The sequence below is a fragment of the Erinaceus europaeus genome, chromosome 17, assembly GCF_950295315.1.
Source record: "Erinaceus europaeus chromosome 17, mEriEur2.1, whole genome shotgun sequence".
Taxonomy (NCBI): Eukaryota; Metazoa; Chordata; class Mammalia; order Eulipotyphla; family Erinaceidae; genus Erinaceus; species Erinaceus europaeus.
The window spans coordinates 75773082-75845170 of record NC_080178.1 but is presented as its reverse complement, the minus strand read 5'-3'; the positions used below and the strand labels follow the sequence as shown (position 1 = coordinate 75845170).

Sequence of the window (72089 nt, the reverse complement as noted above, 5' to 3'; positions counted from 1 at the left end):
TGAACTAGAGGGGGCAGGAACTGGAGATCAGAAGATGCTACAAATGAACTGACAAGCCAGAGTGTCAAAAGGTTTGCCCAAGTCCCAGAGTGTCAAAGGGTTTGCCCAAGTTAGAGGGAAGCCAGTTGTTCCTTATGCCTCCCTGTGACATCTTTCCCTTTAGCCAGACAGAAAGCACCTGTCTCTCTCTCTCTCTCTCTTTCTCTCTCTTTAAAACACATTTGAAATATTATTTATCATTGGATAGAGACAGAGAGAAATTGAGAGGGGAGGGGAAGGTAGAGAGATAAAGAGACAGAGAGACATCTGCAGCTCTGCTTCACCACTCTTAAAGCCACTCCCCTGCAGATGGGGACCAGGGTCATGAACCTGGATCCTTGTGTACTATAATGTGAGTGCTTAACCAGGTGTGCCACTGCCTGCCCCCCCCCCTTTTTTTTATCAAAGCACTGCTCAACTCTGACTGATCGTGGTGCAGGGGATTAAATTTGGGAATCTGGAGCCTCTCAGGCTTGCATAACCATTATGCTATCTCCCCCACCCAATTTTCTTAAGCCTTTTCTGCCTTCTGTGGAAAGTCCATGTCCTGGAAGTGCATTGAAACTGTAATCTGTGTGAGACCTGAGACCATGCTCTGTGCATCAAAGTGAGAAAAGAAGTCCCTGCCCTCGGAGGTCTGGAGATTAAGTACACTGCCCAGTGTGTGTGTGTGTGCATGTGTGTGTGTCTCCTCACCACAAGATCCATGCAATTCCGACTCAGTCTCTCCTCTAGTCCCTTCCTTCCTGTGTCCTCATCTGTAGCCTGCTGACCCGGTGGTGTTTGTGTCTGCAAGCTAAAACTATTTGCAGTGCCTTCTCTGTCGTTCCTGTTCCTCTGCAGTTGCTCAACCTCAATTTGCCTGCATCCTGATAATGATTTCATCAGCTGTGCTTACACTACTCAATTGTATTTACATTGCTTTTGCCAATTCTGTTCTCGTCTGCCACGGGACTCCAACACGATGGAAAAACAGACCATTGTTCTCTGCAATGATGCCCCTTGCTATTAATTGGGGTGAGGGAATTCAGTGACATGGAAGAGTGTATAAAATCTATTGAGACTCTGACAGGCGCCAAGGATGCACTCAGTTAACTGTTATTTTTAGCAATCTGTAGCTTCCAAGCTGGTGGTTACCTGGGAGAAGGCTCACCGTTCAGAAGTCCTTCTTGACTCTATTACGTGGCTTGATTTAGCACAGCTAAGGGGTGGGTTACCTGCTTCTGGCAGCTGTGGTGTCCCTGCTTAGTGTGTCCTCCTGGGGGATCATCTCTGTTCTTCATACCTTACTCAGTCTTACCTTCAACAGAGAGGTTCTTTGCCCTGGGGCCAGAGACATGTGCAAGACCTGTTGAATGTTAACAGTACACTCAGGCCACTGATTTGGTCAAGGAACCTGAGACTTACTCTGTGCTAGGAACTGGCCTGTGCTGAGGCTACAGAGATAGATAGGTGAACCACAGGCCCTGAGCTACAGAAATTCTGAAAACAGAGGGGTGCATGTTAACAACATCCAGGTACAAGCAAAGCATTATAGCAAGCTTTTCTGAATGCTCCCAGGAAAGTGCGGTGGCTCACCCAGTTAAGTGCACATAGTACTAAGCATAAGGGCCCATGCAAGGACCCAGGTTTGAGCCCCCAGCTCCCCACATGCAGGGAGGGATGCTTCATAGGTGGTGAACCAGGTCTGCAGGTATCTGTCTTTTTATCCCCCTCCTCTCTCAATTTCTCTCTGTTCTAGCCAATAAAATGGGGGGAAAAAGTGGCCTCCAGGAGTAATGGATTCATAGTGCTGGCACTGAACCCCAGTGATAATCCTGGAGGCCGGGAGGAAAAAAAAAGAAAGAAAAGAAAAGTGGAATTATCTCACTTAAAAAGAGGTGGCAGCAAAATCCCATTCATTTTCTCCAGTATCAAACTAGAGTTGCCTAACATATACAGCAACAACAATTCACTCCTCCAACCACGCCTAAGAGGTGAAAAAAAGTCCCCCCCATTCTTCTGGGACATGATCACATGACTGATTTTGCAGCCATGGCCATATTTAATATTTCCAAGCCTAGGCTTTGAGGAGCATGATGGGGGTCTCCCCTTACTTTTCTGAGAGCTTCTAGACTCTTGTGTGAGAAGAACATACTCTTGTAGTGGTTCTCCTCATGTCTGGGTCCAGAAGGAGAAGCCTCTCAGGATCTGTTCATACCCCCAAACCTGAAGCTGAGCCAAGTCACTAACCTGAAGATGTGTGTGCAAGAAATCAATGAGTATATACTAAGTGTTCGGTTCCATGGCGAAAGTTGACACAGGATCTCCACTCTTTAATCTAATGTGACTTCACCTGCCTTCTCCAGCGTCATCTGCCTCCAGCCACACCAAGCAGTCCCCCTGTTTGCAAACCCACTGTGTGACAAGCGCTCTTGGCTTAGAATTCTTTTTTTAAATTTTTTTTATTCTCTTTATTTATTGAGACAACCAGAAATTGAGAGGGAAAGGAGTGACAGAGTAGAAGAGTGATAGACATCTGCAACACTGTTCACCAGTCACAAGGCTTTCCCCTACAAGTGGGGGTGGTCTTAAACGTCTTCACTCCATCACTCAAGGCCAGGATCCAGAGTCACCAAAACAGTGTTATCCTTCCTTCTTCATGCCAAAGCAAACACAACCATGACTAAAAGATGCTAACACTCTCACTAGCAATGAGCCTCTAATTCATTCATAAACACTGGTAGGGAGTCTACTACGCAGATGATCTGTGTTCTCTCCTCACTGTTTGCTTTCAAGATCTTTGGTTTTTTTTAATAAATAAATATTTACTTATTTATTTATGATTCCCTTTTGTTGCCCTTGTTGTTTTGCTGTTGTAGTTATTGTTGTCATCATTGTTAGATAGGACAGAGAGAAATGTAGAGAGGAGGGGAAGACAGAGAGGGGGAGTGAAAGACAGACACCTGCAGACCTGCTTCACTGCCTGTGAAGCGACTCCCCTGCAGGTGGGGAGCCGGGGGCTCGAACTGGGATCCTTACTCTGTTCCTTGTGCTTTGTGCCACGTGCATTTAACCTGCTGCGCTACTGCCTGACTGACTCCAAGATCTTTATCCTAACCAATCCATCCACTGCCCTGGTCACATTGCATGACTGCTGTTCGATATTTTTCTTTTAGTGTATTTATTATTGATAGAGAGAGAGAGAGAGAGAAATTAAGAGGGGGAGAGGAGGTAGAGAGGTAAAGAAACAGAGAGAGACACCTGCAGCTCTACTTTTCCACTCATAAAGCTTTCCTCCCAAAGGTGGGGACCAGGGGCTTGAACCTGGTACCTTGCACACTGTAGTGTGTGTGCATAACCAGGTGCACCAACTTGCCCACAACTGATGTTTAAGGAACCTGCTCCCCTTGAAGCTGGTGTCTCTTCCATGGCAGATGTTGTCTTTTTCTCTCTGTGCCTGGCTATGAAGACAAGCACAAAGGAATATAATCTCCCCATGAATATCAGTTTCAAGATTCTGTAGCCAGTTCCTAACAGAGCAGAATAAAGGCCACAGGGACCCACAGCTGGGCTAACCTTGCTCCCACCCGTGGGCCTAGCCCCTCCTCAGTTCCAACCCAATCTGACCAAGACCCGAAGTCCTGAAGCATCTTCAGAGCCTGGCCCAGTAGGGTTTAGGATTGCTTCATCCTGCTTCTCAGCATCATCTGTGAGTCACTTGCCCAGGCACCGACTTCTGGATTCCAGTGTGCAGAATTCCACTTTGCCTATTTCTCCTCTTCTATGGTGGCTTCTGAGCCTCTTCCTCTCACCTCCCAGCAGCTGAGGCAACTTCAGAGAACACAGGGGTGAATCTGGGCTTTCCTGCTTGGTACTTGTGACACTGTACCTGCCTGTTAGGTTCCAAATTCTGGCAGCACCTCCAGCCACTAGTGTCTGCTAAGGAGGAAGGAAGGGCCCCCTCTATGTTTGCCACCCACCTCTCTGATCACAACATTCAGTTCCTCACACACAGCTGATCTCTAGTCACCTCTGGTTTTGTTCATCTGAGTATAACTTCCCTTCTCAGATTAATGACAACAGCCACTACCAACTTCTTGACTCTTGGAGGACGGAGCTTTATTCTACAGTACAGACAGGACTCATCTGGTGCGTGGTGCTGACTAGTGAATGAACACGTGCAAAGAGACAAAGCCAACCTCCCAGCTCACTTCACAGGGTAAGGCACCCAGAGTGAGGACAACATTGAATTCCATCTGAAGTCCCACTTCTGTGTCTCTCTGATTGTATCCTCTATAAATAGCATCTCTTGCAGAGCCTGTCAATTCCCATCACAACTTAAGTCTACTGTCTCCTTCACACACACACACACACACACACACACACACACACACACACACCAGCTCACACCCACTTGACTATTTTTCTGTCTCACCTCTTTTGGATAAGTTCTTGTGGGGCATGTCTTGTGTGCATAGCTCTGCTAAGGGTGAGACACAATTCTGTGAATTCTGGAACTGACAGTATCTGGAAACACCCCCAACCCTTTTGTACTGTGTCTGCAGAGTTTATCTCTCAATTGTAACTAGAGAAGGCTGGATCACTCACTGAGCATATAGTTTATTTCGACAGGCTTTAAACTTCTCTATTCTGCTTATGTGTAAACTTGTTCTGCTTCAAACCAGTGAGCTACCAATGGTAAAGGCAAGGGCACTCAATGAGGCCCCAGTAGGATTCAATACTTACCCACATGCTTTGGGAAACTGGGGAGGTGGGTGCATTCTGTCTCACTGCTAAACTCTGAGATGAGTTAGAGAAAGGGGTCCGACTCAGAAACCCCATTTCCTTGCCTGGGCTTTAGGCTTCCACCCTTCAAGGCTCTGAAGCGAGCCAGTCTGCCAAGAACTACATAAAGCCCGGCATCCATCTGGATGAGGGTTAATAAGTCACACCACCACAGCAAGACATAGAAGAGACTTCAGAGGCTGTTGGACTCTTAGAGCTGGAGCTAGCAAGGGCTTCAGCTGGTCTGACAGCACAGGAACTTTTTTTTTTTTTCTCAAGACATGACTCTTTTTCTTTCTCAGTTATATCCACTACCAGAAAGCTGCTGATGAGCCCTAGTTCAGGGAGTCCTCTAGGAAACAAAGCCATGGGAGAGAAGGACATCTTCTGGCATGTTCAGAATCACCTCATCTCAGAATTTTGGGACTAGAAAGCCCTACATATACATCATCACTAATCCCTTAAAAGACCTCTGATAAGGGACCATTTTGAAGACTTCACAGACAGCCGAGGGCTCACAGCCTCACCAAACTGTACACAATTCCTTCACGTCTTCAGACCTTTAACAGGTTTTGGGTCTTAGCTTTTGCATTTGAGTTTCTGTGATGCCCCAGCTTTGGGAGTGTTTGCACCCAACCGTCTACCACAACAGTCTAATGATCTTTTCGTTTCCTAAGCTCTTCTAAAGAGGCAAGAGTCCTATTTTTCTGTAAACATCCCTTGGGGGGCGGTTAAGAAGAGAGTCCGGTCAAGTGATCACATTGTGAGACAGCTCGTTGAATCACCCTGATATCTTCCAGGCAATTTTATGTCTCTTTGACCCCAAAGAGAAGCCTCATCTTCACAGCCTAAGTTTGTGACTTATTTTCCTCTTGGTTTGTGTTGGGCCAGTGACAGTGAAGGGTAGTCCCCCCCCCCATGTGTGGGGGGACACACGCACGCACGCACGCGCGCACACACACACACACACACACACACACACACACACACACACGCTTGCTCCCTTGCCCCTCTATCCCCAGGTCCACTCCCCAGGGCTGCAGAGACCGCTTTGCCACTGGGGCTGCCTCTTTTGTACATGCAAATTTCACATAAAACCCTTCAAATGAAAACAGGTACTTTTCATTTTCCTCCCATAAACAGACAGTTTCTAAATATTTAGACATCTGTATATAATGCCCTTAAACTGTTTGTTCTGAAGCATAAATAGGTATCTCCCTGTTTGAGTTAGTGTCTGATATGTTTCTCATTTAAGGAGAAAACATAAAAAATAATTGGAATAACTACAGCCAGGAACAATGCTTACACAGCATGTCAGTGCCTTTTATCGTCTCTTAAGGTAAAAGCTTCAATTCTCGGAGCCTTTTCCTCAGCACCAAAGGGAACCTGCTTGCTTGTTAACTCTTTACAGGACTCAGCTGCCACAGGCAAAGGGGTAACAGCAAAGAAACCACATTTTGAGACCTGATTTGCTTTTCCTTTTTAATTTTTTTTTCTATTTTTATTGGGTAGAGACAGAGAGAAATGTGAAGGGAGGAGATAGGGAATGAGACAGAGAGATAGCTGCAGCCTTGCTTCACCACTCATGAAGCTTTCTCCCTGAAGGTGGGGACCAGAGGCTTGAGAATCTCTTTGTTTCCCCTCACACAAAGAGGAAGTTATTTGAGAAGGGAGACCTGAGGTATTACCTGCAAATCAAGAAAAGGGACCTCGGACTGAACTTCACCTCACTGGAACCTTGATCTTGGATTTCTTCTGAGTCTTCAGAACTGTGAGAAGTCACTGCCTGCAGTGTAAAGCACTCAGTCTTCTAGCAGACAGGCCCTATTCGTGCATTCTTTCCCTTATCAAACACATCATGAAACCCGAGTTGCATAAGCTACTCTGATGGGTGCTCAAGATTAAAATAAAAATGAGGAAGTTTTCATTTCTGCAGAGTCAGTCTGGCAAACAGAAAAAAAAGTCAATAGCTTCTGTACAAAGTTTCAGAATAAACTCTGCTGTGATCCAGGCAGCGAGGGCCCTGATGAAGGCCAGACATCCAGGTCCCCAGAAGACTGGGGCTAGCCCTGCACTTTGACTTCCCTCCATCAGGTAGGATCCAATCCATCTCTAGAAGGTGGGGAGCAGGACAGAAAGTCTCCCCAGATGCAGTTTGCGCCTGGGCCCCTGAGCCTGGAGGAGAGCCCAGAGTCCCACGGGAGTCCAGACAGTCAGGAGCAGCTGCTGGAGCCACAGTGGTTCCTCCTCTCATGTGCTTCCTACCATCTGTCTCAGCGCAGCAGCCAGAGGGGTCCTGCTACATCGTCAGATGCCATCGCTCCTCATTACACAGCCTTCCATGGACTCCAGATCACTCAGGCCAAGCCCCAAGCACTTACAGCATCCAGCGGAGACTCCATGAGCCTGCTCCCAGTACCTTTCTGATTACACTCCCGATCTCCCAGTCATCCAAGCTGCTCAGCCACACAGACCTCCTTCTGATACTACTCCACACGTGACCCCATGCCTTGTCATGGACTACCCCCTCTGCATGGTATCATTTTCTGAAATATCTCATTTCGTATGTCTATAATATTTCTCTTTTTAAAAATATTTATTTACTTTCCCTTTTTTGCCTTTTTTTATTATTGTTGTAGTTATTGTTGTTGTTATTGATGCCGTCATTATTGAATAGGACAGAGAGATATGGAGAGAGGAGGGGAAGACAGAGAGGGGGAGAGAAAGACAGACACCTGCAGACTTGCTTCACCGCCTGTGAAGCGACTCCCCTGCAGGTGGGGAGCTGGGGGTTTGAACTGGGATCCTTAAGCCGGTCCTTGCACTTGTCACCACGTGCACTTAAACCGCTGTGCTACCGCCTGACTCCCAATTTATAATATTGCTCAATCGGGCTTCCATGAAGTCATGGGGATGAAGTCCTCCTAATGGGACTGGAACCCTTCTAGGAAGACATCAGCACATTCCTCCTTTCTCCCCTCCTAGCCCCTCAAGGACAGAGCCAAGGAGACTCTGCAGGCCAAGAAGAGAATTTTCACCTTCCAGTCCACTAAGAGTTTTTTGAATTTCCTAGTCACGAGAACTGAGAGAAATAATATCTTGTGCTAGCAGCTTGAGCAAGCTAGGAAAGCATTTAGATGAATGAATCAATGCAATCAAAGGGGAGCTTAAACCAAATATTGTTTTGATGTCAGCCCGCCCTTTAGACTTTCGTTGCAGTTTGGAGAAAACCAAGGTTTCAGTAATAATTCACACACACACGCTAATATATGACTGGGAATCTGCATCTCATTTGGACAGACTGGAGAGTCCCTCCACACCCTGTCACCTCTCACTACCGCCACAGTGCCTGGATGCTGGGGAGGGCTGAGGAGGGGCTGCTGGCCTGTTTCAGAAGTCTTAGCAACTCTGAAGCTCTTCCTTTGAGTTCAGCAGTGACCCCTGAAATGACCTTTATATGAGCCTGTGCTTTCATGTAACCCAGGCATCTTCGGTGGGGTTCCTGCCTGCAGCGATGGGTTGGGAGGAAGCCTGAGGAGGCCATGCACAGAGAAAAGATAAGGAGAGGAAGCAGGTGGGACATCAAGCTGAGCTGGCTCTTACATCAGAAGTCGCCAAGAACTAGAAGCCAAAGTCCATGGAACCATATACCCTGTCTCCACTCGGGGGACTCTGTATGCCAAGTTGCTGTTTTACCATCAGCCTGAGCTAGAAAAAAGAGATCTTGTTTCCAAACACACTTGCATTCCGAAACACCGGGGTGGAAGTGGGGGGCACAGGGCATATTCTGTATCCAGCACCAAGGGGAGATAGAGCCCGTTGCATGTACACTTGAGGGCTGCGTGAAGACTATTCAACCCAGAATGATAATCTGCTCGGCTCCTTAATCAGTCTGTCATTCAGTAAGCTGAATCATAAAACCTAAAATACACTAAGTTTATAATTCCTCCCTATCACATGTCACAGCGCTGTGCTCCCGTCAGGAATTCGCCGAGGGGTTGTTACATGGATTCCGAAGTTGGGCATGGTCATATAGACACACCAGTGATGGGAAGCTCTTCTTATTTTCGTCTATATACTTTGATGCTATGTAAATACTCACTGTGTTGTGAGACCTAGGGCAGAGTTCTTTCTGTTGGGAAGTGGGCCCGCTGTCCAGGAAATCCGGGCCATTGTTTCCATGAGAGTCTGGGGACCTGGAGCGAGAGCCCGCATTGTTCCATATGAATTCAGGCGCCTGAAAACCCCAGAGCATGGCTTCCATATTCTGAGAGCCTCCTGCATGGTGTCTCTGGCTGGGAGTCTGCACGCGTTTGAACAGCGCCAAGGGAAGGACTCTTACCATCTCAGCCCCTTCCATGCAGTTCTGCTTGTGTGTAAAGAGCAGGGATGGCAAATTCAGGAATCCAGGGGAGAAAGCAGAGTAAATGGCCTGGGCTAGCGGGGGTGTTTGCTCCCCTTGAAGGAGCTGTCTCTTACCTCTAGCTCATTTCCTCCTTGTAAGAACCTGGTGGGGTTTGTGTTACCGACTTTCCCAACTGCCCCGACAGAACCCAGAAATAGAGATTCCAGTGTGACATACACTAAAAATTAAAATCAGAGGGGAGGAGGTGGATAATTTAAACTAAAAACAAAACCAGAAAGTAACACATGGACCATCAAGGTATATTTACAGCTCAGACATAGCTATGGTCCACTGTTTGCAGAGACCAGCTCGGGATGCTATTAGATCATGTTTCTGTGCAAATCACAAAAGCTGGGCCTCAAGGCAGGCATGACCTTGTGTCTGCATGATCTGAGGAGCGAAGAAAGGTCTACATTTCAGCCTTCACTTATCAACTCAGTAAGCGCCTCTGTGTGGTGTGCAGACTATTTAATTCTATGCAGCCATCTACCTCTGTTTTAATTATTATTATTATTTGCCTCCAGGGTTATTGCTAGGACTCAGTGCTGGCACTAGGAATACACTGTTCCTGGTGGCCATTTTTTTCCATTTTAATGGATAGGACAGAGAGAAAGTGGATCCTTACACAGGTACTTGGCACTTCGTAATATGTGCACTTAACCCGGTGCACTACCGCCCGCCCCCTCCTTGTTTTACTTCTTACGTTGAATCTAGTCTCCCCTAGTTCATATCATCTGTTCCTAGTTCCAGTCTGTCAGCTCTGCGGTATCCTCGATCCTCCAGTCATCTTCTTTTGACTATCAATTCCTCTACGATTATTCGTGCAGGCCTTGGGTTCTGACTAGTTCATAGCCTCCAGGGGATCAGAGGGTCAGAAGAGCTATTGTTTCTCAGACTGTGCTTAGCCATAAGCACAGAATCAGCACATAGGAAACATTCAGTAAATAGCCCTCTGTAATAGGAGGAAAAAAAATAGAACAAGTCAGCTGCCTCTTTGAGATCTGGGTGAATCAGATGTGAAGACAGTTTTATAGCTCTCGACATCCTCTATCCACGCTGAGTGTGTTCACTTCTTTCCCGGGTGCCTCAGAGGGTCTAGGTTTCAGAGGGTGCCTCCTTGTGGTTTAACAGGACCCCCGTTCAGTTGATCAGAAATATATATATATTTGAAATGCAAGCTCAGCGCTTGAGACTGAAACCAGTCAGTGATCCAAGGGCTAAGGAATCCAGTTCACTTTACCAGTCACTTTGCATTTGGCACTTCAGAATTCACTCCATGAAGCAGCCTTGAAGGTAGAAGTCAGAAGAAGTAACTGCAACTTCGGTAACTTGTCTGACCAAAGTCACATAGTTGGTCAGCAGGGGGACTGGGATTCAAGCTTAAATTGTTCCCACTCCCCACCGTCATGCTCTTTCTACTATCCCAGGCCTCTCTGTTCCATCGAATTATATTTAACCACCAACCCAGGGACTGTCTTGGGTCCAAATATCTCAAGCATGAACAAACTGAGATTTCCCAGGCATGAAGGGTCAGAATGGGTAGCTGGGTCCACAGAGAGAAACAAAGCCAGCCATTCCATCAGAAGCCAGCAGTAACCTCACACAGGGAGACTGTGGGCCAGGACAGCTGAAGGGATGTTTATGGGGAGAAAGCCTGGAGGATTAAGTTCCATGCACCCACCAGGCCCTTGATCCCACAGTGCTGTTTATGGCCAGAGCAGCGAAAAGTCAAACAGAATCGTTCTTCCTTTTTTTTTTTTTTTTTTTTTTTGTAATAGCTTTTGAGATTCACCTTAAGACAAGAAGAAAGGATTGCTTGGGCCCCATGCCTCCATCTACCCCCCCCCCAAAAAAAAGCAAATATCTCAAAAAATCAAAATGGAAATTGTGGTGACTTTTCAACTTTTCTATATACATGTAAATTTTGTATTTTGTTTCCCAGAGCACTGCCTCGGTTCTGGCTTATGACGGTGCAGGGGATTGAACCTGAGACTTTGGAGTCTCAGGCATGGGAGTCTCTTTGCAGAACACTGACTTTTTTTTTTAAATGTTTCTTTCTCTATTTTCTCTTTACTTCTTTCTCTCTTTTACATGTTTATTTATTTAATTTGGTCTGACAGAGAGAAATTTAGAGGGAAGGGATGGTGGAGAGGGTGAGAGAGAGAGACAGAGAGAGAGAGAGAGACAGAGACACCTGCAGCTCTGCTTCATTACTCATGAAGCTTTTCCCCCTACAGGAGGGACCAGGGGCTTGAACCTGTGTCCTTGTACACTGTGATGTGTGTGCTTAACCAGCTGCACCACTGCCTGGTCTCTCAACTTTTCACTTTCATCCTAGTTTCCAGCTCGGGGTCTCTGGGAAGTGTCAGTGACTAGATGAAACATTTGAGTTTGGTGATGATTGTTGTCATTCTGTCTTCTTATAAAGGGTGTTTTGAGCTGGGGTCCCAATACTTCTTGTTGTCCTGTGGTCTTCAAGCAAGGATCCACAGCCTCTGCTGGAAGAAAACAGAAACATGTTTGCAGAACCAGCAAGCATAGTATCTGTTATTTTCAGTCTTAGTTTTATCTTTAAAGCATTTGTAAAGAAGACATGCACATTAAAAAAGAAATGAAGGGAAATTTGCAGAAGCAGATTATATAACAGACAGATGTTACTTCTGGCTCTGTCTTCCTTAGCAGAAAACTCTTTATTTGTGTATGTTTCTTTGCTTCCTTTTTTTTTTTTTTTATTCCTTTTTCATTTTCTGCATGGAACCAGGCTGTAATCACAGAGCTCATGTAATGCTTGTTTAAACCTAACCACTTTCAATTAATATTCTATTGTAAACTTAAAAATATGATAGCCTGTTAGCATTGTAAGCTACATAATACCAATAAATTGTTCCTTGACACCACGTTTAAGCTCCTTTTTTCATTAATGCATGAGCTGGCTATTATTAAAGTAATAGACTGCTACCAAATTATTGTTTAAATTTACTTGTAGATCTCAAAAATCCAAAGATATATAACAAAAGTGCCCTTATTTGGAGGGATATGCAAATTACATAGAATACTGATTGAAGAAGAATTAGGCCCCTAAATTCTAGGTATTCGAGAGAAACATTAGAGATGTTCCATTCAGAATTCAATTGATGATGGTCCCCTTTATGTCTGTCGTGAACATGTGCAGTCATGGTGATCTCTCTCTTAGTGGAGGCAGAAAATTCTGTACTGAACAACTCTGACATTTGTCTAGCTAGAGCCTCTCCGCTGTAATAAGAAGATAAATCTAGGGAGGGTAGTTGTGCACCCAGCAGAGCAAACGCACTTCCATATGCGAGGACCCAGACTCAAGCCCCTGGTCCCCATCTCCAAGGGGGAAGCATCATGAATGGTGAAGTAGTGCCGCAGGTGACTGACTCTCCTCCTCTCTATCTCCACCTTCTCTGTCAATGTCTCTCTGTCTCTATTCGAAAGAAAAAGACAGTTAAGAAAGCAGGCAAGCAAGAAGGAAAGAAAGAAGTAAGAAAGGGAAGAAGCAAGGGAGAGTGGGAGGGAGGGAGGGATGGAAGGATAAGAAAAGAAAATACGGTTGAAGGGAAGGAAAGGAAGGAAGGAAGGAAGGAAGGAAGGAAGGAAGGAAGGAAGGAAGGAAGGGGAGGGGGGAAAGTGGCTATCAGGAGCAGTCAATTCATTGTGCAGGCACCAAGCACCAGCAATAACCTTGTGGGGAAAAAACAAAAACAAACAAAAAAAAAAAAACAGAAGTCTGTTCTCTTTCCAATAAAAGATAATCACTCTTACCCCATCTCAATGAAGCAAATGATTTTCCAAAGTCACTTAAACTATATCTAACCATTCTATAAGAACTTATCAAGGAATTCCTTAAAATTTTTTATTATCTTTACTTACTTATTGAATAGAGACAGCCAGAAATTGAGAGAGAAGGGGGTGATAGAGAGAAAGAGAGGGACAGAGAGACACCTGCAGCCCTGCTTCACCACTCACAAAGCATTCACCCTGCTGGTGGGGACCGGGGACTTGAACCCGGCTCCTAGCGCACTGTAACATGCGCATTCAACCAGCTGCACCACCACCCAGCCCCAGGAAATTCCTGTATGTCAAACACTTTTAACAACACTGGGAATAAAATGAGATCATGATATACAGGCAGGGATTTTATGTCACTGTAGAGATGGTGTAGGAATGTCGGACATTTGCATGTTTTTCCTAGAATCACAAAGAGCACAATTAGTTACCTGTTCCTGGTGCTTCTGCGCCATGGCCTGAACCTGGGGCTTCAATCAAAGCAAGTGTGCACTCTGTCAAGTGAGCTATCTCCCAGCCCTACTCCTTCTACAAGTATGAAATGTCACAGGACTAAGGAATCGGAGACTTTCTAGATCACTATTTCTCTGAGGATTTGCCAACAAGTAGTGGTCTCTCGAGTGATAATGTACTAGGGGAAAAAATAACTACAATGTTCAAAGTTCTAAGTTAAATAAGAATAAACAGTTGTCTTCATATAGGGCTTATGGGAAGCCTTCACAAGTGTATCTGTGTTATGATTCTCTAAAAGGCATTGCACGCAGGGTTTCCGAACGTATTTCACTGGGAAATCATTTTATGTGTCATCTCTAATGAGATGAAGTTTCTCTGGGACCCTCTTTGGGAAATTTAAACCAATTCTGGGTTTTTACAGATTAGACCAAGAAAAAAAGGAGTAATTTTCTCAAAAGGAACACACAGAGGAAAGAATTAGACCATCTAGCGAATTCTCCTTTTAAAAAAAAAAAGTCATCACAAAAGGGAACAGCAGCAAATGCTGGAGAGGGTGTGGGAACCCTCCTACACTGCTGGTGGGAATGTCAATTGGTCCAACCTCTGTGGAGAATAGTCTGGAGAACTCTCAGAAGGCTAGAAATGGACCTACCCTATGATCCTGCAATTCCTCTCCTGGGGATATATCCTAAGGAACCCAACACACCCATCCAAAAAGATCTGTGTACACATATGTTCTTGGCAGCACAATGTGTAATAGCCAAAACCTGGAGCAACCCAGGTGTCCAACAACAGATGAGTGGCTGAGCAAGTTGTGGTGTATATATACACAATGGAATACTACTCAGCTGTTAAAAGTGGTGAGTGACTTCACCGTTTTCAGCCGATCTTGGATGGACCTTGAAAAAAATCATGTTGAGTGAAATAAGTCAGAAACAGAAGGATGAATATGGGATGATCTCACTGTCAGGCAGAAGTTGAAAAACAAGATCAGAAAAGAAAACACAAGTAAAACCTGAAATGGAATTGGCATATCGCACCAAAGTAAAAGACTCTGGGGTGGGTGGGTGGGGAGAATACAGGTCCAAGAAGGATTCAGAGGACCTAGTGGGGGTTGTATTGTTATATGGGAAACTGGGGAATGTTATGCACGTACAAACTATTGTACTTACTGTTGAATGTAAAACATTAATTCCCCAATAAAAAAAATAGTACTAAAAAAAAAGAAAGAAATTATAATAAAATGACACAATAGTGGAGTGGGACCAAAAAAAAGTCATTAAACAAATGTCAACAAAAACTGTTTTTCCATAATTGTAGGAGATCCATATGTGTCCATCACACTGAGCTGGCCGTAACCACCCCTGCTTCCAGAAGCTCTGGTCACCCACACCTGGACCTACACCCATCCTGTCATGAAGGCATCTTTCTGAGCAGCCACATCCCTGATAGCTTTCCCTAAGTTCTGCATCCCATCAGCCCCTGCCTTGATGACTGGGTATTCTTATCACCTCCCCCCTCCTCCTCCTTTTTCTTCTTCATGATTTAATAATGTTTGACAAGATGGTGGGATAAGAGGGTTAAAATTCCATACAGTTCCCACCACCAGAGTTCCGTATCCCATCCCCTCCATTGGAGGCTTCTCTATTTATCCCTCTGGGAGTATGGCCTAAAGATCTTTATGGGGTACATAAGGTGGGAGTTTTGGCATCTGTCATTGCTTCTCCACTGGACATGGGTGTTGGCAGGTAGATCCATACCTCCAGCCTGTTTCTGTCTTTCCCTAGTGGGGCAGGGCTCTGTGGAGGGGAGGTTCCAGAGCACGTTGGTGAGGGAAATCAGGTTTTATCATGGAAGTCAGGTTGGCTTCAGGGTAGCATCTGCAACTTGATGGCTAGAAAGCATTAAGATCTAAAGCAGAACAAATTGTTTAATAATCGGGCACTTAAAGGTAAGAAAAGAGCAGATGAAATTTGGGGTCTTCATGTTGGAAGAAGCTAGGAAGTCTATGTTCAGTATATTCCAAGGGGCCTATGACTTTGCTAATTCTTGCCTATTGGTTGGTAATTCTAACAGCATTGCAAAACTGGTGGTAAGTGGGCCCTGGATTTAAGAACCACTCCAAGTGAACGAGGCCTTCAGGAGACATTCAGTTTTTTTTAAGAGACAATTATTTTTATTGTTGTACTTATTACTGTTACTATTGATGTCATTGTTGTTCGATAGAACAGAGAGAAATGTAGAGAGGAGGGGGAGATGGAGAGAGGAGGGGAAGACAGAGAGAAGGAGAGAAAGATAGACACCTGCAGACCTGCTTCACCACTTGTGAAGCAACTCTCTTGCAGATGGGGAGCTGGGGGTTTGAACCGAGATCCTTACACTGGTCCTTGTGCTTTGCACCACCTGAGCTTAACCCGCTGAACTACTACTGCATGACTCTCCGAGACACTCAGTTTTAACTCCTCAAAGAAGAGAAGAGCATTGATCCTCTATGCAAATTTTTCTTTCTAGGGATTGAGAGTTCACTACCCCAATCCATCCTGGGTCTGGACAGCTTCCAGAAAGACAGAACAATGAAACAGGCCTATTGTAGAAACCTCATAGGAAACCAAGTGCAAAGCATGCCTTTGACTCCAGAGGAGAGAGGCTGCTACCACATTCTCTTTGCCCTGCTGAGCCGCAGAGAAGATGACAGGAAGCCGAGAAGGGAGTTGGGTGTTGGCAGCCAACAATCATCACTTTTGACTTGAGAAGCAAACAGTTGCAAAATGATTTGTCTAACGAGAAGCAGCTATGCCTTTGGCTTTGATTGCTCTTAATTATCTTAATGAGAAATATCTATAAAGCGAACCAGGAGGAAGTGAGATTTTTATTGTCTCTCCTTCTTTTCTTTCTCATAATGACAACAGAAGCCATAACGAAGAGGAAAAAGAGCTTTCTTGTGGGCGACGGACTGATTTGCCACAAGAAGAGGCTGGCTGAGTCCCAGCTCCCTGGGAAGGAACTCGCGAGCAAATGAGGCGGCCAGGGAACAATAAAACTCATGAGGGAGGATGTGTCTCTTCAGAGCGAAAACAGGAGCAGCTGAAGGAACAGAGAGCTCCTGATGAAATCAAGATTTGTGTATGGCTGAGGCCCAGGGCCTCTGGACAAGGAGAAAGGGAGACTTGGTGAAAGGATCTTCCCTACGCAGAAGATTCCTGGGAAGCCTATAGACACCATGCAATCGCTGCGTGCCCTCATAGAGCAACCACCACACCGGGAGAGCTAATGGTAGCTCTGGCAACGTGAAGCCCAGGAAGTAAGAGTGAGGAGTGTCTAGCCCTGCATAGACTCTTCTGCCAGGAGTTGGTGTGGCCAAGGCTACCCTTGGCTCTGACTTTGTGGGCACAGTTGCTTGTTTCTCTGGTGCCTGTGGGTTCTCACCTCCCTGACTTCTCTTAGGTCCTATCCCAGAATAAGGTCAAGCTCATAAATCAGCCCCTACAGGTCTAGGAGGAAATGTCTGGCTTGCAGACCCAGCCTAGTCCTTGCTGGATTTGTTGTGAATCTCACATAATGGGACATTCTGAGCCAAAGAAATCAAATTACTGTCTAATGGTTTCATGGACTTGAAGAACATTGGGACAGAAAGGAACCTTTGAAGTAATTCATTTGCTTGGTCAATGAACAGTTGAGAAAGCAGAAACACAGGCAGAAGGAATGATTATATGTCAACTATACCGCCCAAGACACCTATAACTAAAAAGAAATTAGTTATCTGAGTGGTCCCATGGACTTAGCTTGTCCATGGTAACAACACCTGGGATTCCTCCCACTATGCCTTTTTCTGCCTAAGGCATCCTGTCTTGGGGACATATCACAAAGGGTGGCCTTTAGTGATGCTTCAGTCAATAGCAGGTAAGAAAAACTATACTGGTGGCATTACATTCTTTTTTTTGCCTCCAGGGTTATCACCGGAGCTCAGTGCCTGCACCAGGAATCCGCTGATCCTGGAGGCTCTTTATTCTCCCTTTTGCTGCCCTTGTTGTTTTATCTTTGTTACGGTTATTATTATTGTTGTTATTGATGTCGTTGTTGTTGGATGGACAGAGAGAAATCAAGAGAGGAAGGGAAGATGGGTGGGAGGAGAAAGACAGACACCTGCAGACCTGCTTCACCAATTGTGAGGCAGCCCCCTGCAAGTGGGGAACCGGGGGCTGGAACCGGGATCCTTACGCCCGTCCTTAGGCTCTGTGCCATGTACACTTAACCCACTGCGCTACCATCTGACCCCCTACATTTTTTTAAAATTATCTTTATTTATTTATTGGATAGAGACAGCCAGAAATTGAGAGGGAAGAGGAAGATAGGGAGAGAGACAGAGAGAAACCTTTAGCCTTTACCACTTATGAAGTTTTCCCCCTGCAGGTGGTGACTGGGAGCTTGAACCCAGATCCTTATGCACTGTAACATGTGCGCTCAACCAGGTGTGACACCACCCGCCCCCCCTCTTTTTTGTTTTATCACCAGAGCTTCACCACTGTTGGGTAACTTTTTCAGATAGAGAGAGGCAGAGAGAAAGAGAGAGAGAGGGGGAGAGAGAGAGAGAGAGAGAGAAGAGACGAGACGGGACGAGACGGGACGGGACGGGACGGGACGGGACGGGACGGGACGGGACGGGACGGGACGGGAAGGGAAGGGAAGGGAAGGGAAGTGAAGGGAAGGGAAGGGAAGGGAAGGGAAGGAACGGGAAGGAACGGGAAGGAACGGGAAGGAACGGGAAGGATAGGAGACCACAGCACTAGAGCTTACCCCAGTGCAGTGGGGCCTGGGCTCAAAGTTGCCTCACACACATGGCAAAGCACACACTATCCCAGAGAGCTACGTAGCTGAACTTGCTTTTAAGTTTTGTTTAATGTGCTTTGTGCCAATGTCGATAAATGAAATATTTTTGAACAGTAAAGATCTATAAAGTAAATAAATTCATAAATTGTTTAGCTGTCGATGACTTTTTGTTAGAACTCGATCTTGTCTGTGTACACAAATGAACACACACACACCCATCCCTCTAGCCTTGAAATACTCATAGACGTCATTTCAATCCTTTCAACACTATTGCAATGTAGAGATTATAATTGGCTTTTACAGTTGAGGAAACCAGATTTCAGAGACGTGAAATAGGGAACGAAGCTAAGTGAAGGGTGTGGTGGGCATACTTTGAGAAGTTTCAGAAAGCTGGTATTTTCTGGAAACACTGCTTTGGTGTACAGATTATTTTAGTGTGAAAAGGCAGGCGAAGCACCTGAGGAGATATCCAGACAGGAAGAGATAACAAGCCTTGAGTAGGAAGTGGGAAAAGGAGAACTTTGGAATGCTGTTTGTGGAGGAGTGAGTCGGTAGGATCACTCTTAAGGAGTACAGAGGGTCCTCAGTTTGAAGTGTTACTACCATGTAACCCAGTAATTCATGTCTGAATATTAACTCAAAGGATTTGAAGTCAGTATCATAGCTATACTTCCATGTTCATTGGCACATTGTTTAAAATAAAGTTTGGGCAGAAAGTAAATAAAAATGCAGGACTACTGCAGGCCCAGATTTTCCTCCTAAGCTAAACCATCATTTCTCCCTCATTTATCCAAATGAGTCTCATTTTAACAAGTCACCTGCAGAAAGAGGAGATTGTTAGTTTCCTTTTCCCTGTCTGTCACTCCCAGACCCCCTCCCTCCTCTTGAATTCCTTGAAGGTGTTTTGGACTGTAAATATGCTTACTTGCTTCACTCCATACCCCTCCATCCATTAGTTAGTATTAAAATTGGATATTTGCTTTTGTTGATCTAACATTGTGTGGATTATTCCTTCAGTCTGAGAAGAAGGAGAGAGGTAGGTGGTTGTCTCACAGCTCGCAATCCCAGCTGACTGCTGTTCAAACCTCTGGCCTGAAGTCAGGCTCTGTGCTCCAAGACAGACTATTCATATCACTGAGTAGCTTCTCATGAGAGAGAGAGAGAAAGCTTTAAATTCCTGAAACTACATTGGACATATATAGAGATAGATAGATAGATAGATAGAGAGAGAGAGAGAGAGAGAGAGAGAGAGAAATAAATGTTTAGTATGTGGATTAAGAATCTGATGGCAGCTTGAAAGAGCACATGGTAAGATGAACACTAAGAGTAGGAAAATTGCAGAAGAAATACACATTCATATTTAATGGGATTTTACTTTCTTTTTTTGTTTTTATAAACCACCAACTTGCAACAATTAGGTTATAGTTCTAGACAGCTGGGAGAAGGATGTTTTGAATTAACAAGTTAATTGTCAGATTTCTTTGTGAAGCATTTTATTATGGGGTGCAGTTGGAGAGAATCAGTCCCAGGAGAGACCCATTCACTGTTAATTTCATTCTGCTGAACAGATGACTTGCCTCAAAGCATTCCGTCTGCCTTCTCCCCCCCCCCCCCCTGCCCCGGGCACTCAGCACTCAGCACTCCAGTTATGCTTCCTTGGGTCACCAGGACTCTGCGCAGAATGGGAGGACTGAGGGACACCTCAAAGAATAGCTTTCAAGAGCCATGGTCTTTGCAGGGATCTCTCTTCAATCACCATCACCAACCAACACCACCACACGCACACAACCACCACCACCACCAGCAACTCTTACCTAGCTCTTCACAAGTCCCGGGATGTCAGGTGAAATTCCAAACTATTTCTGACTTTCAATCTCCTCGTCGTGTACTCTTTCAAGAAATGAGAGGAGATTATGATCGAAAGTGCCTCATACGGATTCTGACTCCAAGTAGATATGCCCTCCTCCCCCAGAATGGTACTATTCCAGTTCCCCTTCCCTTCACCGTTGGAAACTCACAACAGAGGAAAACTAGACTTTCGTTCACGTCTTTGCACTCCTGTTTGCCCTAACTATAAAAGTAAATCTTCCTTCAGATACTGACGACCAGCTGAAGAAACAGAAACAGTTGTGAATTGTTCAGCTCTTTCTTGTGGGGTCTCATTTGCTATTCCTGTGTCCTGGTCTCCATGATCTGCATGTGTTCTGCTGTGCTGTTGCCCCCAGTGCCACCCTCTTAACTAACTTGTTGTCAGGTTGTCCGTGAAGGTGATGCAGCTGGTGCTGTCTTTTCTTCTGAACCCTAATCTCACACACATTGGCTGGCCTGTGCTCCTGCCTCCCCTACTCACGGATGACTCCAATAGAGGAGGTTGATTTGCTAATTCAAGTCAGTTGCAAAAGGAGAATCTGAGTGGAAGATGGGTCTCCAGAGGTCCCTATGATGCCCCACATAAAGACAAATAAGATATATTTTTACATAGTCACAGGAGCGATTTCCCCTCTGAAGCCCCATAGAACCACCCTGTCCACTCTGTTTAATAAGTGAAGGCTGAAGGGGGCCAGATGGTAAAGCATCTGGCTAAGCACACACTTTATAGTGTGGAAGGACGCAGGTTCAAGCTCCTGATCCCCACCCCACGTGGAAAGCTTCACAAGAGATGAAGCAGATGTCTTCCTGTCTCTTTTCCTCCCTATCTCCCCTTCCCACTCAGCTTCTCTCTGTCTCTCTCCAATAATAAGTACATTAAAAAAAAAAAAAAAAGGTGAAGGCTGATATTGACTTCTGACGACAGTTTAAGAGGATATAATTTTACCTCTCTAGAAGTTTCTCAGGACATACGAAAATAATGGTGGTGGTGACTGAGCAGTAGCATGACCAGTGAAGGGCACGTAGTAATAGCAAAAGGACCCACGCAAGGATCCAGGTTCGAGCCCTGGCTCCCCACCTGCAGGGGGTCGCTTCACAAGTGGCGAAGCAGGTCTGCAGGTGTCTGTCTTTCTCTCTCCCTCTCTCTGTCTGTCCTATCCAATAAAATGGGGGGGGGGAATGGCCAGCAGGAGCCGTGGATTTGTAGTGCAGGCACCAAGCCCCAGCGATAACCCTGGAGACAAAAAACAAAACAAACAAACAAACAAACAAACAAACAAAAACTGTGGATTTTTTTCTTCCACAGATTCCCCTAAATATCAGGAATTGCTGCTCAGAGAGGTCAATAGTTGGCAAGTTAAAGTGGGTTCCCTCCCCATCCCCAAGTCAGTTATTGACGTATTTGTTAAAAGCTAAGACAGCATTCAAAATCATAAATAAAGAGCAAGGGTTTTAATGTGTAGCCATATGAACAGATAAAAAGGTTTGCCATAAACCGGGGGCAGCTTTCTGAGATTCCAGCAACTCATACTGTAATCACTGATTTATTTATTATCAAAAAATCAAAGATTCCAAATATTTTATGACCTGAAGTCTCTGTGCCAGGCTTTAAAAGTCTCTTGTGTGTAGATTTAAAAGAGAAGGACAGGGAGAAGCAAGGACTTTGGCATCAGCTCAAATCTGTAGGCTCAGCACCAGGCCTGGGAAAGGCAGGCTCACTGTGAGGAAGCAGTGTGCTTCTGATAGCCACTGCCTTGGTTCAAGGAGCACAGGGAGAGAGAACCGAATTCTCTGAGTTCTGTCACAGATCCCGTGGCCTTCTTCTCTCCTCATGCTAAAGTTTAGAGGTGACAGGGTCTTTCAGGGAGCACTTAGGGGGAAGCGGGATGGAGGCTCCTGATCATGAATAGGATTTTGGAGGGCTGCGCTGTGGTGCATCTGTTTAAACACACATAGAACTAGGCACCAGGACCCACACAAGGATCCAGGTTCGAGATCCCTACCTGCAGGGGGGATGCTTCACAAGCAGGTCTGCAGGTGTCTCTCTCTCTCTTTCTTCCTCTCCTCTCTCTGTTCTATCCATTAAAATGGTAAAAGAAAACATTTTTGTAAGCTCAGGGAATTGAACTATCCAACCTTCCTTCAAAACTTGTGGCCTGTGTCACAAAAAGAGACCACTCACCTTGCATTACACAGACATATCTGAATTATAAATGGACATTTGGGCTCAGGAAAATAACCTCAGACTGTCAGAATACCAGCTTGTGTGCTCATTATCCTTGAGACCTTATGTCCGAACCTAATACCACCTATGTCGGAACTATGTCAGTGTTCTGGTCTTTGGTCTATCTTTCTATTTCTGTCTCTCTCTTCCTCTCCTCTCTCATTATCTCCTACCAAATAAAACAATCAAACTAAAAAATGAATTTCAAAATCAAACCAGGCATTTGCAAAGGCTTTCATAGTACATAATGCATTTTGAAACAGACTGAACTCTCTTGTGATTTTGAGGAAGGGAAATAAGATAGAATCTTTGTTGGCTTCAACCTTTAGGCAAAGGCTGAACCCAGAGTGAAGATGGGATGGGTGTATTCCTCTATCAGACAGGGTATAATTTTTTTTTTGGGGGGAGATAGCATAATGGTTGTGCAAACAGACTTTAATGCCCGAGGCTTCCAGGTCCCAGGTTCAGTCCCCCATACCACCATAAGCTAGAGTTGAGCATTTGCAAGTAAAATGAAATAAACATAAAGAATATGCAGTGGGGGTGTTTTTAAGCTATTCCAGAACTATTGGACCCAAAGTCTGATGTGCCAGGATGCTTATTTAATCTTTCTCTTGTTTCTTCTTTAGATATATAGCAATTTGTCATCCCAGAATAAAGTAAGAAATGCCTCACTAAGGACCTAATTTGTTTTGAACCCCTACCCATCAGCCAAAGTATCTATATCTACACATCTATATCTGTATATATCCATAGAGATACAGATATACACTCTTAAAAATTCTAGTCCCGGGAGTTGGGTGGTTGCGCAGCGGGTTAAGCGCACATGGTGCAAAGGGCAAGGACCTATGGAAGCGTAAGGATCCCGGTTCGAGCTCCCAGCTGTCTACCTGCAGGGGAGTCGCTTCACAGGCGGTGAAGCAGGTCTGCAGGTGTCTGTCTTTCTCTCCCCCTCTGTCTTCCCCTTCTCTCTCCATTTCTTTCTGTCCTATCCAACAACAATGACAACAATAATAACTACAACAACAAGGGCAACAAAAGGGAATAAATAAATAAAAATTTTAAAAAGATGTTAAAAAAAAGAAATTCTAAAGAAAAAAAATTCCAGTCCCTTAATATCAAGTCGATACCACCCCACTCCACCCCACCCCAGCCCCCTTTTTTTTTAACCAGTGACAACACCAAGCTATAAAGATTCTCCATGTGATTTCCCCCAGGTCACAGGGCTTGGTCACTAGATGCTGCAAGGTCTTCCCTTCACCAGAGGCCAGTGGTGCCCCACAAAGGCCTGATATCCAGGATGGAACAAGGAAGAGAAGAAGAAAGGACATTAGAAATATCCATACTCCCCAGTTAGCTATAAATGCAAGGGTGGCTCACTTTGCTTAGCTGAGTCTCAATTTTTTTATTTAGAAGACAGGACATACCTTCTCTTACAACTGCTATGATAATCCAAGGAGGTATCACATAACAGCATTCCATACAGGCCTGGTGCTTGCTGATGATGCTCAGTGCAAGAAAATTAGGTCTGATTCAGGGCCCAGGGCACAATTTCAACGAGGAAGTTGGGAGACTCAGGACCCAGTCTGTAACACCCTCAGAAGCCAGCAGTTGGGACTCTGAGCTCTAGTGGGAACTGGGAACTGGTATAACTGGAGAACAGACAGGAAATCTGTCTTGGCATCTTCCCAGCTTGTCAGAGACCACATATCTCACTTTGTGGATGTCCAAAGAAGAACAAATATAAACACTGTCATGTGCAAAATTCTATCACTGTCTTCATGGAGAACTGTAAAAAATATTTTTGTTTTCATTTATCCAGGAATAATACAGTGTCCCCCCCCTACTACAAATAGCTATTTTATTATGACTGCAATCAAAGCTGAAAACAATTTCTCTTCCCCCCCCCCCCCCGCTTTGAGGTTCTCGGAAACAATTTTAATTTTACAATAAAATGAGGCACTCAGGATTTGTGTGTTAGAGACAGAGAGGAGGGTGTGAAGCCAAGGACCCAGGAATCAGAGCTGGGTGGATGTCTGAAGATGTCTGAAGATACAGCACCAGCCTGTGCTGCAGATGGTTTGCAAAGTGTGGGGGGAACCATGGGCGGGGCCTCTTCTCCACAGTTTCTTACCATGCAGAGAGGCAGAGTCTGGCTTCACTTCATCTGGAAGCAGGAAAAGGGAACATGTGCTCATGCAGGAAAAGCCGAGAGATTCAACAGAGCCCAGGACCTGGTGGGAGCTGGAGGACCTCCTCAGAGAGGAAGACGGATCCTTGCCAAAGGGGTGGGATCCCCTCCCCTGATCCACAGCTGTGGGGAGTGGGGAGCTTCACAAGCTGTGAAACAGGTCTGCAGGTGTCTCTCGTTCTCGTTCCTTCTCTATCTCCCTCTCCCCTTTCAATGTCTTTGTGTCCTATCAAATAAAATAGAGAAAAAAGCTACAGGAAGTGGGGACTTGTAGTGCTGGCAGCAGCCCCAGTGATAACCCCGGTGGCAATTAAAAATAAAGAAAAATGGCCAGTGCTGTTTGCTAAGTTCAGATACACAAATTTATTGAAGTCAGCATACAGGATAATCGAAACCAGTAATATGTTTGGTCACCATAGAACAGAGTTCAAATGAGAGAGGTCAAGTTCTACTGGCAAAGATGGAGTACTATTTCCTATAGGTACACTTATTTGTAAGCTGGACTTGTATCCTCTGTTTTGTAGCATAACTCCAAAATTATTATGAAGTCAATGGAAATACATGCTATCTGGAACATAGAATCCTTCATGAATACCCCAAATAGGAGGAACTGTGTGCAGCCCAGCACAGTCATCACCTACCTCCTCCAGGAAAGGTGAGGAGAGGGAGACAGGGATCGGATGAACTGCTTGTCCCCCACTAAAATCAATTTTCTTTTCTCCCTGGGCATTTTCCATTTGTCTCTGAAGTTGGACATGTGACTAAATTCTAACCAGTGGGGTAGGAATGGAAATAATGTTTTGCCACCTTCAAATCTGAGGCACAACTTTGGTTTCTGCCATGTTTGGTGCAGATAGGATGGTCTCTACAAAATAAGTGAGTCTCAATACCAAAAAGAAACAAACAAAAAAACCCATCTTTCTGAAGTTCTACATATGGAGAGCTATCATCACTAACACCTCTTTAGACTTACTGAAGGAATGGGAAATGAAAGTACATTGTTCTGAGTCATTGTACTTTTCTTTGGTTCTATTTGTTATAATGTTTTAGGAATTGTCACATCAAGGAAAGCAATTGTGTAATAAGTACAGCATAGGGATATCTTGCCCCTCTGGAGTTCCATCTCTGCCTATACACATGAATATATACTCTATATCAATACAGGAATATTATTTTACCCTCTAGAGGGCAATTTCTCATGGAAATTTGTTGGGCCAGTGTCACAGGAGAGAGAGATGACCCAGGGACTAAGTTTGTGGCAGCAGGACAATTCAAATCTTTATTCATGAAGAGTGTCCCAGAGTTGGGTGGGAGCACACCTTGTTAAGCCATGTGGCACCAACCGCAAAAAATGGCTGGAGTTCACCTCCCCATCTGCACCCTTGCCCTCCTCCAGGTTTGAACACAGGCAACCACACATTGGGAGTGGCTTGACAAGCCATACATAGTTAGGAGAGGGGTGGAGAAAGGCACCTCCCCAGCAACGGTTGCTAGGATAGCAATAACCTGAGGGGAATTAGTAAGGAGGCTTTTAGTCATTTATAAGACAAAACAGAAGATTCATATGTAGATAATAAAGGGACAGGCCATACTAGCATGGAAATAGGGTGGAGCAGGCTTAACAAAGCTGTGGGCCTGGCGGGAAGTTGCATTTTGTGGAAGAGGGAAGACTTACATGGCCGCCATCCTTCTGAGGTTCATGTGTCCCCTTTTTACTCATCCCCTCCAAAGAGAGAGAGGCTTACCAGGTGAACTCACCTTATAGGTTAAGCTCTGCCAGGCTTCACCACCTCCCCACAATTTCCCAACAGAAATTCATTTTTGTTTAAATAAATAAATGCTTGAAAAAAAAATCTAATAAGAACAGAGGTTGCCCCCTCAGACATGGGTTCTGTAGTCCTTACCTGAGAAGCAAAAAGAGGAGTCCCAAGAGGAGAGCAACAAACAGAATGGCGGACACATGAATGGGATTGTATGTGATTCCTTCCTCACGGTACCCTGACATCCAAAGCCTGCTTCCCTTGCCAGTGTTTCTGTTTGGACAGTGTGTTCATAAACACATCTCCTTCTGAAGGATATCTATAAAGAAGTCATTTGGGCAAGGAGAAAAGGGCAGGCATTTCAGATACCCACATAGTTAGAACGAGTCCAGAAGAAGTACAAGGAACTCTCTGAGAGCAAGAGAGGAAATATTTTCCCTGGCAAAGTCAGAACAAGCCTCAAGGAGGAACTGACTGGTCTTGAAAGACAAATAAGAATCTGCCAGTCTAGAGGAGGAGCAAGGGCATAGAAGAGAAAGCCAAGCAGAGAATAATAAATGGATTTCAGCCTTGTCAGGCCATGGCCTTCACGGATTTCCCTCAATTACAGGGTCTCTAAGCCTGACCCTGTCGTCTCACCATGGTAAATGCAGTTAGAATCATCCTCATCACAGCAGCTTGTATCTCTGCAGGTTACCTAAGGACAGGGACATAAAACCTCCTCAGATAAGGGGCTTGTAAGCATCCCAGCAAGCTTGTCAATTAGCCCTGAACTGATTTGCATGCCTGCCCCTACTCAGCTCCCACACCGACTGGCAAAGAGGCCACTTGATTTTATCTGTGCCTATTGTGCTGTCAGGCTTGGTTTACAGCACAATCAGCTTATAGATACTTAGAAGTCATGCGCTTCTTGTGAGTGTTCACAAGCACATTAAAAGTGAGCAGGTAGCAGATTATCTATCTATGGATCCCAATCATCTGTACTTATGTAAATGTCCAGGTTTTAGAAGACTCGAAGTATCTCAAAGTCCCTGTCATTTGTCAGGAAGTGTCAGCTTAATGGGCCCCAGAGCACATTTATGGGTCACCACCTCCCACTAAACTATCTAAATGGTCTGTGTGTACTTCCAGAAGCCCACCCAGGCCTGAAGGGGTAGTTCCATAATACAAAATTTAGCCCACATCAACATCTCTGCATTGGGACAGCATTTTTTTTTTTTCAAAATCCACTATGGAATTCTGGGAAACAAACACACCTCTATTATTTTTTCAAATCCTGCAACCACAAGAATGATACCAGCGTGGGGAAAAGCACACACATAGGTGGCTTGGGTCTCTCTGCCGATCTCTATCTGTGTGATTTTGAGCAAGTAGCTTAATGTTTCCATACCAGCTTCTCCACCTGCAAGTGAAGACAGCACTAGCAGATCTGAAGGATGGAGGGAATGAAACGAAAGTAAAAGTCAACTTAGATGCCTCTAGCTGCTATGTGTTCTAAATGTGTTTGAATTACATCAATTTGTCCTTGCAAACCATCTTCTCTTACTCTGAAAACCCCCTTTACTGAAAGGAATCTGAAGTCCTGAAGTGATCTGCTTAGAGTCACACAGTAAGCGATGGGCTGGGTTCAGATGCAGGCACCGTGACGCCAGAGACCTTTTCATCTGAGTGCTGTGCACACAACCAGGTGTGTCACATCAAAAGGTGTGAGCCTTCTGCAAGTACAGGGAGGTAAGAGGGGTGAAAATAATATGTTCCCAGAATTTAAGAAAATACTACTCTGTCATGAAGACCAGACCAGCTGAGTGACTGGTTATTTAGAACTAGGGCAACTCTTAAGTATGGATTTTGATCACTGCAAACAAATTAAACCATAAATGTAGCAGCTTAGACCAATCCCACTGATGACCTCACAGTGTCTGTGGGTCAGGAATCCAGACATGGCTCAGCTGGGAGTCTCAAAGGCTGATCAAGGGGCCAGGCGGTAGTGCAGCGGGTTAAGCGCAGATGGGGTGAAGCTCAAGGACCGGCAGAAGGATTCCAGTTCAAGCCCAGGCTCCCCACCTGCAGGTCTGTCACTTCATGGGCAGTGAATCAGGTCTGCAGGTGTCTATCTTTCTCTCCCCTTCTTTGTCTTCCCCTTCTCTCTCAATTTCTCTCTGTCCTATCCAACAACAACAGCAATGGAAACAATAGCAATAACAACAACAAGAACAACAAAATGGAAAAATAAAGGCTGATCAAGTGATCAGGAGGCCATTCTCATTTCTGGAGTGCAGACTTCTACAGGCCTCATGGTCAGTGTGGAATTTGTTTGCTTGCATCTAGACAACTGAGATCTGCAGTTGCTCCCAGCTCCTGTGACCTTTCCCCTAGTCTAATCAGAGTTCCCACAAGGCACCTTTCACTATTGCCACAAAGATAATCTTAAATAAGGTAACAAAATCAAGGGTGGGAGGTGGCAGGTGGTGGCAGGTATCCTGTCACCTTTGCCATATCCTGTAGGCCAGAAGCAAGTCTTTAGTTCCTTCTGCACACATGGAAGGGCTCAGAAAAGGACATGATTCAGTGGGGCGTCACTACCTGGTGTCTGTCATACCTTACAACCAATTATTCCCTTAGGGTGCTTTTGAACGTGAAAAGGTGTTGTTTGCAGATGCTGGAATAACTGGAACAAATGAGGACTGGAGCCCCATGCAGACTGGATGCAGGCTCACAATGACCTTAATCAGCACAAGCAGCTTGCTTGGGAAATAGCAAGGACACCGTGTGGTTGGGAGAATGCCCCTCTGAGCTTCACTCAGTGAAGACTGGGTTTAATTTCCCCAAGGAGAAATGGAATGGGGGCAGTGAGAAGGAAGCCAGGTTCTCTGAATGGGAGAAGCTGGAGGAGACCTGGGAGGTGTGTTCTGAGCCATTCGTTCCAGAAATGAGTGTTGGCTTTTTGCTGTGCTCTTCGGCCTTTGGCTGGGGTTTGGATGTTGCAGGAGAAAAGACTCAGGAGAAGGCTGGGCTCCCCATAGCATGTGAGGGCTGCTCATACTTGAACGAGGATAAGGAACCCCTCATTTCATCACTTTCATGAAGAAAATTGTTGAGAAAGGGGCAAAAAGGGGTCTGAATGATGCCAAGGGGTCTGACCAGTGAGTTAGTTGTTAGAACGGAGAGCAAGGAATCACACTGATCAGTTCTGCAATTCTCTTTCTCATTGTGTTGATAGTTCACGCTGCAATTGTTTATTCTTTAATTTCATTCTTTCTTTTGTTTTCTTTTTTGCCTCCAGGGTTATCACTGGGGCTCAGTGCTGACACTACAAATCCACTGCTCCTAGCAGCCAATTTTTCTTACTTTTCTTTTTTTTCTTCTTCTAATTTTTATTAGATAAGACAGAGAGAAATTGAGAGGGGCTATGGGAGAGAGAGAGACTGACACCTGTAGACCTACTTCATGACTCATAAAGCACCCTCCCTGAAGGTGGGAGGCACCCCCTCTCGGCCCTCTGCTCTGTAATTGTTTCTCATGAGTGTCTTCTGCAGGGCAGCATGTGTTAAGGGGCCATCCTCCCTGCTGTAGGGGGAGGTCTTGTTTGTTTCTTATGTCTCTGCGCACCCCCCACCTTCCTTTGGCTGAAGCACAACACAGCAAGGGATTTCCCAGTCTTTTTTTTTTCCTTATAGGGGGGCTGAATGGTTTATCATTGATAGTGAAATACAGTAGTTGGTACACATGTAACATTTCACAGTTTCCCACATCACACTCTAACCCCCCACCTTGGTCGTCCTCCACCATCTTGTTCTAGGACCTGAACACTCCCCGTAAACTCCCCACCCCAGAGTCCTTTACTTTGGTGCAATACTCTCAATCTTTTACTACTTCCTCCCGCACTGAAATAAATAGGTGTGGCCAGTGAATGAAGGGCCTGGTGCCACCACTAGCTCACTGGTCAGGAGACACATGTGGGCGACCACCAGGGGAAGCAGGTAAGGTGCTGTGGAGAAGTGCTGGGAAATTGTGCAGATGCAGTCACAGCCGCCATGTTGTCCCCTCAGGTTATTGCCAGTTCCCATGAGAGTTAATACTATATTCTCCGAGTGCCTTTCCCAACCAATCCTGTCCCGACTCGTCACTCCGGGTTTTTGCCCTATAAAGCCCTCCTACTTCCGCCTCTCTCTCTCTTGCTCGCCTTTCACTTCGGTGATTAGACGCAGGGAAGGTTGCTGCGTGAGGCGGCCATTTTTGCTAGCTCCACATGGCCCAAACCACTGCGCTCTCACCCAACTCTGAGGTGCCTGTGCGAATAAAGATTTGTGTTCCCTCTTCGCTCAGGATCTCCTCTATCTCTCCTCTGCAGTGCAGCCTGACAGAGTAGCAGGCGTTTTGTTTAATAGAGTTGCCAGCTTGGGACTTTGGGATGGAGACCACGGGTGGCAGTTGTGCCCAATGGCAAAGTCTCCTCAGCTTTCTCCTCAGGAGCTACAGACTGATGCCCTAAGCCTGGGGCCTGCAGAGAAATGAAGCAGGTCACATTGTTTGGAGCCAAGGAGGAAGAAGAGAAGCTAGATACATCCCCAAAGCTGGAACACACAGACCCTTCCCCATGACACAGCAGAGAACGTCCCATTTCCTGAGGCCTACTTTCTCTTTGATTCATCATCTCTGACTTTATTATCTTCACCCATGAAGGTTGAGCAAGGCAAAATCTCTACCTTCGTGGGGCTCACAGTCTTAGGCAGGGCTTTGAGGAGAGATGATAAGCAAGCAAACAAACAAATTCAGTAAGACTCAATAGGGAGGTGGTGAGGTAACTGAAACAATAGAGGGAAAGGAAGATTGATTGATTGATTTAGCCCCCAGGGTTATTGCTGAGGCTCAGTGCCTGCACTGTGAATCCACTGTTCCAGGTGGCCATTTTTCCCCCATTTTATTGGATAGCACAGAGAGAAATTGAGAGCGAAGGGGAGATAGAGAGGGAGAGAGAAAACTAGACACCTGAGGACCTGCTTTGTCGCTTGTGAAGCGACCCCCTGCAGGTGGGGAGCCGGGGACTCGAACCCAGATCTTACACAGGCCTTTCATATTAATATGCACTTAACCGGGTGCACCACCACCTAGCCCCAGAGGGAAAGGAAGTAATCTTTAAAGAAATGACATCTTATCTGAGCTGCAAGGTGTGAGAGAGATCAAGAAACACCATTTCAGGCATAGGAAAGAATGTGTACAAATGCTTGGGAGCAAAGCAGACAAGTTGGTGGCATGGGGGCTGAGCAAGGTTTCCCTGTGCGGCTGGAGCTCATGAAGGAGTCATGGCTTGAAGTGAGGGCAAGTTTAGTTGAAAGCAGGCAGGAATGCTAATTTAGGGGTGAATGGGTGCATGTTTGGGGGTGTAAGAGTAGTCAGAGAACTCTCAGGACCTCCCTATGACGTGTCATGGGACCCCCAAAATTGCTTCAAAAATGTACTGTCTCTTAAAATTTTTTTTCTTACGCTGGAGTCTAGCAAAATAGCCCACCTGGGTAGTGTTGTTGCTCTGCCATGCACACAGCACAGGTTCGAGCCCAGTCAGTCCCCACCATTCTGGAGAAAGCTGAGGTGCTGTGGTGTCTTTCCCTCTCTCCCTGTCTCTGTCTGAAAAAGTCAGCAGTGAAGCCCCAGCAGCAACTAAATTAATAGATAGTAAGTGAAATGTAACAACAGCTAGGAGAAAGTCCAGGCTCTTTTCTAAAATGAAGGTGTTGGGTGATCTCAATCGTGTTTCCTGGTAAGAAAAATCTAGCAAAGGGGCCGTGCTCCTGGGGTGGGAAACATTATCAGGAGGGAGGCAGAATAGTAAGGCAAATACCCAGAAGGGCGGATGCATCGTCTCAGGGCTCTCCCGAGAAGCCAAGGCCAGGTGGTGATGGGGTCCCATTGCTAAGCAAAGTCCGTAAGTAACGCATCCCTTCTGATGGTCAGGGCAAAGAGATGGACCTCTGGTGGCAGACAGAAAATGGAAAATACAACTGAAAGAAGGAGAAAAAGGTGGAGGAGGGGGAGGAGGAGGAGAGGAAAAACAGGAAGGAGTAGGAGAAAGGGACAGAAGCAGCAGTTGGTGCAGTTACCAGGTCAGGACTGCCGAGCAGAAGCCTTTGGAGCTCTGGGCAAATGACTCTCTCAGCCAGGAAACCTGGGGGCAGGGGAGACCCAGCAAAGACCTGCTTCTTCTCTCTCCTGAGCTTCCAGCAGAGAAGGGCAGTGTTAACCTTACCCTAGTCCATCCATAGCAGACTTAGTAACAATAACCGGGCTGTCAGTGTTGTCTGTTTTCTAGAAAGGGTTTCCCAGTGGAGAAACAAAAAACCCAACCAAAACAAAACAAAAAAAGACCAATGGTGTGGCAGACACTTGTGCATGTAAATCACTCCAAAGAAAGAGTTAAAGTGCTTTCTAATATAAATGGGTTTTCGGCGTTTCAGTGCCAATATAATTAGATTGTAACAAGCAAAGCCCTGTAACCTAACACAGCGAAAATTTGAAAATTTGATTCTGTCTGGCAAACAACCAAGTCCCTGCGTGCGCACAGACCTGACATTAATAAGCTACAAGAGATTACATGATTTAGAAAAGAAGCACTTGGTGTTACCAAATCAAATAATAGATCTCTAGGCTATAATTAGGAGAATTGGAACTCAACAATGAAGTCATAATACTGTAATTTAGCTGTGAGTAACAGAGCCATGGAGGCGCACGAGGAGGTGGGGGCTCCCAGGGGGACGGACCCTGGCAGCACAAGGGCTCAGGGCTCCAGTAACAGGACTTGAAAGCAGGGGACTGCGGAGGAGGCCAAAGTGCGGGACTGGGCAAATTGTTGGCCCCAGAGAGCTACCAGGATGATCACAGGACACATGACAAAAGCAAAACCACCAGCAAAGCAAAACAAACTCTGCAAATCATAAAAGAAGCGGGACAGTCAACAATGTCAATGTCACTCACCGTCCCAGAGCTGTGGGGCGAGTGTCAGGTTTGGTGAGTGCTTTTGCTCCTGCTCAAAGAGCCTCTAGGTCAAGTGTGCTGAGTGAGCTCTGCTCAGCCACCTCCTGGCACAGAAACACAATCTGAGCTCTTAGGTCATAAAACCATATACTTTCACATTGGAAAGAAACCTTAGCAGAGCTTCTTAACCTGGGCTTCCCCCAGAGGCTTTGTGGATAGAAGTGGGTTTCAGTAGAATTGGCTTTCTTTGTAACCCTATGAATTTTATTTGATGCATTTTAAAACATTGTTCTGAAAAACAGTGTCTGGAGCAGATGCTTGCATGTCCCCGTCTGCAGTCCTGAACAGTCTACAGACTCCAGCTGCTTTCCGACTGCCTGTGTCTGCATCTCTGGATGGAGACGCCCCCCACCCCTGCCCCCCACGCCACCCCCCTGCTCAGCGATGTTGTGTGATGAGGCAGGCCAAGTGCCAGGACTTTAATAACAGCGTGGGTCAGGTGTGTGATTACTCCCTCCCAGCTTTCCATTCCTTGGCCTGGAAAAGTCTGTGGCCAGGTGTCCACTTGACTGGCTGCCTCTTTCCTTCACCCCACTTCTGATCCTACCCCGTAGGGACTGCCTACCCTTCCCAGATGAAGTTCAGTAACTCTCCCAATCATCAGCTTCTAGAAGAAGCCAAACAAAGACGGAATCAACAGGTATGTCAGCAGCCAGAATTCCAGGAGGCTTCACTGAAATAACAATAACAATGATGATGATAATAATAAAGAAGCCTCCATTATAGGAGCCAGTTCCTCATCCTGATCCAAATTTATGAGAAGCACATTCTTACACATAAGGGAGTTTGAAGCCAGGCAGCCACACCCCTGGATATTGCTGTTATCAGGCTCATGTCTTTTCAATTATATTATTTTTTAAATTAATTAATTAGCAAATTATTGGATAAAGACAGAAATTGAGAAGGAAGGAGTGATAAGGAGAGATATGGAGAGAGACAGAGAGACACCTGCAGCCCTGCTTCACCATTCCGGAAGCTTTGCCCGTGCAGGTGGGGATCAGGGGCTTGAACCCATGTCCTTGCCCTCCGTAATGTGTGCCCTTAACCAAGTGCGTTACTGCCTGCCCCCTTATATTTTCTACACTCCACTCTTTAGGCTCAACTTCTCCTTCCTCCTTAATCCCTTTCCTGATTCTCCCCAATGGAAACCATTAACCTAAGTGCCTAAAAACACGCTTTGCCCCCCTCTTTCTCTTTTTGCCCTAAAAGCAGGAGCCATCCACTGCATGATCTTCCTTGTTCCTGGCCTGAACTGAGTTCTGGTGCTTGAGACGACTATAGCAAAGAGAAGAACAGACGTGTGCCTGTCACACTCAGTATAGCTACTACCCCCAGTTGTTCACTTAGCCCTTAAGCCAGGTGACACAGAGCACAGAAGTATAAGCTTTTGTTTGTTTGTTTTTTACACCAGGGTTAGCTCTGGGGCTCAGTACTGCTTCTCGGTACTGCTTCTGGTAACTCTGTTTTTATTTCCTTTTCTTTATTTGATAGGACAGAGAGAAACTGAGAGGGGAAACAGAGAGACACCTGCAGTTCTTGCTTCACCACTCCTGAGCTTCCTTCCTTCCTGGAGAGCAGGGGCTCAAGCCCCTCAAACCCTTTGAGTATCTGTGCGCTTGACCATATGTGCCACCTCCCAGCCCCCAAGTATGAGTTTTTTCCATGTGAGGATTCCACACTGGGATGGAAAATAGTGAGAGCATTTTTTTACATTTTGTCTTGTACTTATTTATAGCGAGCACTATTCCAGCTGTAAAGAGTTTATAATAGGGGGCCAGGAGGTGGCGCACCTGGTGAAGCGCAGGCACATAGTTTGAGCCCCCGGCTCCCCAGCTGCAGGGGGGACGCTTCACAAGCAGTGAAGCAGGTCTGCAGGTGTCTATCTTTATCTCTTCCTATTTTTAAAAATATTTATTTATTTATTTATTCATTCCCTTTTGTTGCCCTTGTTGTTTTTTATTGTTGTAGCTATTATTGTTGTCATCATTGTTGGATAAGACAGAGAGACATAGAGAGAGGAGGGGAAAACAGAGAGGGGGAGAGAAAGACAGACACCTGCAGACCTGCTTCACCGCCTGTGAAGCAACTCCCCTGCAGGTGGGGAGCCGGGGGTTCGAACCGGGATCCTTTGCTGGTCCTTGCTCCTTGCGCCACCTGCGCTTAACCTGCTGCGCTACTGCCCAACTCCTGTGATTTTTTTTAAATCTACATTAGTTTATGTTTTAAATGTCTACACATAATCATCTCTAATTGCTAAAAATGAAGGAGAAAACAAAAGCCATCTTAAATATCTACAATAGTTCTCTAGAAGTAGTACATTTCTGCTTATTTCCTTTAAGTGTTTGTATTGTCATTGCTGTTTATTTTTTAAACAAACTTATTGAAAATGGATCAGCGGGCTCTGACAAAGGCGTGGTGAGCCGCACTCCTCCTCACATTCTCACACATGTGGAGACGAGCGGCTCCTACAAGTTCACCCCCACCCACCCCTGCAATCCACTTACTCAACTCTCTACCTCCTCCTCCAAGTCCCTGGCAGCTATTTATATTTTTATTGTCTCTAAAAATGTGCCTTGTTCAAGATGTCACATAATTGGAATAGTATTTCATATGGTTCCATTCTGTCTCATCTCTTACCCTGTCAATTTTCTTCCTTCTAAAAAGTGATTTGAATAGACTCCTTGGATTCTGCAATAAACATTTTAACTAATTTAATTGTACCTTGAAAGAACAGTCTACATCCCCATGTGGACTCATGAAGGGGCATCTCTAAGGCCTCCTTTCCTTCTCTTAGGGATTACTGTCTCTCCCTTCATTTATCCATATGTTCTAATTACCCAGTACGTTGTTACTAACACTACTTTAAGCAGTTATCAATTAAAAATTTCTTCACCTTCGTTTATTCATTTCTTAGTATTTTTCCTTTCTTTATATAGATTCAAATTATGACCTAACATTTTATCTTCTGAATAAAAATATTCTTTTAATATGTCTTATAAGGAAGGTTGATTGGCAATAAATCTACTTGCTTATTTATCAGAAAAAAATGCTTTTATTCCCTTTTGAAGAATGCTGTTTCACTGGGTATAAAATTCTAGGTAGGTATTTTTTAGGTTGACACATTTTCTTCCAATATTTGAGCACTTCACTCCATATGTTCTCACTTGCCTGGCTTCTTTTCAGTGCACATAGTATAAAGATCAAGGACCCACAGAAGGATCCAGTTTGAGCCCCCAGCTCCCCACCTCCAGGAGGGATGGTTCACAGCAGTGAAGCAGGTTGGCAAGTGTCTCTCTTTCTCCCTCCTTCTCAATCTCCCCCTCCTCCCTCAATTTCTCTCTGTCCTATGCAATAAAATGGAAAAGAATGGCCACCAGGAGCAGTGGATTCATAGTGCTGGCACCAAGCCTCATCGATAACCCTGGAGACAAAAGAAAAAAAAATATCTTTCTTATTTTGTTCCAAGACAAGTAATGTTATGTCCATCATATCCCCACCCCATCCTGGTTTCATTCAAGATTTTCTATCTATTCACGTGTGTGTGTGTGTGTGTGTGTGTGTGTGTGTGTGTGTGTGTGTGTGTGTTTTATAAATTTATTTTTAGCTCAAACTCATTGTGATTATTCTGATTGTCAACAAAAGATAGTTTGATATTATCATCCTGGAACCACTAAACTTCTTAGCTAGTTACAGTGTTGAATAACTAGTTACTAACACTGGTTAGTATTTTTTCATATGCTTTAAGGTTCTGAAAATAACTATTCTTAAACAATACAAGCATTAGTAGCATATTGACATTATACATAAACACACAGCTTGTTCACTGTGGATTTTGTTTTTGCGTGGCTACCAGTTTGTTCACTGTCACACTAGAATATTACTTTTGTGGGTTATTGACATTTTGGGTGCCTCTTAAATTCTATTTTCTTTGTTTGTTTATATCTTGATTGTGATAGGTATCTATTTTTGGTGTTCTCTAAACTTTCTGAGCCTGTGACTTAGTGTTTGACCTTAAGTTTGGAAAACTCAGTTATTACAAATTTAAATTTGTTTTTCTGATTCTTTCTTTTTTTCTTTTTTCTTTTTTCTTCTCCTTCTGGTATCTCATCACATATATATGTGAAACCTTCAGAAAATCTCCGCAGTTCTTTGAATGTTCTGCTGTAATTGTTTGCAATGATTTCTCTCTTTGCATTTCATTTTCAGAACTCCCTTCCTTTCTCTCCCTCTCTCTCTCTCTCTCTCTCTCTCTCTCTCTTTCTTTCTTTCTTTTCCCCCAGGGTTATCATGGGGGCTCAGGGCTGGTACTATGAATCCAGCGCTCTGACAGCCACTTTTTCCCATTTTATTGGACAGAACAGAGAGAAATTGAGGGGGGGGCTAAGGTAGAGAGGGAGAGAGAAAGATAGACACGTGCAGACCTACTTCACCACTTGTGAGGCGAGCCCTCTTCAGGGGGGCAACTGAGGGCTCGAAATGGAAGCCTTGCGTGGGTCCTTATGCTTCATACTATGTTCACTTAACCCGGTGTGCCACCATCCGACCCCATTTTCAGACTTAACTACTGACCAACTCACTGCTTCTTTTTTTTGACCATGCCAGCCTACACGTAAGTTCATTGAGGATATTTTTTTCACTTCTTGTACTATTTTCTCTCCTCCTCTTTTTCTTCTAGCATCTGCTTTTAATACTCTCTTAATATCTCCAGATCCTTCTTTATATCACCTATTCCTTCATGATGCACTCATGTTTTTCTATTAGACATTCAACATTTTCTGTCCCACTATAGGCTGACTGTTTCAAATAGAAATAAAGACAGAGGGAGGGAGGAGAAGGTACTATAACACAGAAGCATCCCTCGGTGTCATAGGGGCCAAGCTTGAACCTGGGTCACTTACATGGCAGACCGGACACTGTCCCTAAGTAAGTTACTCTACCAGCCTTGCCTTGAGCATAAATAACCACAGTCATTTTATTAGCGGAGATCGGGCGTGCTCAGGGTGGTATGGCCGTAGTCATTTTAAACGCCATGATTATCCTGAGTTCTGAGTCATATTTGAATCTGGTTTGCAAACTTGCTACATCTCTTGAGACTATTTTTTTCTTTCTTGAATTTTGTATGTCTTATGATTTTTCTTTTTTATTATCTTTATTTGTTTACTGGCTAGAGATAGCCAGAAATTGAGAAGGAAGGGGGAGGTAGAGAGGGAGAAAGAGACTTGCAGTATTGCATTACCACTAGCTAAGCTCCCCCCCCCACAGGTGGGAAACAGGGGCTTGAACCTGGGTTCTTGTGCACTGTAATATGTGTGTTGAACCAGCTGCACCACCTTCTGGCCCCTCTACTGTTGTCTTCTATGCTTCTCTAAGTATCCTTCCGCACAGAGTCTTAGCATTCTCTCATCTGAAATCTATTCTAGTATAGGAGTCCTGTTGGTGTGGTGCTGAGGCAGACAGGCAAGGAAGCATGGCTTAATCTTGTGATGAAATCTTCATCTTTTAATAGACCTTAGTTTGGGACTCATGACCATTCCTGGTATTTTTGTGTTACTACAGCTGTTTATCTTAGAAGGAACAGGAAAGATACTTGTCTTTCACTGAGTTCGGATAAGGCTTTGGTAGATCTTTTCCCTCCTGGAGAACAGCCCTTTGTTATGGAGGATGCCCTGGCCTATTATGCAGTGATTCTGCTTCCTTAGTCCCTACTACAGACACCAGGAGGGTTATCTTTGATCTTCAACATGCAAACCTAGTGGAGGAAAGTGTAGTGGTTCCCTTGATGGTAGCCCCCCCCCCCCCCCGAGAGTTTTGTTCCCTTGTTAGTTCAAATAATCCATCAGCATTATTACGTCTCCTACTTGTTTATAGCTACAGCAGTGTAGGCTGTAGGTGAGCAAATGTCCATTTTATCTGTCTATATTTATAGGTCTCTCCAGATTTGGAACTATTAGTCTACATTTTTGATATTTCCTTTCTGCCTGTGGAATTTTGATAGCTATCTGCCATTACCTTCTGTACTCATCTGAGTCATCTGTAAAGACAGATCCCCGAGGAAGCACTAGCCTGACCTCTCATTCACTACTCTCAGCTCTGTGGACAGGGATGGGTACATTGCAGGTGTTTAATACATGCTTCTCTGTCTTGCCTCTATATCAGATGAGACAAATGGATGTAGGAATTTTGCATCTCAAGTAATCGTGACACTAACTAATATCTATCTACTCTTAATGCTAACACTTTGCATGTCCTGATTCATATGAAAAGCTACACAACACCCATGACACAAGTATCATTGTCATTTGCAGTTTCCCAAAGAGGAAATGGAGACACACAAATCAGTGTCCAAGGCCGCAGGACTTGGAAGGCATTCTGGCCGCAAGGCTTGCTTGGCCAGTCTTCCACATCACGCCGGATGCCTCTCTCAGAATCTCCTGTGTGGCCTCAGCTCACCGCCTCCCTCCCCACCTCCCTCACACCAGATGAGCCACAGACGGCTAAGTAGGCAGCGAACACTTCTCAAGATGTTTTCATTGATTTTGCCAACACTCAGCTGCTTTATCGGCTCTGATGAAACATTTGTGACAACCACAGCAATTGCAGTGATCATTTCCATGCTGAAAACATTTGCCTACAAAGCAGACATTTTCCTCTTCAAAGTAAACACTGGTGCTGTCGAGAAGCTGCCATCCATACCCACACATGCAACCGCTTCCTTAGAATTCAGAATGTCCAGAGGGCAAAACCCTGACAAGCTCTGAGTGAGGACAATAGGCAGCAAGAAGTGGGCTTCTCCACACGGCCATTCAACCTTCTTCCTCCATCCCCGCCTCATCAGGTGAAGGATGCTTGCTTCTCACACACTAGAAGGCTAGATTCCGAGGGATTCACCCTTCCCTGTCTCAGCTTTGCATGACACAGCTGATGCTTTATTGATTTGAAGCGCAGAACTCAGTGACGCTGCTTAACTAGTTAACAGGAAACAAAAGAAGACCTTGAACCCACCTGACTCTCAGTCCCTTCAGAGACCAGAGGGAAGTCGGACAATAGCAATTGAATTGGATGACAGTGAGAATTGTCTTTGAGCAGTTTTTCCAAGGAGAGTTCACGCCACTCCAAAGGCACATGTAGAATTAAGCTTAACCGGGAGTCGGGCTATAGCGCAGTGGGTTAAGCGCAGGTGGCGCAAAGCACAAGGACCAGCATAAGGATCCCGGTTCGAGCCCCCGGCTCCCCACCTGCAGGGTAGTCGCTTCACAGGCGGTGAAGCAGGTCTGCAGGTGTCTGTCCTTCTCTCCTCCTCTCTGTCTTCCCCTCCTCTCTCCATTTCTCTCTGTCCTATCCAACAACGACAACAACAATAATAACTACAACAATAAAACAACAAGGGCAACAAAAGGGAATAAATAAATAAAATAAATATTAAAAAAAAAAGAAAAAGAAAAAAAAAGAATTAAGCTTAACCAATGATAATAATAATTCATTTTATCTGTAGGAATCTCACACCTTCTTGGGTCCTTTTGCAAGATTCCAAGATGAACCCGGGGTCTCTCCCAAAGGGGCAAAGGGGCTTTCTGTATAGAGTGTTGTTTTAGGGGCCAGGCAATGTCTCTGTTTCTTCCAGCAGCTACAAGTGAAAACCTAAAAACCTAAATGTCAAAACATAGACCAAAAGCTGGGAGCAGCTCACCTCAGTTTCCTGGATCTGATTATCTAGAAAACTTACTCTTGCCCTGCTGTCAGAGTGGGAGTATTACAATGTCACTCTCGTAACTTTTGTAGAAACTAGGCCTTCAAAGATGACGTGAGCTCTCCAAAGTCACACAGCCAGTGAGCGACAACATGTCCTCTTTGCAAAACCTGAGTGGAACCCTCTTGACCTGGGACCACCAGGGAGGTTGGGGGGGGGGGGGCAGGACAGAACGCCCCGCTTTGTCAGACAGAAGCCTCTCTTTCTACCTCAGCTATGCACTGAATCACGAACTTTGTCAGGGCTCCTAAGTGATTGTGACTATTTCGTTTTTGCAAAATCAGTCGGCCTGTTCAAGTAATTTTATACTTAAATTATTTAAATGCAATCTATCCATTGAAGCAATTTTCCCTGCACCGGCGAAGTGTTTTCTTTTTTAGGGAACTGAAGCATGATAAATAAATGAATAAAGACTAGTAGCAGTGTCTTTCTCTCTCTCCTGAAGAAAGCACTTCGGCGGCGAAGTCCCTCCTGTCAGAAATCTTGGAACTCATAATATTCCCCGTGGTTCTGCTGCTCAGCATTAAAAATAACCAAAGACCTCGAGTCACAGTTGGATTTATTTATTTTATTTCTTTTTTTTTCTTCTAGACACGAAGTGCATTTTACGCCACAATGCCTGGGATGATACCGGGACTGCTCAGAGCTCGCTAATATTCTGTGCTGCCTCTCCCCCCAGGCCCGCGAGCAGTTAGAATGGCTTAGTGGTGATCACACATGCCGTCCCATTTGGAAAGCACTTCTTTAAGGCAGCGCAGATTAAAATTCATGAAAGATGGCTTGCTTGCATAAATAAATTAAAAGCTGCAAAACTAAAGTTTAAACACCCATACACAACTAGCATTTTGCAAACACCATATGTACAGTGGTTCTCAATTCTGGGCTGTCATGCAAGAAGTAGGGAAAGAGGCCTCCTTGGGTTTGAATGCATAAAACTGGAAGCACCTTGATCACCTTTGGTACAGAGGAGCCTCAGCAGAAAAGTGTGAACTAATTGATTTGAACCCTGTCTAAATGCATCTGGATTTTAGAAAAGCACTGGGGTGGATGGAGAATAGTGTGGCAAGAAACTGAGAAAAGGCACAGCTTTTGGTGATCAGAAAGTGCCAGGTTCAAATCCTATGTCTTGCAATTACTATGCTGTCTTGTGTGAACGGAGGGTGGTGGGGCTCAGCTACCCGTTGGCTTGTCTACAGAAGAGATGTGAGAAAACCAGACTGCAGCCTCAGACAGAGCCAGTGACACAGTGCACATACAGTAGCTGGCAGGACACGCTCACTCTGTCACTTTCCGTCCTTCCTGCCTTTATCTCCCGTCCATCCGGTGGTACCACTGTGGAAAGGGAATGCATTGCTTGTGTTGGGATCGGAGGGTTCAGAGCTAGACTCAGACTGTTGCTTCCAGGTTGTGTGGCCTTGAAGGACTCACTTCACCTCGTAGGGTCTCAGTTTCTGCATTTACAAAGTGAAGCCAGCAGCGTGACCTCTCTTCTACAGGACATGATGTCTGGCAGTGCTGCTTCGTAGGCTTGGGGCTGGTCATCTGACCTCCGTGTCCTTGGAAAGGAAGCTTCTACTGAAAGAGGACAACAGTGAACCCAAAGTGCATTTGCAGGTGAGCAGCTGACCCCAGGGTCAAAGACTGGATGAGGCTGACTAACCCGTCCCGGCCACACCCCCACACGAGTGCCTTTCTGATGCCCACAGCCGCTCAAGACCTGCCAGGGCAGTGCCTAGTTTAGATCTGACCCAGCTATAAGCCCTTGCAGGAAGGGTGACTCCACCCCAACAGAATAACTATAGTTTATTCCTATGCTCCAAAGACTTGCTGCCAATTCTGATGTGATACTCCAAGTGATCTGAATGACTTGAATTTCAGTCCCTCCTGAGACCCAAGTGTGACAAGTATGAAGTCTCTGGTGGGTGGATGACAAGCTGGAGTTAGAATTCCACGGCTGAGGTAAATTCACGAGGGCAATGACTGACATCAGTCTGAATCGGGTCCCCTTTAGGAATCATTCCAGTGGAGGAGTTCAACCAGGTGTGCGTCTGTCATTCTCGAGTGGGATCTCTCCAAAAAGAGAGTAAACCTCAGCCATTAGCAAGAGTTGGGTACGAGTCCCAGAGAGTGGATTCTAACACAAAACGTATCTTTAGTGATTATTTGGTGGCAAGCAGTAAAAATTAACTGTAGGGACTGGGTGGTGGTGCACCTGGTGAAGTGCAAAGACCTGATGCAAACAGAGAGAACAGGCCAGGAAGGAAAAGAGGATGACCTTTGAAAGAACTGAAAGCAGTAATAGAAATAAAAATGAAGTTATCTGAAAAACAAAGAAAACATTCAGTGAGTAAGTTAGGCAACGTATTATGCTGAAAGAATTAATGTACTAGATTAATCTATGTTAATTAATGTACTAGATTAATCTATGTAGAGCTGGAAAAATTACCCAGAATAAAGAAAGAAGTTAATATGAAGGACTGGTGGTTCACACCCAGTTGAGCACACATGTTAGCATGCACAAGGACCCAGGTTCAAGCCCCACTCCCTACCTATAGGAGTGATGCTTCATGGAATGGTGAAGCAGGTCTGCAGGTGTCTCTGTTTCTCTTTCCCTCTCTATCTTCCCCACTCTTTAATTTCTCTCAGTCCTATAAAATTTTTAAAAAAAAGGCCACTGAGAGTGGTGGGTTTGTACAGACAGACTATGACCCACATAGTCAACGACTGCCACCTCTCCAGATTCAAAGGAGGTCTTGAAACTTTACATCAGGCTCAACCTGACGCTGTTGACTGGCTACGGAAGAAGGGCAAACGCTAGAAGAAGAAAGTGCTGGCACCGAGTCCCAATGATAACCCTTGTGGCAATAAAGAGAAAGGAGAGAAGAGAAGAGGAGAAGAGAGGAGTGGAGAGAGGAGAGGAGAGGAGAGGAGAGGAGAGGAGAGGAGAGGAGAGGAGAGGAGAGGAGAGAGGAGAGAAAGAGAGGAGAGGAGAGGAGAGGAGAGGAGAGGAGAGGGGGGAGAGGGGAGAGGAGAGAGGAGAGAGGAGAGGAGAGGAGATGAGAGGAGAGGAGAGGAGAGGAGAGGAGAGGAGATGAGAGGAGAGGAGAGGGCAGAGGAGAGGAGAGGAGAGGAGAGAAGAGGAAAGGAGAGGAAAGGAGGGGAGAGGAGGGGATGGGATGGGAGGGGAGGGAAGGGAAGGGAAGGGGGAAGGGGAAGGGGAAGGAGAAGGGAAGGGAAGGGAAGGGAAGGGAAGGGAAGGGAAGGGAAGGGAAGGGAAGGGAAGAGAGGAGAAAAGGCTAAAATAAAGCTGACCAATACATGTCTATTAGAAGGCAATGTGGAAGAGGGAGGTACAATATTTCAATAGTTACTGGTTAAGGAGATTTTGTAATTAATAAAAGGCATAAATGGTGATCTCTGGATACCCCAATACTCTATAAGGAGATTAGATATAGACATCCACAAAGAGATGTGCCTGTTATAATGAAACTATGGGAGAAGAAATAAAAAGAGCAAAATGAAATAAAAGAAATACAGTTCCTATATTTCAGAAGTTGGAGTCCTATATATGTGAGTCTATCCCCACAAATATACATCTACTAAACTCATAACCTAGAAGCTAGAGAATGTCAGCTTGGATTTAAGATAGAAGCTTACCAGGAAATTAAATGACTTTCATAAAGTTAGATTTGTAAATTCAAGCTTTCAGAAGAGCCTTCTCTAAACACATGGGGAAAGTAAGGCTTTTGTGGAGCAAATATATCATTTTCTCCTCACCTTCCATTCTAGCTCAGACCCAATGCATAAGCAAATGGAACAATTAGACAAGATGATCAAAGTGTCACCTTTGTTACTGATAGCATCTCCTTTATATCTTCGGGTATGTACTGACACAGACTGTGTGGTACTGAGCCCCCGAAGTCAGACTCAGTAACAGGAGTGCTAGACATCCTCAAGTCTTCCCACAAGGGAAAGGACAAGGCTCATCCTTATAAAAGTGATGGACAAGGCCAGAAGGCTCCTTAGTCCCTAGAAGAGGTAGATTGAAAAATGAGAGTGGGAGGAGGGGTTAATCTGACCACCCTCATCTCTGGCTCCCAAGTCACCAGTCTTTGGCATAAAGTCTAGGACAAGAGAACACAGACATGCTCCCCAGTTGGAGCTCTGGCCACCAGGCAGTGAGAAGTCTAGAGGGAGTAGATTCCCATCCGATAGCCTTAATACATGAAGAGAAAAGCCCCCAAACAACCCAATCAGGCCAGAAAACAACTAAATGGAGCTGCGGAGCAAAAAGAGAAGAAAGGGGACTGCAAGTGAGTCTGGTTCATAAATCGAGCTGCTATGTTGAGGTCATCCCCGCAGAGCTAAGGGCATGAAAGTGTCCATAGAGGCTGAAGATATGTGCTAGGCTATGGCTACTCAACTCAGAAACAGGGACTGGATGGTGGCAGAGCAAGCTGAGCACACAGGTTCAAGCCCCTGGTCCCCACATGAAGTGGGAAAGAGAGAGGCATCACAATCTGTGAAGTAATGCTGCTGGGTCTCTCTCTCTCTCTCTCTCTCTCTCTCTCTCTATCTTTTTCTCTCTCTATCTCTTTCAGTCTCTCACCTGAAGGTAATTGCTGGGGCATCATTGATGCTGGCACTATGAATCCACTGCTCCTGCAGCCTTTTTTTTTTTTTTTTCCATTTTATTAGATAGGACAGCGAAATTAAAAGAAGAGGGAGAGATAGAGAAAGAGACACCTGCAGACCTGCTTCACCACTTGTGAAGCTTCCCTCCTGTATGTAGGTGGGGAACTTGGGGCTTGAACTTAGGTCCTTGCACAAATCCTTGCATTTCATACTGTGCTCTTAACCCGGTGCACTACTGCCCAGCTCAGCTTTCTCTCTTTCTCTTTCTCCCCTTCCTCTCTCAATTTCTCTCCATCCTGTCAAATAAAAAAACAAGGGGAAAAAAGCCATAAATATTCTAACTACTGTCTAAAGTTAGAAAGGACAGAGAACAGTTGAGATCTTCCAGATAAATTCTCAGCTTGGAGGAGTCGGGCTGTAGTGCAGCAGGTTAAGCGCAGGTGGCACAAAGTGCAAGGGCCAGCATAAGGATCCCGTTTTGAGCCCCCGGCTCCCCACCTGCAGGGGATTAGATTCTCAGGCGGTGAAGCAGGTCTGCAGGTGTCTATCTTTCTCTCCTCCCCTCTGTCTTCCCCTCCTCTCTCCATTTCTCTCTGTCCTATCCAACAACAATGACATCAATAATAACTACAACAATAAAACAACAAGGGCAACTAAAAAGGGAATAAATAAATATTTTTTAAAAAATCTTAAAAATCCTTAGCTGGATTAAAAAAAATTCTCAGCTCGGCAACTGATTCATCAATAAGCATACACCTAGCAGGCTGAAGAACTCTCAGAAGGCTAGAAGTGGACCTACCCTATGATCCTGCAATTCCTCTCTTGGGGATTGGAACCCAACACACCCATCCAAAAAAATTTGTGTACACCTATGTTCATAGTAGCACAAAGTGTAATAGCCCAAACCTGGAAGCAACCCAGGTGTCCAACAACAGATGAGTGGCTGAGCAATTTGTGGTCTATATACACAGTGGAATGTGTATATAGAATGGAATGTCTATATACACAACTCAGCTATTAAAAACGGTGAATTCACCTTCTTCACCTCATCTTGGATGGAGCTTGAAGAAATCATGTTAAATGAGGTAAGTTAGAAAGGATGAATATGGGATGATCTCACTTATAGCCAGATGTTGAAAAATAAGATCAGAAGGGAAAACACTAAGCAGAACTTGGACTGGAGTTGGTGTATTGCACCAAAGGAAAATACTGGGGCATGGGGGGGGGGGGGGTACAGGTCCTGGAACATGATGGCAGAGGACCTAGTGGGGGTTGAATTGTTTTGTGGAAAACTGGGTAATGTGATGCATGTACAAACTATTGTTTTTTGCTGTCTACTGTAAACCATTAATCCTCTAACAACGAAATTAAAAAAGAGAAGAAAGCACACTCCTCTGAATGTGCTGGAAGCCTGGAATTATTACCTGTGACAGGAGCCCTGATTCTTGGCTAGGAGGTCCAACAAGAGTGACCAGAAGCACCAACATGTAGAGAAGAGAGAGATGGAAAAAGAGCTAAAAATGAAATTTCCCACTTACCATGTTCCCGTCGACCAAAAATATAAAATGCCCTAGAATCCTCCAGAGGGAATATGGACGACCAACAAAATTAAAGCCTGCTCACCCACAGTATGTGTTTTCTCCACATGAAACTGATTTTATTAAATCAGTCTGCTGATGATCTTAAAGCATGAGTATTTAACATTCTTAAAGAGATTAATGAAAAAAATTAATTAGGCTAAATAAATGGTAAGAAATAACCCAGAATCCAGAAATGAAGAACAAGTAGATAGTAAAAGAAACCAACTCAAATTGTTAGAAGTAACCAACATAGTCACTGAAATAAAATATGGAATAAAATAAACTTTCTATCAGACACAGTTGACATGAGAACCAATCAACTGGAAAATAATAACAGAAAAAGAATTTACCAATACCCCAAGAAGGATAGAAAAATGAAAGAAATAAAAATGCCTTTTTTCTTTAAAAAAAAAAAAAGAGTTAAAGAAGAATTGTGAATAGCTAAAGAGAATATAGTGAGAGGCCAGGTGGTGGCACTCTCGATTGAGTGCACATGTTACAGTGAGAGAGGACCCAGGTTTGAGACCTTTGTCCCCACCTGGAGGGGGGAATGTTTTGTGAGTGGTGAAGCAGAGCTGCAGATTTCTCTCTGTCTTTCTCCCTATCTCCTCCTCCCCTCTTGATTTCTGGCTGTCTGTATCCAATAAATAAAGACAATAAAAAATAAATAAAAAGACAATTTCATGAAAGACTTCAATTCAACCTATACCTACTTGGAGTTTCTAATAAAAAGATACATGGAATAGGAAATAAGTAACAGTTGACAGAACAGTAGAATTCCTCAGGACTGAAGAGCCACAGGAGACTTGATATTTCAAGATAGAAGAGTAGCCATATCCATTATGCTTTTATCCTTCAAGGACTCCCAGGGAGATGCGGTAAAGGGGATTTTAGTTCATGCATCAGCAAGGAAACAAAAAGAGACAATACAGTTTAGGGAATTAAAACTCCAAACATTTAAAGTATGACTCAATTGATTTGAGAAGGCTGAAGACTAAAGGACAAGTAGGACAGAATAAAAATAAACTGAGTTTATAGCACAGAATTGCCCAAAGGTTTATGAGATCCCCAAAAGTGATAATTTTCTAAAAAAAAAAAAAAAAGGGGGGGGGGGAAAGGTGAAGATGGGACTCAAAACAAAACAAAAACATAAAAACAATTGTACAATCAGATGGGCCCCCTGCCATTCAGAGCCAGAGAGCTGTTCCTACTCACTCCCCCAGCTGAAGGACAACACTGCTGAATATGGGCCCCAGATCAGATCGATGGGGTTTACAGTCAACAATATTTATATACTTTTCCCATTTTGGGAGCTACTCTCTCCCCTAATCCAGCTTTCTAGTCCTTTTTCCAGCTATTATATAATCTCCCCAGGAAATAATAACCTGGGTCCACCTGCATATCAGATGTCAGGTTCAGGCAAAAACTAATAAAGTCATGGGCCCTTTGGAATATACCTAAAATAGACCTACTAGCTATTTCCAAAACAGAGACCCCAAATCTTCATCTGCGATATTCCAGCCTTTAGGTTCATGATTAGTCAAAAATTTGTATGGCTTTATATGTTAACTCTTTTTCAGCCACCAGTGATGCTACCATGATGCCAACCAGACTTCCCTGGACAGACGACCCCACCAATGTGTCCTGGAGCCTTGCTCTCCCAGAGCCCTGCCCCACTAGGGAAAGAGAGGCAGGCTGGGAGTATGGATCGACCTGTCAATGCCCATGTTTAGAAGGAAAGCAATTACAGAAGCCAGACCTTCCACCTTCTGCATCCCCATAATGATCCTGGGTCCATACTCCCAGAGGGATAAAGAATCGGAAAGCTATCAGGGGAGGGGATGGGATACGGAGTTCTGGTGGTGAGAATTGTACCCCTCTTATCTTATCGTCTTGTCAGTGTTTCCATTTTATAAATAAATAAATTAAAAGGAAGAAGGAGGAGGAGGAGGGGGAGGAGGAGGAGGAGGACACTGGTTAGTGTAGAGCCATAGGCCCTGTCATATAACAGCTTAACTGGTAGCTCCCAGCTTGTAATTTGTTTTATCTGCAAATCTTTGAACCCCAACTCTGTCTCACTGAGACAGAAACTTTAAATCTGTAACTTAGCAAACTCTCCTGGTAAATTTTGAGAATCATTGCCCTAAAACCAGGGTCTTGAACTGCAGTGTGTTAAGTAGAATTGAGACAGAACTATGTATTAAAAACAGGGATTTGGTACAAGCTCACTTACTGGATGTCAAGTCTCAGCTGTATCCCTTCTATGATTCCAGAGACCCGGCAGAGAGAGCACATACAGATAGAGACTGAAATTGTTTGTTTGTTCGTTAGTTTTCTGGAACATACTGACAAACATTAACGGGAAGATCTTAAGATGCTGAGGGTTCTACAAGCTAAAGCCACCCAGATTACATTACCTTCAAACACAAATCTGGTTAGTCTCATACATGTTTAAGGTCTCTGTTCAGCTAATATCCAAAGAACAAATAGAAAATCTTGGAAATATAGACTATAACATCATAAACAAAAACACAATAACAAGTTTTAAAAGCAGGATACACCAGAAAGTAGATATAAAAACATCAGAAAGTAAACTATAAAATAAAATACAAATTCATAATATCTGTTAAACAAATAACAGTATTCTAGGAAAATTAAAGCCACAAGATGAATGCATTCACTAACAATGTAATTGAGGAAAAGTTCTCAGAACTAAAGACCAGGAGTTTCTTGATTTAAAGTTTCACCAGAGCAATGGCTTCAAAAACCTCTCTAAGGAGGCAGGGGTAGAAAGCATAATGTTATGCAAACTGACTCTCATGCATGAGGCTCCAAAGTCCCAGGTTCAATCCCCTGTACCACCATAAGCCAGAGCTGAGCAGTGTTACGGTAATTAAAAAAAAAAAGACTTATATTTAAGGTTCCAAAGGTCAAAAAACAACAACAACTCTCTAAGGAAGGTATTTAGTTTTGAACTTTCCAATAACCCTTATTTTCCAGAATAAATAAATAAATAAATAAACTAGCTATCTAGGCTCAGGGAATCAAAAAGGTTTAAGTTCATTATCAAACCAGAGATTGAAAAACAGTTCACTGAAGTCTTCAAAATTTTACAGAGAAACAACTCCCAATCTTAAATCTTAGTCCCAGACAACTTTTACTAGGATTCGAGGGTAAAGTAGAAATCCATCTATAGATGGACCAAGTCACAGAAAATTTATGTTTTGTTCCATTTTTTTTTTCCTGGGAAGTCACCAATAAAATAAGGGGCCACTGGGGATATGGTGATGACAAGGAGAAGATAAAGAAATAACCCGTGTGAGAGAGCAGAGTGAAGGGAGCATTTGCTGGTAGGAGGTGGATTCTAGGAAGACCATTCAGCATCAGGCAGGGGTGACAGAAAAAGGACAGGAGACTCCACAAAGAAAATGACAGAAAACCTCACGGAAAAGGGTGTCTGGGGGGGGGGAGGGAGTAGGGGAGGAGACTTAGACATTTGACAAAGAGTTTGGAATTTAATTACTGATTTGCATTTGCAATCCTGAGCAAATAGGACAATTATTAGGTAGAGTGTTAGCTCCAGGTAGAGTGCAATGTTGTGAGGGAAAGCAAAAGTAATCAGTTTGCTAAATGAATCACCTATAAATATCATTACATAGGGATAATAATATAAGCACTGAATATGTATCTCTCAAATTATAATATTACTGTATAATGATTAGAAGGTTGTGGGGTGTAGGAAGAGTGAATTGATTAAGGGGGAGCAAAGACAGCTAGCTTCTGTCTTACATGCAGGGAAGTCCTTAGATCACAACTAAGCCAAAACCCTTCAAAAGCAGCACTAGGAACATGTGCCTGAGAGGTGTGGGACTAACTATCCGAACTCCCAGCTATGGCGGCCAAAGTTACCCCCAAAGCCTCTGGAAGGGAGAGGTGGGGAGAGGTGCTCTAGCCTTGGAATCACTGATTTTTTTTTAAGTGTTTGGTATTTATCTTCATTTATTGGATAGTGACAGAAATCAAGAGGGAAGGGGGTGACAGACAGGAAGAGAGACAGAGAGACACCTGCAGCCCTGCTTCATCACCCACAAAGCTTTCCCCCTGCAGGTGGGGACTGGGGGCTGGAACCCAGGTCCTTGAGCACTGTAACATGTGCACTCAGCCAGGCGCACTACCACCTAGTCCTGAGTCACTGACTTTGTAAAATCATTTGATTCTTTAGGTTGTGACTCTAAATAGCTTTCATTACAGCAATATGAACAAAAGGATATCATTTATAAGCAGGAAACTATATAGACAATGAACTGTGATTGAGTTAGGACTTTCCCTAGAGAATCAACATCGGGTTAATTTTTTTCCTACATTATCTACTGGGTTGTCAGAAAAGTACTTTTTTTTTTCCTGGCTTTCTCTGCAAACATCACATCATGACTTTTCTAACAACTCAGAGGTTCATCTAAGTAAATAGATATTTTGAGAGGGACAAAAAGGTCGGAGAAGTTCACTGTAAGTGAGCGAATTGGCAGGTTTCAAGGAGCTATAGGCTCTCCTGCTGCTAGGTTTTTCCCTTGAGTGGGTCGGAGAGTTCCTGGGAGCTATGTCAGCATCATGGAAGGTATTCGAGACGTGTCTGACAATGTCAAAACAGCAAGACGTCTCATCTTCCATTTTGTATTTTGAAATAGGAAAGGAAACAGATGAGATAGTTTTTTTCATTATTTTCCACAGTCCAACAGGAAAATCACTTCAATTTTAATAACACTTCTATGTCTTACTTATCATCATGCAAGCCTTATAAAAATTGCCAACTTCATATTTGGAAGACGGGGTGGAAAGGAGAAAAAGATGTTTCTGTCATCTACTTTTTGATTCTTTGAAACTAAAAATAAAACCGATATTACTTGTGAAGGAGAAAACAGATGGATAACAGCTAATTCAACAAGTGACCATCAAGTCTCAGGAGCCCGACTCAGGCTGAGCTCTGAACCTGAACCATCTGAGTCCATCTTCAGCTCTAGCGTGTTCAACGACTAGCAGGGAGGCGTGAGAGTCTGAGGTAGGTAGGTGCTTGCTGTTCTGTCATATCAGGGTGTGAGGGATCCTGACACTTATGGGAAGAGTCTTAGGCAGTGATTACCAGGGCTAATACAGGTCTAGAGACAATAGGGTGATGTAGAGAGAGTCCAGGCACCCCTGAGTCTTGATCTTGAACACCTATGGGTGTTTTGTTTTGGATAGAATCAGAGACATTAGCTGGAAGGCGTGATAGAGTGGAAGAGAGAAAGGGATATGCTTGCAACACTACTTCGCCTCTTCTGAAGCTTCCCCCCACCCCCTGCAAGTGGGGAACCCAGGCTTTGAACCAGGGTCCTTGCACATTGTGATATGTACTCTCTACCAAATGCTCTACTGCCTGGCTCCAGTACTTCTATCTCAAGACTCTCAAGCCAAGTTAGTAGAAGTAGATATAAGATGGGCAAAGGCTTCTATCAGTAATAATTAGTTTGAGACATTAGCATGAAGAATCCCCCCCCCCATCTCAGTATGGAGTGGTGCCTGAGCAGCACAGCCTAATTCTACCTGCACTGGTGGGGAGACCCCACTTCAGGAGAGTGAGAGAAGCCCAACTAGGGGGTTGGTATTTCAGAAAGGAGCTACAAGACCCAAAGACTCAACAAAAGAACTCCGTGAACTGGGTGGGCCTTTGCTGCAGTTATGAAGGGACCAGGTAGGAAACTTGGTGTCATCCCACCTTTATACTTACACAGCCCTGGACTTCATGACTGAACCAAGGGACATGTAAACGTGTATTGACTTCAGGGCAACTTGGCTCCCCCTTCCTGTTGACCACACACAGTCCTGGAATGAGTCTGCTCTCATAAAAAACTACCTACCTTGGAATAAAAAGGGATTCTTCACTTCCTTCCACTTATTATTGTTTAAATTTGTTGTGAGTGTTGGGGGCCCAGAGCTAGCACACATGGTACTAAGCAAAAGGACCTGGACAAGAATCCTAGTTCAAGCCCCCAGCTCTCCATCTGCAATGGCCCCAGGTCCTCACCTGCAGAGGGAACATTTTACCAGTGGTGAAGTAGCTCTGTAGGTTTCTCTCTTCCTCTCTATCTCCCCCTCCTCTCTCAATTTCTCTCTGTCCTACCCACTATGGGGAAAAAAATGGCCACCAGGAGCAGTGGATTCAAAGTGCCAGCACTGAACCCTGGAGGCAGAAGAAAATCTTGTTGTCAGTGAAGAGGTGGCTTGCATGAGGTCTCCTGTCCAACTCCCAGCCTTCCACTTGCCACAGTGATACTCCTGGTTAACTTCCCTTTCTTCCTCTCTCATTGATAATTACAGTAATCATTTTTAATACTTTATTGATTTATATTTTATTGGATAGAGACCCAGGAAAACTGAAAGGGAAGAGGGAGACAGAGAGGGATCAAGAGACACCGGCAGCACTACTTCACCACTTAGGAAGCTTCCCCCTCAGGTGGGGACCAAGGACTTGAACCCAGGTGCTTGCACATGGAAATGTGTGCCCTCAGCCAGGTGCACTGCCAACTGGGCCCCCAAGGTAATCGGTCAGAGATTCCTTTGTTATGATCCTCCATCTTTAGTTCCCTGGTTTTGTACTCTACTCCCGACACTCACTGCACACTGTCTCCTGGCGCTAGCAGGCTGCAGCTCTGTGGAGCATGCATCTCAAAGACAAACGGGTGCAGCCTCATGTCAGAAGCAAATGCCTCCTGCTTTGGTCAAAAGACTTTGCCAGGCAGTCCTGTGAGGAAATGTCCTCAATTGTCATGTCAGGCGAGGAAGGCCCCAACATAATCCCAGACAGTGTTTCCTCAGGCTGTAAACACAGACACTCCAGAACCATTTGCAGCAGATGCTGAGACACCAGGAGGTGAGGATTTGGAAAATGAAGCTAAGGACGAGGCAGGTTTCAGTCTTCCACAGGGACTAACTACCAAGCCTGCAAAGGTGGACATTGTTGCTATGCTTCACATTGGTTTGGTCTCGCCCGCCCCCCCCCCCCGCCTCTGGGAGGTGGTGGTTTAGCCCCTGCTAGTTTCGCGAGCCCCCTTCTCCCTGCGGGGGGGGGGGGGGAGATGGAGAAGCACATGGTGTGGTGATTTGCCCGCTCGTGAATAAAGATTAAACTGCGTTCTCTGCCCAGCCGTGTGTCCCCAGTCTCTGTCTACCGCCACAAAGCTAGCCCGGCCTGCTGGAGCCCCGAACATTAACGACATATGGCGCCTACAACATGGGACGTGACCTGCCCATCCCCCAGGTAAGTGACAATTTGGCTACCTATGTACTATGGCCTTCTCTTCTGCTTATGAAGAGATCTCCAAAGGCCTCTGCCCTTTCTTCACGAGACTGTTTTGCTGTTTCTGGAACATTTATCTTTGGACCACTCTGTGGTTTCTGCCCAACGCCAGCCCGCAGGAGTCCAGTGCCAGCCCACATGAGCCCGCTTTCCACCGCATGGCGTGGGGCATTGGGCGCGGGCTCCCTCCACGCTGCTCGGCTGCCGGGAGCAGGGCAGCAGGCATGGCAAGCAAGGCTGCAGCCCATCATGGCCGCCACCCCGGGGCACCGTGGCCCGTGCCTTCTGCACAGCTGGCCCACCTGCCCTCCTGCTATGAAGTCTGGGCAGATCCCGGACCACCCGGAGACCGCGGGCTCCCTGCCGAATCTGGGCCCCCTGGCTGAGATCCCTAGCTTGGGTCTGAAGGCAGACGAGCTAGAATACAGAGATTCATCCAGAGATCACTACCTACAATTCCTAGAGCTGAAACTGAGCAAGAGGACACTGCTAGACAATGCACTCCCCGAACAGCTAAGATAGTACAGATCTAAATTCGTGATTAAAATGACATGTCTTTGTAACAAAGGTTTCTCTCCTTGTGTATTAAAGACCATGTTTATGTGTGTGTTTAAAGTTTGGTAAACATTAACTTTAAGGTTAAAAATATAACTTTAAGGCTATATTCTTACCAGACAGAGTTAAATGAAAAAAGGTTTTCAACATAGTTCTCATAAAGGTAAAATTAACTTACATTCAAAGTCTGAGTTAAAAATTAGTTAAAAATCAATATATTTTAGCTAAGTTAGTCTGAAAAAAAAAACCTGCGCACACCTAAGGTGTGTCTCCATCTTCAATGGGTGTAACAAAAGGTTAAATAGACTTATTGATATATAAAACTCTCAAATTCCTTCTCAATTAAAAACGTTAGATTGCGCTATGGTTATGCTAATGATTCTCATGCCTGAGGCTTTTTTCTTTCCATGGTTCTTATGTTTACCTTTCCACATTCTATTGTTTAAACTTTAAACAATCTTAAAATCATACTAAAGAAGACTTCCAATTGTAATAGAGTTATCAATTGTGATAAACTTCTAACCTGCTACAAGTTTTGTTTCATAGTAAGTAAATGGCAGCTGTCAAGTTCTCTACAGAAAAGCGGAATTCCAGCAGCTGACCTTCCTCATACATCGTTCCACCCCCTGGCATTCTTCTGTGGACATCTGCTTTGGACTCACACTTCTATCGGACTCACTGGTACACCTCTTGGACACTTTGCACAAAACTAGCAGCTTCCCTTTATGCTGCTGGGTTTCTCAAAGACTGACTGCAGCCAGCTGCCTTGAGACTCTAGGCCGTTCCCCGCCCCCATGTTAGAAAATGCCCGTCAAAGCAAGTAACACCCCCCAGAGGCAAAAAAAAGGTCCCCCTCAGGCCTTCCCTTGGCAGCACACTGGTTCTTGTTGCCCGCTTACATGTTCCTCCATGTTTGTGCCAGTTTCTTTTTTGAAAATGCCTGTATGATATAGGTTTCTGTTCACCCCACATTCCTGATACTATGGTCATTTAGTTAAAAAGAAAAGGGGGAATTGTTTCTATGCTTCACAGTGGTTTGATTTCACCCCCCCCCCCCCGCCTCTGGGAGGTGGTGGTTTAGCCCCTGCTAGTTTCGCGAGGCCCCTTCTCCCCACCCCCAAAAACCCTATGGACTTCCAGAGTCCCCGCCGCAGCCGCCAGTGGGAAAAAGATGGAGAAGCACATGGTGTGGTGATTTGCCCACTCGTGAATAAAGATTAAACTGCGTTCTCTGCCCAGCCGTGTGTCCTCGAGTCTCTGTCTACCGCCGCAAAGCTAGCCCGGCCTGCTGGAGCCCCGAACGTTAACAACAGGACATCAGCATTTTAAGTTACTTAAAATGCCTGCTGAAGTCCCACCCTGTCTCAGTCCAATGAACTTTAGGGGTCTCTGCATCATGAAGGGTCAGGGCTCTTTGAATGAGAGCTTTTCAGTCAGAAATTGAAGCAGGTGAAAGGAATTTCTGAGTTTCTCTCCCTCACTTCCTCCCATATTGATAAAGCAATCTTTCAAAAAATAACAGATGTGGGGGCGGCAGGCAGTGTCGCACCTGGTTAAGCTCACATAGTACTAAGTGCAAGGGCCCAAGGAAGGATCTGGGTTCCAGCACCCACTGGGCTCCCCACCTGCAGGAGGGACAATTCACAAGCCGTGAAGAAGGTCTGCAGGTATGTATCTTTCTCTCCCCCACTTTCTCTCCCATTCCTCTCTCAGTTTCACACTACTGTCTCCACTAATTTTTTAGATGTTTCCTAAATTTATCAGTATCCAGAAACTTAAAGAGATGAACCAAAAAAGACTGGCTGATGAGATGTTCTGTCCCCACCCAGCAAAAGGAATGGGTTGTCTGAGTCCAAGAGACAGCTGGTGTGTAGGGTCTGGGGTGTGAGGTGTGAGGAGGGCTGGGTGGGGCACACCTGCTTCAAAGCACACCACCAAAAGCCTTACTGCCCCTTCCAACAGTGGCTTCTCTGAACACGATATTTTTTATCCCCCACAAGAGCTTCCTTACCACTTCTGGAAGAGAAATAAATTGCCCAAAGCCAAAGCATCAATTAGGTCTCAAAGAGCTTCGAGGTAATAACTACCCACGACCGAGCGCCTGTGACGTGCCAGGCCTTGTTCTTGGTGCGATTTGGTTCTCAAGCCACGGAATCTTTAAAAACCGCCCTCGGCGGTAGGCATCACTGATTATACAGCTCGAGGTCTCGTAGTGAAGACGTGATCTAGGAAGTCAGAAACTGAGATTTCATCCCGGGGAATCTGGCTCCAAAACTGAGAGCCTTGCCGCCTTCCAGAGAGCCTCACCTGTTCTCACTTTCCTTGTGACTTATAACCCAGCTGATCGCCAGGCCTCTGTCACTACTTCATCTTCTCCACGCTTGGGCCTAAATTCCTCAGGGCAGACACTTTGTCTCAGGTATCTTTATTCTCAAATTCCCACACATGTGTGTGTGGCTCAATCCTGGTAAAACCTTTGTTGTTGCAGAGGAGAAGGCAGACAAGGAAAAGGGAATATTTACTAAGCATATGCACTCCCAGGGCCCTTACTTTTCTGGAATTTGCTGAGATCTACGCCTTACAGTTAGCCCCATTTCTCAGAAGAGAAACTGAAGCACAAAGACTAAGCAGCCTCTCAAGTTCCCACAGTTAGGACTCTAAATGTTAGAGACATTTGACTCTACTCTGTGCACAGAATTAGGGGCTGGCTTAAAGTCCCTGGGCTAGAATGGCTCACGGGGAAAGGGGAAAGCTCAGTGAAGAGTTCAAGGAGGAGAGAATGCACTTTCCATTCAGAGGATCAAGGAAGTCTTCCTGGAGAAGAGAGCTTCTAGCTGAGACTTGAATTGTGAGTAAGATCTAGACATACAGAGACAGACAGGCAAGGCAGGGCTCTCCACATGGGCAAAACTGTGTGAGCAAACACAGAGGCAGAAAACTATAGCATGGGCAGGAAACTCAGAATGACTTCCGCGTGGCTCCTGCTCAGGCCACAGGGAGTACTGGGTAAGACTGGTTCCTGCCTACAGTGGGGAAGCTTAACAAGTGGTGGAGCAGTGTTACAGGTGTTTCTCCTTCTTTATTCTGTATCATTGAATAATACATACATGTTTTTAAAAAGAAAGGCTAACTGGGAACAAATGTGTAATGTTTAGTTAGAGACAAGGGCAGAGAGGAGGAGAGGGAAGGGGGGCGAGAGAGAGAGAGAGAGAGAGAGAGAGACTACAACACTGAAACTTCCGTAAATGTGATGGGGGCCTGGGTTCGAGCCTGGGTCCTGCACATGGGAAAGCATCGTTTTCTTTCTTTCTTATTTATTTATTTTTCTTTCTTTTTTTTAAAATTTATTTACTGAGGAATTAATGTTTTACATTCAACAGTAAATTTCATTTATTTATTTTCCTTTTTGTTGCCCTTGTTTTTTTATTGTTGTTGTAGTTATTATTGTTGTTATTATTGATGTTGTTGTTGCATAGGACAGAGAGAAATGGAGAGAGGAGGGGAAGACAGAGAGGGGGAGAGAGAAAGACACCTGCAGACCTGCTTCACCGCCTGTGAAGCGACTCACCTGCCGGTGGGGAGCCGGGGGCTCAAACCGCGATCCTTATGCCGGTCCTTGCGCTTTGTGCCATGTGTGCTTAACGGAAAGCTTCATTTTTATGAGAACCACACAGAGTTTACAGTGGTAGGTCTTGGGTCAAGTGACTAGGTAATTGGGAACCGCTGAATGTTCTTGATTAGGGGGTGATATGTTAGGGCAATGCTTAGGATAAAATAGTAATTGGAAAGAGGACATCTAAAGCAGGAAACTGTGGGGGGGGTGCGGGATAAGGAACAAATTGAAATTACTGGAAAAATTGGATCAGAGTCTTAATCAAGCATGGAGAGAAGAGAGAAACCAGTGGAAGCAACTGATACCTAGAAGCCAGAACCAAGTATGGCCGGGTTAAAGGAAAGAGTTAGGAGGAATCTGAAGGCTTCTGCATAGTGAGGCTCAGAGGATGCCAGTGCCTTACATGGGGAGCCTGGACTCTGGATGTGGGAGGCAGACCTTGTCAGGGCTGGTGGGTGAACAAACTAATGACCCAATCCCTCCAGACATGGGGAGATGGGGGCAGAATTTTCTAAAGGGTCAGTGAGCAATCCCAGACACTCTGCCCCCTCTGGGAGGAGAACCCCGGCCGGCCAGCCAATCAGCACTCCACCTGCATTTCCTCCACAAATTCTTTTTGTAAATTTGATTTATTTAGGGTGATGGATATCTGATAGCAGTGCCGGGCATCAAGGAGATGCCACACACATGCGCTCACACACACACACACACACACACACACACACACACACACCACCACCACCACCACCACCACCACTAATGACCAGCAGCCTAATGACACTTCCTCCTCTGTGTGAGACACATTAGTGAGTTGATCCAGTAATGGAAGACAAGCCGTACAAATTGAAAACTAAAAACTTCCAGATTTCACCCGGCTTTTCCTTATGTCACTTATTTTATGCTGCGTGAATTGGATATTAGTTTCCCTGTTTCACTGCCCTGTCAGATCACGGGGGTTGCTTGAGCAGACTCCATTTCGTGGCGAGTAATAGAGTGAGATTATTCAAAATTATTTCCAGTGGGCTGCGCCTGCCGGCTCCTTCTGTTTTGAGAATAGAAGTAAACAGCCTGCCACCCTCCCCGCGAGCTGACATCCCTGACACAGTGCCCCTTTAGCCTGGCTCCTTAATCGCCAGCGCGTTTTGGTTTTAGCCACGCTCAATTAATTCATCCAGGAAAAGGGTCCAGTCAGAAAGAGTTGATTTAAAATGAGATAAACCAGGCATCTGCTTGGAAAACCAGATGATCCCAAGTATGTCTTTCCTCGGGAGAAAATGAAGAGCCCTTTTATGTGGGGAGCAGTAACTTCTCAGAGCCCCCCCCCCCCTTTCTCCCTCTTCTCTTTTCCTGGAGTTTCAGCTGCAGCAGTGGCCGAGGCAAAATGGGCTGCCTCCCCAGCTCAGAGGGTGTCGGAGCCCTGCTGTCTTACATACAGAAGTCCCCGCTGGCCCCTGGGGCTGTCAGAGCGAGGTGAGAAAACTGTAGAGTCAAGGGGCCATTCTAGCCCCCACCTGACATACCTGTGTCCCTCTTATAATCAGACTCGCAAAAGAGCTGAGTTAGGGCCCTGGGCAAGTGGACCAATTTGATAAGCGCGAGTCCCTTTCAAGGCATTTGGTCTGGCGGACAGTCCAGGCTCTGGGGACACTAATGCAACTTGGGAGGTGAGACTGTGAGGGACAGGAAGCTATGTGGTGGCAAACCCCAAACCCACAGCTCAGGGGAGCAGGAGGCAACCTCACCAAGCACATTTTCCACCATGGAAGCTGCCCTTGAGGCTGGGGCCAGGGTGTTCCTGGATAAGGACCCTGAGACCAGGCAACAAAGCATCTGTCCAGTGAGCGGGAAGACTCAGGCCCCCAGCTGCCCGAGTGTCCTGCCTTCTGTGCTCAAGGCACTCATTGCGTGGCACCAACAAGCGGGGGAATTCAGGACCAATCGGAGCATTACAAACAGGCTTCTCTGGCCTCCCAGGGAAGCTAAGGTTTCAGCTCTGCTGTCACCTTCTCACATTTTCCACTGATGTCACCCCAGGCAAGTAATTGGTGGAGAGGAGACTTAAAGGGGAACAGAGGGCCTGTGTGACTAGAGTTGGGGGCACGGAGAGAAAAACAGGACTGGGGGTGGCGCCAGCTGTGGCCATGAGGAGGCAGGGTAGCAGTTGGCCCCTTGCTGCAAAGGAAAGGCTTCCCTCCACTCCTGGGTCAAGAACCTGCTTTAAAAAAAAAAAAATGAAGCCAGGCAGTGACACACTCGTTTAAGCACGCATGTTACAGTGCTCAACAGCCCAGGGTTCAAGTCCCTGGTCTCCACCTGCAGGGGGAAAGCTTCAAGTGTGATGAAGCAGGGCTGCAGACATTTCTCTATCTCTCCTTCTCTATCACCCCCTCAGTTTTTTTCTGTGTCAACCTAATAATGAAAATAAAATAAGTATATATTTTTTTAAAAAATGAAGCTTCTCCTCCCTAGAGGAGAGATCTGTGCTGCACAGCACCTCTGAATGACTCCTGTTATCCCAGCAGTGGGTGCAGTGTGGTCAAACAGGTAAACATGAAGCCGTGGCCAGGCCTCTGCTCTCCTGTGTGACGCAGGGAGACGCCAGCTCTCCTCTGGGCCTCGGCTACAAAAGCTCCACCGGTCGGTGACTGACTGACTGAAGCCATCCAGGGAATACCACCCAAACCCTGGGCAGGTCTCTCCCGATAAACTCAAACCAGCTGAAAATGAAGAAACGTTGTGAAATGTCTTCCAGGTGACAGCCGTCGACATATTTGTGAAGAACACAAACGTCCATCTATATCATGGACATGTTCATTATAAGTTTTGACTTTTTCAGTTAGCTGTGCTGTGTGATAAACAGGGCTGGGGAGATAGCATAATGGTTATACAAAAAGACCTCCAGGTGCCAGGTTCAATCCCCAGCACCACCATAAGCCAGAGCTGAGCGGCACTCTGGTAAAAATTAAATAAATAACCCTGCTAGACGCTGGGGATCAGGCAGTAAGCAAGACAGACAGCATCCTTCAGTGTGCTGATTCCTGAAAAAAACTGGAGCCAACTGTCTTTGCTCCACTTTGATAAACACAAGTCCCTTTTAAGGCATCGGGTCCAGGCCCTGAGGACACTGATGTAGCTTGGGAGGTGAGACTGTGAGGGACAGGAAGCTATGCAGTGGCAAACCCCAAACCCACAGCTCAGTGGGGCAGGAGGTGACCCCACCAGAAGGTGATTTCCACCATGGAAGCTGCCCCTGAGGCTGGGGTCTAGGCATTCCTGGATAAGAAACAGGAGATCAGGCAACAAAGTGTCCAGTGGGCAAGAAATCTCCGACCCCCAGCTAGTTCCCTCATTTGTAGCTGGAGCCACTGTGATACAGTGGTATTAACAGCATTTTACAAATGAGATAGCAACTCAGAGATGGAGTGAATTGTCCAAGGTCACACAGCGGAAAAGGGCAAAGTAAGGAGAGGCCACTCCCTCTTCTAAAGCTTCAACGTGTATCTCTTCCCCTTATACCACCTTGAGTCTCTCTACACATAGTACCAGGACATGCTGGTCCAGTCTCCCCAGCCCGTCAGAAGGGGAGGAGACACATAGAAGAAAGTAAGTTTCTGCTCGAAGATGCTCATGACCAAACATTTTTTTACAGAGACAGAGAGACATTGAGAGGGAAGGAGGAGAGAAACAGACACACCTGCAGCACGGTTTCTTACTCTTGAACCTCCCCTTCTGCAGGTGGGGACCAGGGCGCTTGAACCCAGGTCCTTTCCTTGTACACGGAAATGTGTGTACTTTGCCAAGTAAACCACTTCCTGGCTCACAACAGAGCTTTTTTTTTTTTTTTTGTAAACGTTGTTTCTTGCCATCACTCTCCAGGAAGCCAGTGATCTGATCCACCCAAATCTTATTCCTTAATTCCAAGTATTTTTTTATACCAACCAGGCAAGAAATGCTGAAAGGGCTGACTAAATAAATAAATAAATAAAAGACTCTAATAATAATAGGCTTACATTAAACTAAATAAAGTCATTCTGAAATGACGAAAGAGAAATAGCAGAGGAGAAAGACCCCTAGGCTCACACTCTGTTTATGCACTGCACATTACACCTTTTCATCACAATTACGTAAAGTGGCACATTTGTACTTCCATAATGTACGGAATTCATTACATAGTTTTGCAATGAAATTATCACACTGTGCCTGGGACATCTGCACCCTGCCATACATCATTCTATTCATTTCTAGTTAATTTAATCCCAATATCTGCCCACATGATAAGACAGCTGTTCAGCTACACTGCGGCTTCAATGGTTTTCTGCCTCGAAGAAACTGGAAGCCGTTGAAAGAAATGACATTTCAGACAGAAAGCTTATGGTATTAAAAAAAAAAAAAAGTTTGGGAGTGGTGCCACTTGGCTATTAGAATCCGTATGATTTGTGGAGTTCTCAAAGTTACCTCTGCCGTGAGGATGGACATGTGAAGTTCACAGAGGTGCAAGGTTGATGGAATCATTCGTTTCTGCGAGTGTTTCTTTAGCCACTGAAAAGGAAGTCCTGTCAAAGCTGGTTGGGGACTACCTGCAAGTTACTGGGGAAAATAGAATCTGACCATTTCAAACTGTCCTGTACATCTGCTGCTTCACCAAGAGAAGGAAAGAGGCCACCGTTATCAGAGTGAGTCCCCTGTGCCAGCACCAGGCAAGATACTTGGCTCACACAGCCTTTCCCTCCACTCTGCCACCCTGGGAGGTGACTTCTCAGCTGGTTTCCCCGCTGGAGCCCGTGATTCCTGTGTCCTCATGCTTTCCAGCGTCTCCCTGACACCGGTGTTCTGTCCTAGAAAGTGCACATCTTGGAGACACTTTTCCTTGAAAGTGTGAATTCTGGCTCTGGCTTGTGCCATCTGGGTAACTTGGGGGTGAATTAGTCAACCCTCCTGAAGCCTCTACTTCACTGTTTGCACAAGGTCACAATAATAATAATTGCTTCCTAGAGATGGGAAGATCAGATAATAATAATCCATGAAAAATATTGAGCACAATGCTTAGTTCAAGATGGTGGTGTTCAGAAGACTCTTAAATCATCAGAGTGGGGTTTTTCCTATATGAAAAGTATCTAGCAAAGCTGCAAGCCCATCAGAGCCTCCAAAAGACGTAAATATTCTACTCTGTGACGATTACTCCACAAGGAGCCAGCTCCTCCTCCCCCAGCCTGAAACCACAGATGGTGAATCAGTCCTGATCCCAACCCCCCACCCCCAGTGGTTAGATCACACAGAAATTGCAATGGGCCCTTACTTACCTCGAGAGAAGGAAGTCACAAGTAAAATTAAAACATCATTCAGATCAGGGACAGACAAGTATAAATTTCTCATTTAATCAGTCTTTAGGTAGATATCACTGAGCAGAGGAGAACTCACCGCACTACAGGTGAAGAACTTAATGCACCTGGCTTCATTTATTCAAGAAACAAATAGTACCAACTAAAGATCACAAACTATGCTGGGTTATGATGTCAAATGTAGACGTCACTACCCAGTACAATAAGAATTTACTCAGCTATGGTCTATGTGCACAGTGGAATACTACTCAGCTATTAAAAATGATGAATTCACCGTCTTCACTTAATCTTGGATGGAGCTTGAAGGGATACTATTAAGTAAGATCAGATAGAAAGAGAAGGATGAATATGGCATGATCTCACTCATAGACAGACACTGAGAAACAAGATCAGGAGTGAAAACACCAAGCAGAACTTGGACTGGAGTTGGTGTATTTGCACCAAAGTAAAGGACTCTGGGGTGGGGGTGAGGGATTCAGGTCCTGGAACATGTTGGCAGAGGAGGATCTGGGGGGTGTACCAACTACTGTATTTTACTGTTGACTTTAAAACCACTGAACCTCCAAGAAAGAAAAGAAAAAAAAAAGGAAAAAACAAAAAACCCTCAGCTTTATCAACAGGTTCTTGGGAACTATAGTGCAAACAAAACAACATAGCAAAGCCAACGTTCTCAGTTTAACTGAGTTGCACATGCCAGGGATGCAGGAGAAGAGTGGAATACCCAGAGAAAGGCCACATGGGGAACTGGCTTTCTTTAGCTGCACGTTCATAACAAAACTATCGTCTCCAGGAGCCTGGCATATGTATACTCACCTGTTCTCTATACATAGAGAAATACAACAGAATCTGTTGGTATGCTTCTAAAAACCCCTTCTGTTTCATTAGTTTAATCCCCCCCTGCTTAACACTATTCTATTTACATAACCACTTCATTCTATTTACATAACCGCTGTTAACAAGCACCACCCTCCCTCCAGGGCATTGGTGGTTCAGTGATAGAATTCTCGCCTGCTCCACCTCCTCTCCTTGTCATACCCTGATTTTCACCAGTCACTTTTCTCTCCACCCTCTCTGCGTCGCATCCTGTTCCCACCCTACTGGGCTAGTATATTTATAAGGACAAGATTGTTTGTAGTTTTAGTTTAGCTTAGCTTGGTATAGATTGCGCTGCGTCCTGCATGAATAAAGAGATACTGCCTACAGCTCAACCATGAGTCCCTGGTCGTCTGTTACCCGCCCGTGAAGCCAGCCTGGCAAAAACAACAAGAATCAACACACACTTAGACACATACCTCAGAAATACATTTACATGCCATTAATTTTTAGATAAAAATATATTTTTAGCACAAAAGAGTTGATTAACCCACACTTCTGGATGTAGTTACTCATATTGGAAGAACCAGGTACAAAGTTCACCATATTTCAGACATGTAATTAAGAGGTATAACCCCACCCCATGAGAAGCTTGCAAATCCGGCCTATTGAGTTTTGTAAGCAGAAAATCCTCATTGGCCTTGACTTTTTTTTTCTTCTTCAATATCTAGGAATGGTTTGTTATAGGGTCTCCACTATGTCTTGTCACTTTTTTCTTTTTTTATATTTATTTTATGTATCCCCTTTTGTTGCACTTGTTGTTTTATTGTTGTCATTGTTGTTGGATAGGACAGAGAGAAATGGAGAGAGGAGGGGAAGACAGAGAGGGGAGAGAAAGACAGACACCTGCAGACCTGCTTCACCGATTGTGAAGCGACTCCCCTGCAGGTGGGGAGCCAGTGCTCGAACCGGGATCCTTATGCCAGTTGTTGTGCTTTGCGCCACCTGCGCTTAACCCGCTGTGCTACAGCCTGACTCCCTGTTACTTTTTTCTGGTTCTGAATTATCTTATTGATAGCTTCATGTGTTTATGGTACTCGCTATGTGCACTGTATTTTCACAAGCTTTCTAACCATACACACTGCTTTTCTTAGAATTTTTCCATCGAACTTGGTCACAGACATCATCCGTGGCTTTTTTGCTTATTTCACTCAAGGATTATTTTCAGTTAGGCTCCATGTACACATCTCTACCCTATCCCAGCACTAAAAATGAATCATTCTCCCCCAATTTTTTTTATTTGTGATTTAATAATGGTTTATAAGATCAAAATATTACAGAAATATATTTCCATACCCCTAAAGTCTGGTGATAACAATTGACCCCTCTTCTTGAGACACTCCTTCAAGAATGATTGTGGAAGGAATGGTAGACTGAGAAGTTGACCCCCAGATAGGCTGAGTCAGGGAGGCACACAGGACACACCATGTCTCTGCTTGTTCTCATCCAGCTAAAGCAAGAATGTGTGGGTCCCTGGATGAGTAGCTAATGGATTAAGAATTAAGTCAAAATTTACCAAAGTCACAGTGTTTAAGTTATAGAACAAAATGGGATGCTACACATGGGATGTGAAAATGGAACTGACCCTCAGACAAAGAATTCCTATCTCTGGGCCTTACAATTTTTCCACATGCCAATAAAATGACCTGGTTCCCCCATCAGAATCAGGAATCCTATTTCTGTGATGGAATATGACATTGAAGGTAGATAATGGGTTCAGAAATCAGCCATCAATACTTCACTCTTCCTCTATAGAAGGGAATGGTGAGACTAAAGTGTCTTTTACTATTTTTTTGGCCTCCAGGGTTATTGCTGGGGTTCGGTGCCTGCACTACAAATCTACTGCTCCTGGAGGCCATTTTTTTCCCATTTTATTGGGTAGGACAGAGAGAAATTGAGAGGGGGGGAGATAGAGAGAGAAAGAGAGAGGCACCTGCAGACTTGTTTTGCAGCCTGTGAAGCATCCTCTCTGCAGGTAGAGAGCCGGGGGCTTGAACCTGGATCTTTGCACTGTCCTTGCAATCAGTACTATGTGCGCTTAGCCGGGTGCACCACCACCTGGCCCCCCACCACCTCTTATTCTGTGCACATCTTTTGCCTTTATGTCCCAAATGTCTAGTCCAGCCGTTGGCCCTCTGTGGAAGGTCAGTGACAGGTCAATGAGATGGGACCCAGACATCTCCATGGTCATGCAATAGCAATAACAGAGCCCTCAGTGCTATTTCAACTTTCCCATCCAGATGTCCTTACTCCTGGTTCTGGTCCAGACACAGCTGCCTTTGCCAAACCCAGAAGGCCTTGCAGTCAGGAATGGCATTGTGGGAGGGAGCAGTCCCATCTTTTCCATCCCTTACAACACGGACCATCTTCAAGTCCTGCTCCATTCACTCCACAATGAAACTACAATCAAGTTCTCTTGTTCTCCTCTGGGAACCTTTTATTTACCATCTTTAGCTTGAGGTGATTGGCCTCCATCAGTAGAACATAAGTTGCAATATTATATGTTTCTCTTCTTTGCTCAATTCTCAGTGCTTAAAAGTGTCCACCTAGTAAGACCTTTAGAAATACATACATAATTTGATTATCGTCCTGCTTCTAATTTTCTCAGTTTTTTTCAGTTAATTTTTTTCAGCTCTATTACCACTTAAGACATTCATAAATATTTAAGGAACAAACAAATGAATGAGAAATCCAGGCATCTACACAGGTTTCTTCAGCTCTTGAGTCAACTACTATAAATCAGTCCCTAGAGGTCTGTTTAAGAAGAACTCAATGCTCATGTCCAGAGGAGAAGCAATTCCAGAAGCCAGACCTTCCACCTTTTGCACCCCCTAAGGATCCTGGGCCCATGCTCCCAGAGGGATAAAGAATAGAAAGCTCCTGGGACCAGGTGGTGTGCACCTGGTTGAGTGCAAATATTACAGCATGCAAGGACCCCAGTTTGAGCCCCCAGTCCCCACCTGCAGGTGTGAAGCAGTGTTGCAAGTGTCTCTGTTTCTCTCCCTCTGTATCACCCCCTTCCCTCTTGATTTCTGGATGTCTCAATCCAATAAATAAATGAAAATAATAATTAAAAAAAGAACACAAATGCTTTCACTGGAGGGGAGAGGTGCAGAGCTCTGGTAGTGGGAATTGTGTAGAATTGTAGACTTCTTATCCTACAGTCTTGTGGATCATTATTAAATCAATAGAGAAGAAGGAGGAGGAGGAGAAGAAGAAAAAGGAGAAGGAGGAGAAGGACAAGGAGGAGGAGGAGGAGGAGAACTCAAAGGCAGCTCCTGGGATTTACGGGTGTGACAGCAGTGATTAGTTGACAAGTCCTGGGCTGGGATCTGGAGCACATAGTATGGATCTGGGTGTTTGCCAAGATAGCATTTGGGTGATAGAAAGAAGGTAAAGTTATTACTTTGGTTTGGTTGAAAGGAACAGTGACGGCAGAATAAAGGTCAACGGTGAGATAAAAAAAATAAAAAAACACTCTTTTCCATCTGAAAATGACTCTGAGAACTATGCTGACAACACTAGAGGGGGTGTATTTGTGGTGTTCTATAGTATTTTCACTTATTTGCTGTTTTTTAAAATCTTAAAAAAAATATTTATTTATTTTCATTTTATTAAAATATAGATTTTTTCAATTGTTGTGAGCACTTTATTTTTAAAATAACTTTATTATCAGATAAGGACAGAGAGAAATTGAGAGGGGTGGGGGAGATGGATATGTCAGACAGACACTTGCAGACCTGCTTAACCACTCAGGAAGCTTTCCCTCTGCAAGTGGGGACGAGGGGCTTGAACCCAGGTCCTTGTACACTGTAATGAGTGCACTTAACCAGGTGCACCACTGCCTGACACCTTTTTATTTATTTATAATTGGATAGAGACAGAGAGAAATTGAGAGGAGAGAGGGAGAGAGACAGAGGGACACACCTGCAGCTCTGCTTCACCACTCGTGAAGCTTTTCCCCTGCAGGTGGGGACCAGGGCCTTGAACTCGGGTCCTTATGAACTGTAATGTGAGCACTTAATCAGGTGTGCCACTGTCTGGCCTCCTAGCCCCACCTGTTTTTAGAAGATTTCCACTTAGGATCTAGCTAAGTGTTCCAGCCGGTCCTCTGGGTTCTGTGCCTCAAGACCTCTCCTCCTCCCCCAGGTCCACGTCAGGCCGCTTTGTAAGCAGCAGCAGAACCAAACTCTCATCACACTGTGCTTCTTCTAAACAGTGAAGAGCCCTGCCTGGAATATGGTTCTGCTTAGTAGGAAGTACCTCATCCAGGCTGTAGGATCAACAAAGCTGACTTCAGCAGACGGGCCTGAACCTTCTGTGCTGTTTGATACACACCAAACTACCTGGCTTTCTGTAACATGGCCACAGAGCAATGATGACAAGTAGCATGGCTGGGCTGTATGGCAGAGCCCCTGTGAAGAGCAGATTATGCTTTGTGTCTTTGTTTGGCACCAGGATACTATTCCCATCCATCTTGCTTTGGGCCAGTTGTTTCTGGGCAGCACCGATATTGTTCCCAGAGAGGTACCAGTGCTTAAGTGGCTGGAAAAGGGGCGGGTGGGGAGGGGGTTGTCCTCTGTGATCTGCTGCAGTAGGAGCTGCTTTTTCCTGGATTCTAGAAGGCAGTTGAATATTGAGTTCCCTGGCTAGGAGCCTGAGCATATTGAACTCCAGCTGTTGAGCTGAGGAACAGCTGGAAACTACACAGTTGACACCTAAATGGAGGCGGTGACCCTTACACAATCACCTCTCCATTACCTGCAGGCAGTGTTCTGCCTCACTGATTTGTCTGTGGGTCATCAGGCCCATGCAGCAGTGGCCGTGGGAGAGAGAGAGAGAGAGAGAGAGAGAGAGAGAGAGGTCAGTTATAGCCAAATTCATATACAGCCTGGGAAGCACATACTGGTTTCTATCATCTGTGCCTCTGTTTCCTCATAGATGAAGAAACCTGAAACCTTCCTTCAGTCACACAGTGGGCTGAGCAAAGCCATTCTTGGCTGCTATTCATCTTTGGGGTCCATCACAGCAGTTGTTCCTGGGAGACTCTGTAAAGAAGGAAGGAAGAAAAGTGTCAGAGGAGAAGCATAAACTTCTGTTATCACCAAGTCCAATTCCCAGCTCAGTCATGTCCAGCTGGACGGCCTTGGGTGAGTTGTTTATTTTCTCTGCCTTTACAGATGCCTTGCTCAAGGTCACTTTGGGAGCGCTGGCTAGAGGGTCCTCTGTTTAGTCACTGCCCAATTTATGTCGGTACTGATTCACTCTGATCCCATATAGGGATCTGTGTATAGATATTGCCTAGACATTTCCAGACCATTCAACCACCTTTCTCTCTGTCAAAATGAGAAGTTATCAGTCTGAGGAGACAGCGTAACAGTTATTCAAAAGTCTATCATGCCCCAGACTCTGAAATTCCAAGTTCAATCTCTAGCACCAACAGAGTTGAGAAGCAGCCTAGTTTGACTGTCAGTCTGTCTGTCTCTCTCTTTCTGTCTCTTTCATTAAAAACATCAAGAAACAAAACAATTTTTTAAAGTAGTTTTATTACTGGATAGAGACAGAGAAATTGAGAGGGGAGAGGAGACAAGGGAGAACCTGCAGCCCTGCTTCATCACTCAAAAAGCTGGGTCCTTGTGCATTATAATGTAAGTGCTTAACTAGGTGAGTCACTGCCGGGCACCCAACAAAACAACTTAAAAAATGTGGGGATATCTTTGTGGTCTTTGATAGAGGTGGGAACCTCTAGTTTCCCTTCCTTAAAAACCCTATCATGGTGTAACTACTATCTGCCAGAGGCTATATTTGCTGCTCAGTCCATGAACTGTCCCCCTGATTTATAGATGAGGTTGCTGAGGATGACAACGGCAAAGCACTTACCTGTGTTCACACAGGGGGTGATTAAAATTGACGGATTGCTTTGGCGGCTGACAGGGACAAAGATGCAGGATCTCAGCCAGATGGCAGAACCACAGGCTCTGACTTGTAGCTCACCTGCTAGTTTAGTGTCAGTGACCTGGGACAAGGCCCATGCAGGTGACAAGTGACCTGAGTGGCTGTGGCATCAGCACCTGAGATGGGCAAGGAAAAGCCCCCATGGCGGAGGCCAATACAACTGGGAAGGAGCAGCTCCGAGTCCCCACACTATCCTGTCAGGGAGAGGAGAGACTGGCTTTGCTCTGTGGGAAGCAAACAGGGCACAGACATACGGGACCTCGGGGCCTACTCTGGGTTTGATGATGTAGTAAGTGTGATGACTGTCCCAAAACATATGCCAGTATCCTAATACTTCGACCCAGAGAACACAAGCTTACTTGGGAAAGGGCTTTTGTAGATGTGTTAGATGACAAGGAGTTTGATAGGAAGAGATCGCCATGGGTGGTGCAGCTGAGGTATGAATCTTTATCAGAGGAAGACAGGAGGTTGAGTCAGACAGAAGAGAAGATAGACACAGAGAAGAGGCAGTCATGCAGAGACAAAGGCAGAGGTGAGAGTGCTGTGTCTACAGAACGAGGAGCTCCAAGAGTCGCCACAACTACGAGTGCGGGAAGAGACATGGACCCAAGTCTTCCCCAGTGGCAGGCAGGAATATTTCCTTCAAAACTGTGAGGGAGGAAGCTGCTTAGAATGGATGAGACTAAACATTTCCTTTTTCATCTGAGGACTTGACTGATAAGAGGAACCCATCCTACAGGGAAACACTAAAACACCCCCTCAAGCCTTCGGGTCAAAAGGCCCAGTCAAGGAAATGGTAGCCTACTTGATTAATAGAAGCAATACCTGCTTCTATTAATCAGTAGCTGTGTGACCATGAGCTGAGCTTCTGTTTCTCAACTAAAAACAAGCTTAAGAGCAGTGAATGTGTGTGTGTGTGTGTGTGTGTGTGTGTGTGTGTGTGTGTGTGTGTGTGTGTGAGAGAGAGAGAGAGAGAGAGAGAGAGAGATTTAATAATGATTAACAAGATTGTAGAATAACAAGGGTACAGTTCCACACAATTCCAACCACTAGAGTTCCAGCAAAGGACTCAGGGGAAGGGCAGC

The 72089-nt window shown here is 45.1% G+C and overlaps 2 long non-coding RNA genes across 2 annotated transcripts; one reads left to right on the top strand and one right to left on the bottom strand.

The window, feature by feature from the left end:
* Positions 1-15174: 15174 nt before the first annotated feature.
* On the bottom strand, positions 15175-24232 carry LOC132534092 (uncharacterized). Its single transcript, XR_009545781.1, has 3 exons — positions 23822-24232; positions 20116-20191; positions 15175-15385 (listed from the first exon to the last, which is right to left on the bottom strand). It is a non-coding gene; the product is annotated as an uncharacterized LOC132534092 (long non-coding RNA).
* Positions 24233-33141: 8909 nt separating this feature from the next.
* On the top strand, positions 33142-40139 carry LOC132534093 (uncharacterized). The gene is made up of 3 exons (XR_009545782.1): positions 33142-33347; positions 36558-36652; positions 39680-40139. It is a non-coding gene; the product is annotated as an uncharacterized LOC132534093 (long non-coding RNA).
* The last annotated feature ends 31950 nt before the right edge of the window (positions 40140-72089 follow it).